A 60948-nucleotide genomic window follows, 5' to 3' on the forward strand; every position below is an offset into this window, starting at 1 on the left:
TAGTAAAACGTTGTACTACTGGATGCAAAGCTGTAGTAATAACAGAAATCTCCACACAAACAACCTACAATACAAATAGTACCACAATAGTAAAACGTTGTACTACTGGATGCAAAGCTGTAGTAATAACAGAAATCTCCACACAAACAACCTACAATACAAATAGTACCACAATAGTAAAACGTTGTACTACTGAATGTATAGCTGTAGTAATAACAGAAATCTCCACACGAACAACCTACAATACAAATAGTACCACAATAGTAAAACGTTGTACTACTGGATGCAAAGCTGTAGTAATAACAGAAATCTCCACACGAACAACCTATAATACAAATAGTACCACAATAGTAAAACGTTGTACTACTGGATGCATAGCTGTAGTATTAACAGAAATCTCCACAAGAACAACCTACAATACAAATAGTACCACAATAGTAAAATGTTGTTCTACTGGATGCATACCTGTAGTAATACCAGAAATCTTCGCAAGAACAACCTATAATACAAATAGTACCACAATAGTAAAATGTTGTACTACTGGATGCATAGCTGTAGTAATAACAGAAATCTCCACACAAACAACCTACAATACAAATAGTACCACAATAGTAAAACGTTGTACTACTGAATGTATAGCTGTAGTAATAACAGAAATCTCCACACGAACAACCTACAATACAAATAGTACCACAATAGTAAAACGTTGTACTACTGGATGCATAGCTGTAGTAATAACAGAAATCTCCACACAAACAACCTACAATACAAATAGTACCACAATAGTAAAACGTTGTGCTACTGGATGCATAGCTGTAGTAATAACAGAAATCTCCACACAAACAACCTACAAAACAAATAGTACCACAATAGTAAAACGTTGTACTACTGGATGCATAGCTGTAGTAATAACAGAAATCTCCACAAGAACAACCTACAATACAAATATTACCACAATAGTAAAACGTTGTGCTACTGGATGCATAGCTGTAGTAATAACAGAAATCTCCACACAAACAACCTACAATAAAAATAGTATCACAATAGTAAAACGTTGTTCTACTGGATGCATAGCTGTAGTAATAACAGAAATCTCCACAAGAACAACCTACAATACAAATAGTACCACAATAGTAAAACGTTGTGCTACTGGATGCATAGCTGTAGTAATAACAGAAATCTCCACAAGAACAACCTATAAAACAAATAGTAACACAATAGTAAAACGTTGTGCTACTGGATGCATAGCTGTAGTAATAACAGAAATCTCCACACAAACAACCTACAAAACAAATAGTACCACAATAGTAAAACGTTGTACTACTGAATGTATAGCTGTAGTAATAACAGAAATCTCCACATAAACAACCTACAATACAAATAGTACCACAATAGTTAAACGTTGTGCTACTGGATGCATAGCTGTAGTAATAACAGAAATCTCCACACAAACAACCTACAATACAAATAGTACCACAAAAGTAAAACGTTGTGCTACTGGATGCATAGCTGTAGTAATAACAGAAATCTCCACACAAACAACCTACAATACAAATAGTACCACAATAGTAAAACGTTGTGCTACTGGATGCATAGCTGTAGTAATAACAGAAATCTCCACACAAACAACCTACAATACAAATAGTAATACAATAGTAAAACGTTGTGCTACTGGATGCATAGCTGTAGTAATAACAGAAATCTCCACACAAACAACCTACAAAACAAATAGTACCACAATAGTAAAACGTTGTACTACTGGATGCATAGCTGTAGTAATAACAGAAATCTCCACACAAACAACCTATAAAACAAATAGTACCACAATAGTAAAACGTTGTACTACTGGGTGCATAGCTGTAATAATAACATAAATCTACACACGAACAACCTACAATACAAATAGTACCACAATAGTAAAACGTTGTACTACTGGATGCATAGCTGTAGTAATAACAGAAATCTCCACACAAACAACCTACAATACAAATAGTACCACAATAGTAAAACGTTGTACTACTGGATGCATAGCTGTAGTAATAACAGAAATCTCCACACAAACAACCTACAATACAAATAGTACCACAATAGTAAAACGTTGTACTACTGGATGCATAGCTGTAGTAATAACAGAAATCTCCACACAAACAACCTACAATACAAATAGTAATACAATAGTAAAACGTTGTGCTACTGGATGCATAGCTGTAGTAATAACAGAAATCTCCACACAAACAACCTACAAAACAAATAGTACCACAATAGTAAAACGTTGTACTACTGGATGCATAGCTGTAGTAATAACAGAAATCTCCACACAAACAACCTACAATACAAATAGTATCACAATAGTAAAACGTTGTTCTACTGGATGCATACCTGTAGTAATACCAGAAATATCCACAAGAACAACCTACAATACAAATAGTACCACAATAGTAAAATGTTGTACTACTGGATGCATACCTGTAGTAATACCAGAAATCTTCGCAAGAACAACCTATAATACAAATAGTACCGCAATAGTAAAATGTTGTACTACTGGATGCATAGCTGTAGTAATAACAGAAATCTCCACACGAACAACCTATAATACAAATAGTACCACAATAGTAAAACGTTGTACTACTATACGAATAGCTGTAGTAATAACAGAAATCTCCACACACGAACAGCCTACAAAACAAATAGTACCACAATAGTAAAACGTTGTACTACTGGATGCATAGCTGTAGTAATAACAGAAATCTTCACAAGAACAGCCTACAATAAAAATAGTACCACAATAGTAAAACGTTGTACTACTGTACGAATAGCTGTAGTAATAACAGAAATCTCCACACACGAACAGCCTACAAAACAAATAGTACCACAATAGTAAAACGTTGTACTACTGGATGCATACCTGTAGTAATACCAGAAATCTTCGCAAGAACAACCTATAATACAAATAGTACCACAATAGTAAAATGTTGTACTACTGGATGCATAGCTGTAGTAATAACAGAAATCTCCACGCGAACAACCTATAATACAAATAGTACCACAATAGTAAAACGTTGTACTACTGTACGAATAGCTGTAGTAATAACAGAAATCTCCACACACGAACAGCCTACAAAACAAATAGTACCACAATAGTAAAACGTTGTACTACTGGATGCATAGCTGTAGTAATAACAGAAATCTTCACAAGAACAGCCTACAATACAAATAGTACCACAATAGTAAAACGTTGTACTACTGGATGCATAGCTGTAGTAATAACAGAAATCTCCACACGAACAGCCTACAATACAAATAGTACCACAATAGTAAAACGTTGTACTACTGGATGCATAGCTGTAGTAATAACAGAAATCTTCACACGAACAGCCTACAATACAAATAGTACCACAATAGTAAAACGTTGTACTACTGGATGCATAGCTGTAGTAATAACAGAAATCTCCACAAGAACAACCTACAATACAAATAGTACCACAATAGTAAAACGTTGTGCTACTGGATGCATAGCTGTAGTAATAACAGAAATCTCCACACAAACAACCTACAAAACAAATAGTAACACAATAGTAAAATGTTGTGCTACTGGGTGCATAGCTGTAATAATAACATAAATCTACACACGAACAACCTACAATACAAATAGTACCACAATAGTAAAACGTTGTACTACTGGATGCATAGCTGTAGTAATAACAGAAATCTCCACACAAACAACCTACAATATAAATAGTACCACAATAGTAAAACGTTGTTCTACTGGATGCAAAGCTGTAGTAATAACAAAAATATCCACAAGAACAACCTACAATACAAATAGTATCACAATAGTAAAACGTTGTGCTACTGGATGCATAGCTGTAGTAATAACAGAAATCTCCACAAGAACAACCTACAATACAAATAGTACCACAATAGTAAAACGTTGTACTACTGTACGAATAGCTGTAGTAATAACAGAAATCTCCACAAGAACAACCTATAATACAAATAGTATCACAATAGTAAAACGTTGTTCTACTTGATGCAAAGCTGTAGTAATAACAAAAATCTCCACAAGAACAACCTACAATACAAATAGTACCACAATAGTAAAACGTTGTGCTACTGGATGCATAGCTGTAGTAATAACAGAAATCTCCACAAAAACAACCTACAATACAAATGGTACCACAATAGTAAAACGTTGTGCTACTGGATGCATAGCTGTAGTAATAACAGAAATCTCCACACGAACAACCTACAATACAAACATTCGAAACCAACTGATATAGTGAGATAATAACGCCCATAAACTATTTGCCACTGGAAGTAAGGTAAGCAACAATGAATGAAACAAAATTATAATCACAATAACTTTTAGTTTAATGTAACTGTTTGTGGTGGTTTTTTTAGGTGTGTATTTAAGTATACCTTTCTTTTTTAGGAGTAAAAATACCGATTAACGATTTTACAGGAGAGGTTCGACATACAGTTTTCTAGGTTTTTTTTTATATAATATGTAGATGCCAACACAGGCACTTGTCTCTGTTTTTTTTTTTTTTTTTTTTTTTATCTATGTTCCTGTATATTGACGGTGGATGCCATTGATCCAACTATATACTAGTATAAATCCACAAGATTTTAAAAGACGTGATTTTAGGAACCTTTTAGTATCCATATTGACTTCAACAGTGAGCAAAACCCATGCATTATATTCAGCTATATATAAAAGACCCCAAAATGACAAAATGAGAAACGATTCGAACAAAAACATCAACTTTGAATTATAACAAAACCCAAATGCGAAGCCATCGATAATTAAATTTTACTGCATATATATAACAGGCCCATAAATTTGCGAGAGGATCATACATATCGTGGCGGGGTTAAACATTCACATTGCTTGTTTGTTTTGTTTTGTAAGTTATCTCGATTTAAATAAGTCAACGGATGATTGTTCCTAAGAGGATAACGTTAAAGTTGAAAGATAAATTTTCAAAAATTAAGTTACAAACTGTACTTACCAGTAATAAAATAAAGTAAGACTAAAAGAGATATTCGGAATAGTTCTAGCGCCATTTTGCAAGTGTTATGCAGAGACTACAATTTCAATGGGAGAAGTCTTTTAGTTTTAAGCCTCTTTAATCAATTAATCTAAAAAAGAATTAGGTCTTTAAATTTAGAAGTTTTTATTTCAAAATATTAGCTTTTTAAGCTGTTGATCTCGATCCAACCATTATTTTAATCTGTTTACGTGTCAGAGAAATTTATTAGGGCGAAAATATCATTATGAAAATTTATTGTACTCTATAGCCAGTCGACCGAAATAACGGCTGGTTCGCAACGATATATCTATGTCTGATATCGACTGTTTCCTCGAATTCGTACTGGGTGGAATACAACGAATGAATATAACAACGAGTAGATCAAGCGGTTATTGATATACAGATATTTCACTGAGATGTCAAACAAAAGACAGGGACATGTCCAGTCTATTAATTAATAGTCTTCCAGTGAAAGTTGCCTATATTTTTTAGCATGAACCTGGCATGTGCACAGACAGACAAAGCCGTATACATCAGTCTGCACGGAGTATCATCGAGTAGCCAGCATAGTCCTTTTGATCCGACCAAGTAAAACTATCAAGCTTTAGCTTTTCTACAACTATCCGATAAACTTAACATGTTCCAAGAAAATGAGGTCAAGGTCATATAAACCGAAAGAAAAATACATGTACACCTAAACATCATTCAATACACTAAATATAGTTAACCAAGAATTAATTGCAATACACCATGCTGCTACGAATTGAACCCCTACTCCCAAAAAATAAAATTTGAAAAGATTTTACCCCCTTTATTTTTTTTATTTTGTGCAATACCCTAAGCTGTTGAGAATTGACCCCACTCCCAAAATTTTTTGTTTGCCTCCCATCCAATTTTTTTTTTGTCAAAAAAATTATTTGTAGAAATTTTCTTTTTAATTTTTGAAATCTTGAAATCCCCCACAATTTCTTGAATACCCCCCTTTTTCCCCAAAAAAACAATTCTTTCCCTCAAGATATGGTCAAAAATTTACTATTAAAATTTCAAATGGATTTGCAAACATAGAAAAAAATTTAAAAGCAGTGTAAGGGAGGTAATCCAAATTTGTACTTAAAACTAATCGTATATTAACCAATACACCTTTGTTTTTCCACCTAATTCCTACACGTTTTGGGCCATAACCCCCTTAAGCCAATCATAATTTTCACTTTCTGGTATGGAACCTTGTGGTATAATTAGGGAGATCCTTAAAATATTGTCTGGAAACTAGAAAAATGCTTTTTTGGACCCCATTATGCCTTATTCCTTAACTGTTTCGACATCAACCCTCAAAATCAATCCCAACCTTCCTATTGTGGTTATAAACCTAGTGTTTAAATTTCATAGATTTCTATTCATACTAATACTAAATTTATTGTCCAGAAACCAAGTGTCTTTTGACAATGACAGTGTGATAGCATATACGTTTATAAAAACTAACATTGACCAATGAACCACGTAAATTAGGTCAATGTCAGATTACCAAGCCATGGGAGACATGTACAGCTTATAATGCTTCCATACAACACATATAGTTGACCTATTGCTTATAGTATAAGAAAATAAGACCAAACCTCAACAAGAGTGCAAACTCTGAAATGTCTCACCTTCTTTTCTAATCATTTATATTATGTTGAGTCCTTAATATAAAGCTTTACTACAACTAACACATAAACTTAATATGATCCAACAAATGAGGTCAAGGTCATTTAAACAAAACAAGAAATTCATGTACACCTTACAATTAAGAAAACTAAACATTGACCAATAAACCATGAAAATGAGGTCAAGGTAAGATGAACCATGCCAGGCAGGCATATACAGCTTACAATCCTTCCATTCTACAGTTGACCTATTGCTTATAGTTTGAAAAAAACAGACCAACACACAAAAACATAACACTGAGCAATGAGTCTTGGTCTTTTTATCTAATACTTTATGCGATAGATTAACTACATTTGGTGTATGGAAATATTTTTATGATGAACATGTCAGTTATAGTAACAGATCAACTGGCTTCTGTAATGATTTCATTTTTCTTTGATGCACCTTTTACAAAACCAATATTTATATGCGTGTTTTTTATACCTCAGGAAAGGATTACCTTTGCTGTTTCTGGCAAAACCTTTCAGAATTTTACTTCTTAAATGCTCTTGGCTAACATTGGCTAGAGGTATAGGGGGAGGGTTGATATATCATAAATATGTTTAACCCTGCCACATTTTTGCACCTGTTCCATAGTCAGGAGCCACTAGCCTTTTTTAGTCTTGTATTATTTCTAATTTTAGTTTCTTGTGTACAATTTAGAGTTTAGTATGGCATTCATTATCACTGAAATAGTATATATATTTGTTATGGGTCTAGTTGAAGGACGCCTCCGGGTACAGGATTTCTCGCTGCATTGAAGACCTGTTGGTGACCTTCTGCTGTTGTCTGTTCTATGGTCAGGTTGTTGTCTCTTTGACACTTTCCCCATTTTCCATTCTCAATTTCATCTTCAACTTCAGACTTTATTTGGCCTTTTCGACTTTTTTTTCAAGCATCACTGATGAGTCTTTTGCAGACTGACAGAAAAAGGATAAATTGTAAGACTGATGTCTTTTGTATTGCTTATGTTGCCAATTTAAGAACATACAAGTTATCAATTTTCATTAGCATATTTTTCTATTACAACCCCTCTGTCCTTGGTGACCATGACCTTTATTTTTATCCCAAAATAACTCCTTTAGAATGTCCTAGTATTGTGCAAGCTTACCTCTCCCTTTTCATATATGCTGTTTTTAATTAATGCTCCCAATTTATATGTCTGCCCAAAAATATATATAATAAAGTGGGTTTTTTGGTAGCACACATATCTGGATGGTAATTTTTAGCATGGCATAAACAAAGCTTTCTAGTCATTGTATTTTTTTTTTATTTTCAATACTCGTAAAATTTGGCTACAGCATCCATACATATAATCTTGTTGCAGCCAGATTATTAGATGCAACTTTCAAAAATGGTTTGTTAATTTAAAATATAATATTATAACCAAACAAGATTTGTATGGTGTTAGAATTATTCAGGGAAACTTCACGCAGGAAAACTCACAAGAATTTTCTTACATCAACATCATCCTAAAAGTAAAAGCACTAACATATTATGCCAAACAGTGCTTTATTATTCACAGTAATACTATACCAGTTTCCTGGATTGTGTGAAAGACCCGCAGTCCAATCCTCCAGGGCTGTATACAATATATATGTATAGAAAATTAGAAATTAGAGATCTAAATTCAATAATATTCACAAAATTGATAAAAATAAACCTTGAAGTTACAACTTGCATGGTTTGCAATGCCAACAATATTAAATATCAGGTATGAAATGGAGCTTCATCAAATAAATAGCCAAAGTTTGATCTAGTATATGAGGTAAGATCTGGCACAACATCTATTTTTTGGTTTTGTTTGGAAAGAGAAAGTTAAGATAGAGAAAAGGGGAGAGGGATGATTTTGTCAATTTAAAACTGATTTGACAACTTAACATTTTGTGCAAGTCAGGCTATATGAACCATGTGTTGTTTTTTATGTTTGCTTCAGTTTATTTAACTTTTTGTTTCAGTAGGAGTTGGCTAATGATGGTTGGTGAGGTGTGTTTGGCTGTGTCCAATATTTGAAGGATTCCTATTCCTGATACCATTTTTAGTATTGTTAAAATGCATCAATCACTGGCACTGAACATTGAGTTTCATCATGTTATTGGACTGAAAGATAACTAACTAGACAATGAAAGCATTGTGGACATCGGAAAAGGAGAAAGTTGGATAAATAATGGAGATAACTTTGTTTCAATAAATGATACAAAAAAGATTGAATTCTGGACATTGTAATATACTTTTCATCCACACCATGTCTAAGATCTCTCTTTTCCTAATTAGTAATGAACAATAAATGAATGGACAAGGACAAAGATGGTGAACATAAAATCAAAATCACAAAAAGGTAAAAAAAAAACCACAATGAACAATAACTTTTTAAGTTGTCTATACAAGTAACTTTTGTTTCAAAAATTTTCAATTTACAAATTGAAATTTTTTGAATTATGAATCATATTTTCTTTCAAGACAGTTTGAAAAAATTTCTACAATTTTCCATGAACCATTATGTCATCACTAATCAAAGAAAAACCTATTAAGGTTTATGTACCCTTCTGTAGCCATTTTTGTACAAACTTTTAAAACTTCAATTGTATCAAAACTACAGATATAATGAATAGAGATAGGCCATTGTGTACATATTCCAAGGGGAAACTTGATGCAAAGCATTATTTTTTACTGTTCCATTGCATTTAATAGAAAAAGAGGATTTTGTGGCAAATAAATCAAGATTTTTATAGAAAATCCACAGCCTTTATCCTTGTACTCTCATATTTGGCAATTTGATGACTGATAGATATAGGATTATTGCATGCAGTGCTAGCAGTGATTTCCTTAATACAAGTTTATAAATGTAGTTATTGGTTAAAACAAATATATATATGGCCAAAATCAAGTACACCTTTTAGGGTGCGCTCGACTTTAGTGACTCAGCACGTGGTGTTTTGGAATTTACAGGTTGCTAAGAACTTTTTGTAAAAAATAAACACTAGCACATCATAGACAAGAGTGCACACACTGAAATGTCTCGCCTTCTTTACTAATCATTGATATTATGTTGATAGTCCTAAGTATAAAGCTTTATTACAACTGTCACATAAACTTAACATTAACCAAGATAGCTAAACAAAGACCAATGCACCATGAAAATGAGGTCAAGGTTAGATGAATCATGCCAGGCAGACATGTACAGCTAACAATGCTTCCATACAACAAATATAGTTGACCTATTACTTAGAAAAATAGACCAAAACACAAAAACTTAACACTGTGCTATGAACCGTGAAATTGAGGTCATGGTCAAATAAAACCTGCCGGACTGACATTTAGATCATAATATATTTCAGTACACCAAATATAGTTGACCTTTGGCATATAATATTAGATAAAAAGACCAAAACTTCAAAAATTAACTTTGACCACTAAACCATGAAAATGAGGTCAAGGTCAGATGACATCTGCCCGCTAGACATGTACACCTTACAATCATTCCATACAACAAATATAGTAGATCTATTGCATAAAGTATGAGAAAAACAGACCAAAACACAAAAACTTAACTATAACCACTGAACCATGAAAATGAGGTCAAGGTCAGATGACATCTGCCCGCTAGACATGTACACCTTACAATCATTCCATACAACAAATATAGTAGACCTATTGCATAAAGTATGAGAAAAACAGACCAAAACACAAAAACTTAACTACATGTATAACCACTGAACCATGAAAATGAGGTCAAGGTCAGGGGACACCTGCCAGTTGGACATGTACACCTTACAGTCCTTCCATACACCAAATATACTAGCCCTATTGCTTATAGTATCTGAGATATGGACTTGACCACCAAAACTTAACCTTGTTCACTGATCCATGAAATGAGGTCGAGGTCAAGTGAAAACTGTCTGAAGGGCATGAGGACCTTGCAAGGTACGCACATACCAAATATAGTTATCCTATTACTTATAATAAGAGAGAATTCAAGATTACAAAAATTCTGAACTTTTTTTTCAAGTGGTCACTGAACCATGAAAATGAGGTCAAAGACATTGGACATGTGACTGACGGAAACCTCGTATCATGAGGCATCTATATACAAAGTATGAAGCATCCAGGTCTTTAACCTTTTAAAATATAAACCTTTTAAGAAGTGAGCTAACACCGCTGCCGTAGCCGCCGCCGGATCACTATCCCTATGTCGAGCTTTCTGCAACAAAAGTTGCAGGCTCGACAAAAATCAAGTGAGTAATTTATGTTTCAAATTTTATAACAAAAATCTCTGTATTAAAGGCTGTAAAAATCTTGATTTATTTGCCACAAAATCCTCTTTTTTTATCAAATGCAATGCAACAGTAAAAAAAAATGCTTTGCATAAAGTTTCCCCTTGGAATATGTACTAAATGGCCTATCTCTATTATTCATTATATCTGTAGTTTTGATACAATTGAGGTTTGAAAAATTCGAACAAAAATGGCTACAGAAGGGTACATAAACCTTAATATATCAGAAGTGGCCGCTAACTTGGATTTCAAATCGACATCAACGCTATAAATTTTAGGAAGGGCCATTATACTTTTAATACATATACTTCAAAAACAATTACACCATTTAAATAAGTCAGTCAGCAACGAAGGTTCAGCCAATCAGAAACCATCAGCATGGCTAATATAAATCTATTTGAAACTAAATACTATTGTCTTTTTATGAGGGCTTTTAAATCACATTGCTGTCATAAGCTGCATTTGACACAGTGGTTTTTCTCAATAAGCTATTGTTTTTACAATATTAGACAAAAGTAATGTAATAAACATTCCTAAACAGTCATTTTAAGCTTACAATACACTGTTCAGAGTCAAATATATTCATAGCTTTGAAAGACTAATTCCAATTTTATTAATATATTATTATATCTAAAATTCTACATATCTGTTATCACAGAGATATGTCTGGCCTTTTTGTAATTTTGTTAATGCAAATGTTGAAATTAAACATGTTAAAATAGCAATAATTTAACATGTAATCCAAGGCAAGATAAAATACTTGAATTCATTTACTAAGACATGTTATTCTTATCTTTAAAACCTTCATCCATCTGTACCTCTTTTGGTCAGATATTATCAAGTCCATATGTATATCAATCCAAACAGAATATCAAACTCTATAAAAAATAATTAAAAAACATTTTCAAAGAAAGTGATTTCATTAAAAAACCTGTGTGATTCTAGAATAAAGGGCTATTCACTGCACAGCATAATGTCACCCTGTAAAAAAATAAGAGCTTCTTGATAGAATTCTTTTTAAAGGGAAACACTTGAAACATTGAAGATAAATCTTTAATCAGTCATGTGTTTGTAACCCATAAATGCCTTTTTAAGCATTTATGCGAAAATTTTAAAATAAATTGCCTTTCTTTGAAGCTTAGAATATATTTATGAAAATGATTGAGACAAAGGTACCAGTGAATATTAAGAATTATGACCCTAAGCATAAGTCTGCTTTCCTAAAGGTTACAAAAAAATCTATTTTCTTAGTTTCACAGTAAATACATAAAGGAGCCAATGAAATACTTTAACTCCTTTTTGGATGAAACATCAAGTTCTATATGTCATAGAATAGTGCTAACAAAACTCTGTACAGTAGCTGAATCAGATTTGAGTTTTTATACCATGCAAAAGAAAATCAATAAAACTTATAAAAAGATTGAACTTTGACAAAAGTTGTAAAGAAAAACTCGCAAAAAATCTAGATGTCAACAAGGAGTAACAGTCATACACATGCATACCATAACACAACCATAACCAGATGCTCCGCAGGGCGTAGCTTTATACGACCGCAGAGGTTGAACCCTGAACGGTTGGGGCAAGTATGGACACAACATTCAAGCTGGATTCAGCTCTAAATTTGGATTGTGATTAAATAGTTGACACAGCATAGGTTTCTGACACAGAATGAATGTGTTCTAATGAACTTAAAATTTTTGTTTTCTCTTAGAGCAATTCACTATGCTGTTGAATATTAAAGTCATAAGAAACGAGTGACCGGTAAAAAATAATGTTCTTCCAATTCTTAAACCAATGCATACAAACATCATAAACTTAGTCTTCTGTGCTCGAATTTATCATTTTTTTCGTGTAAACTTCGTATAATCGTCAATTTTTTTTCAATCTGTCAGTGTTGTTGTGAAAATATGGCAGGTAATTAAAGTTCGTGTTTTGAAGCCGAAGTTTAACGATTGTCACCTGTTTGTCAACAATTGACGAAAAATAAACAAAAAAGCATGGAAATTGAGCACGTGTTTAACATGTAAATTCAGATAATAGTTTATTTTAAGGACATCCATGCGTATTGTGGTAATCGGATTTTTACGAGATGGGTCACACTGAGGTCACCTTGCATACGGAAAATATATCGGGGGAATTGCTTGCTGGAAGGAAGCAATTCAAATAAAGTAAACTTCTTCTAAATATGAATAAATTAAAGAATTTTCTTCAGAAAAAAGTATATGTACATAAGTTTTACAATGAAAACTATCGATTGAGTTATAAAAAACATATACATTATTTTTTTTTGATTTGAGGTTTCTTATGACTTTAATCCTCTCAAAAAAATGTTTGAAGAAATTTTCATTTTATTTATGAAATTTCATTTCAAATGAGAAAATTGAACCCATTTTTTTTTATTACATCCCCCTTTCCCTTATTCCAAATTAATCTCAATTAAATTTCTAATGGAGTTTGCAACAATAACTACTCATTTAAATACATCATAAAATATTAAGATGAAAAAAAACTGCTTGTTATCACTGAATGGTAAAGATTATTTTAATTTATCAGTTGGTAGTAAAAAGTGAATATACATTGTATATAACAAAGATTTGAGTTGATTCTGGACAAAGAAAGATAACTCCAATTAAAAAAATATATTGCTATTTCACAATATTGTGCAATTAGATATTTCTTGCTTACTATTCTGGACAAAGAAAGATAACTCTTATTAAAAAAAAATATTGCTATTTCACAATATTGTGCAATTAGATATGTCTTGCCATTGTGCAATACTGTGCAATTGAAAAGACTTGCTATTGCACAATACTTAATATAATATTTTAGATCCTGATTTGGACCAACTTGAAAACTGGGCCCATAATCAAAAATCTAAGTACATGTTTGGATTCAGCATATCAAAGAACCCCAAGATTTCAATTTTTGTTAAAATCAAACTAAGTTTAATTTTGGACCCTTTGGACTTTAATGTAGACCAATTTGAAAACAGGACCAAAAATGAAGAATCTACATACACAGTTAGATTTGGCATATCAAAGAACCCCATTTATTCAATTTTTAATGAAATCAAACAAAGTTTAATTTTGGACCCCGATTTGGACCAACTTGAAAACTGGGCCAATAATCAAGAATCTAAATACATTTTTAGATTCAGCATATCAAAGAACCCAACCGACTAATTTTTTGTCAAAATCAAACTAAGTTTAATTTTGGACCCTTTGGACCTTAATGTAGACCAATTTGAAAATGGACCAAAAATGAAGAATCTACATACACAGTTAGATTTGGCATATCAAAGAACCCCATTTATTCAATTTTTAATGAAATCAAACAAAGTTTAATTTTGGACCCCGATTTGGACCAACTTGAAAACTGGGACAATAATCAAGAATCTAAATACATTTTTAGATTCAGCATATCAAAGAACCCAACCGATTCATTTTTTGTCAAAATCAAACTAAGTTTAATTTTGGACCCTTTGGACCTTAATGTAGACCAATTTGAAAATGGACCAAAAATTAAGAATTTACATACACAGTTAGATTCCACATATCAAAGAACCCCAATTATTCAATTCTTGATGAAATCAAACAAAGTTTAATTTTGGACCCTTTGGGCCCCTTTTTCCTAAACTGTTAGGACCAAAACTCCAAAAATCATTACCAACCTTCCTTTTATGGTCATAAAACTTGTGTTTAAATTTCATAGATTTCTATTTACTTGTACTAAAGTTATGGTGCGAAAACCAAGAAAAATGCTTATTTGGGTCCCTTTTTGGCCCCTAATTCCTAAACTGTTGGGACCTAAACTCCCAAAATCAATATCAACCTTCCTTTTGTGGTCATAAACATTGTGTATAAATTTCATTGATTTCTATAAACTTAAACTAAAGTTATTGTGCGAAAACCAAGAATAATGCTTATTTGGGCCCTTTTTTGGCCCCTAATTCCTAAACTGTTGAAACCAAAACTCCCAAAATCAATCCCAACCTTTCTTTTGTGGTCATAAACCTTTTGTTAAAATTTCATAGATTTCTATACACTTAAACTAAAGTTATAGCGTGAAAACCAAGAAAATGCTTATTTGGGCCCTTTTTGGCCCATAATTCCTAAAATGTTGGGACCAAAACTCCCAAAATCAATACCAACCTTCCTTTTGTGGTCATAAACCTTGTGTTTAAATTTCATAGATTTCTATTCACTTTTACTAAAGTTAGAGTGCGAAAACTAAAAGTATTCGGACGACGACGACGACGACGACGCCAACGTGATAGCAATATACGACGAAATTTTTTTCAAAATTTGCGGTCGTATAAAAAAATCAGAGTGATTTGAGTCCCTGGCAAGTTTGAACTTGTAATTTACAAAATATCATTTCTTATTATGATACTCTATCTGTCTATGTAGCAGAAAACTTTAACATGAAGTTCTGTTCATTGTTTCATTTCAGAAATAGGTTGACATTAATGTGCTATTTTTTTCAAAACATAAGTATTTAAAATTTGGTAAAAAATCAAACTGATATTATGCTGCTCACAGCACTTATTTTCCTTACCCTCTTCAAATATGCATCAGATGACAGATTCTTACATAAAACACTGATTAACAACTCAATATCACCATACACTATAAACTGCAATGCATGTTTAAGAAATGACTTTTGTTGGCTCGATATGCAACGGCTAAAAATGATATCACATATACTCTGTATAAATTCATTACAAGAACTTGTTTTCATATAAAATAGAACTCTTTGCATATAAAATCACACAATTCACGAATCATCGTCTTCTTCTGTGTTATTATTTTGTGATGTTGCTAAATTACTGTCAAAAATATCTACTGGATTTGGATAATTGTCCTGTAATGAAGAATCTACCCCATTTAAATCTTTTCTACACACTGGACAAGTTCCATGCTGTAAAAGAAATTTAACCATACAGTACATATAAAAAAATAAGACTAATGCAATATAAAAACAAGAATGTGTCCAAAGTACACGGATGCCCCACTTGCACTATCATTTTCTATGTTCAGTGGACCGTGAAATTAGGGTCAAAACTTTGATTTGGAATTAAAATAAGAAAGATCATATCATAGGGAACATGTGTACTAAGTTTCAAGTTGATTAGACTTCAACTTCTTCAAATCTACCTTGACCAAAAACTTTAACCTGAAGCGAACAGACGCACAGACGGATGGACGAACGGACAAGCGAACGGAGGCACAGACCAGAAAACATAATGCCCCTCTACTATAATTTTGTAGGTGGGGCATAATAAGGAGATGCGGTATGACAGCTCAGTATACTTTCAACTAGAAACCGTATGATGAGCATGTAATCAACTGAAGGTTTCATTCTTATTTTGTACTGTTACATCACTGTCTCAGGTTAATGGAGGGTTGGGATCCTGCTTACATGTTTAACCCTGCCCCATTCTCTATGTATGTACCTGTCCCTAGTCAGGAGTGTGTAATTCTGTGGTTGCCTTTTGTTTATGTGTTTCATATTTGTTTCTGTTCATTTTTTTGTACATTAATAAGGTTGTTATTGTTACCTGTTTAAATTGTTTTACAATGTCATTTCAGGGTCTTTTAAAGATGACTATGCGTTATGGGCTTTGATCATTTTTTGAAGGATGTACAGTGACCTATACTTGTTAATTTATGTGTCCTTTTGGTCTCTGGTGAAGAGTTGTCTCATTGGCAATCATACCACATCTTCTTTTCTATAATAATGGCCTTTGCCAATGAGCTTTTAATGACAATATTTTACTTATAGAAATCCGACAATGAATTGTATTGGCTCTACATAATTCATTGGACTTACTATGAACAAGAATGTGTCCATAGCGAACAGATGTCCCACTAACACTTTCATTTTCTATGATCAGGACAGTGAAATTTTGGGTCAAATTTTAATTGACATTAAAATTAGAAAGAATGTATCATAGGGAACATGTGTACTAAGTATCCAGTTGATTGGACTTTTAACTTCATTAAAAACTACGCTGATCAAAAACTTTAACCTGAAGCAGATGAATGGACAGATAATTGATGCACAGACTGAAAAGCAGCCCTTTGAAGAAAAAGCTGTTAGAAAGATTCAAATAAAGAAATTAGTTACAGGCCCATAGCCAGGAATTTCCAAGTGAAGTGGGGTATTTGGACTTATGAACTCGACTTTAAAAGTCACAATATGAACAGAACTTTGACTTTAACAGTGGTTATTTGGTTTTAAGGGGGGGGGGGGGGTTCAACACCCTCCCCCCCCCCCCCTGGCTATTGGTATGAGTTACCACATCTTTAGTATTTCTGGGACATTTCTTCAAAGGAATATTTTATAAGTAATTTACCATCTAATATGAAATTGGCTCTACTTTAATAATTGTATATGCAACAACCAAGCTGACATGATTGTTCTTATCTGAAAAAAGTTTAACATTTTTTGTTTGGTAAGGACTTCCAAAACTGTTATATTTGCTGGATAATTTTTGTTTTCTAATAAATTTCTGTATATAAAATGAACTAGCATGTTAACTAGACAGGCAAACAAGTACCTGACATTGATCATTCCATTTCAAGTTGTCATACAATTTTGGCTGGGGAGAAAATCATAAATTAGAAATAATAATATCAAATTGGTTAAATTCAAAATGATAATTTTACTAAAAGGAGACACACTTTTGATAAATTGTTTGTGGTTGCATATTTTTATTTAGAATCTTGTAAGAATTATAAGTAGAATGAAATTTTTCTGTAATAGGTGGTTGGGGTAAAAAAAAAAAGTGCCTTCTGTTGAGATTAGCAGAAAATTAATATCCAATCTAATAGGTTATTAGTTAACAGTCAGTAAACAGAATGACAATCAAAATATATAGTAAGTACCTTCTAATGTTGTGACCTTATTCCTTAAACTTAAACCCCTTTTATGAATATCCTTCTTTGACACAAATGTCTTTATTAAAATTGGAAAAATGTGTATGGCTTGCTCATTTTTTTTTATGGAACCCCAGGTTTGGGTAAAATGCCTCAAAAATACAATTCAATATTTACATTAAATATTTTATAGTTAATCTGGTATCTTGATAAAACTTACCATTTCTAACCATTTTACTATACAGTCATTATGATAATAGTGATCACAGGGTAACCGTTTTACTTCTTCATCTAAACTAAAATCTTCAAAACATATAGCACAATGTGCACCTTTATCTGAAATGAAAGGGAATTCATATCAATTATTCATCTGTAAGGAAGAGCTACAATACATCAAAATTTTATGAAATTTTCTGTATCAGGGTCAGCCAGGGAATACTTTCAACAATATTGAAATTGGAAACACAACTTTATGTCAAAGAGGCAAGTGAATTTTTCTTTTTATGCTTATGACATCGGCTTATATCTATTTATATCAATATTTGTTTAGAGTGTGAACACATTATAGTCTACAGCTTACAATTTTCAAGCTAAAATAATGCTGATTGACTGTATTTTGCTTAGTTACACATTCTCATGCATATTATGGAACAAATTACAAAACAAATTCAGTCCATCAATACACAGGATCATAAATGTCGGTGGATGAGAAAGAAAACATACTTTGACTTCTGCATAAAGGTTAAGTCACCTTGGATACAAAACAAATTCACTTCTTTAATGTGTAGGATCTAAAATGTTGGTGTATGAGAAAGAGAGTAAACTTTGACTTCTGCATAAAGGTAAGGTCACATTAGGTAGGGACAGAATATTAGTCTTACAATATGTCACATATGAACCCTCAAGGTGCATTCAGCATACATGTTCAGCTGAGATGTGCCTTAAATCTCAGAAACACAAAAAGAGGGGACATGATGTATTTATGTAAATATGTTCTATTCTTTAGGATACAATTACTTACCTACTAACTTTGGTGTTATTTTAATTGAAGGTAATGAATCTATTTTACTTTTCTCAGCGGGAGCTGGACCAGAACCTTCTAATTGATTCAATAACTGAAAAGATAACAAATGTAGATTAAGTATTGAAACACATAGGCTTTAAGGAAAGACACTGTAAAATCAACTATATAAATCAGTTTCATTGATTTGTATTTTAATGTATCTGGGTAATCTTACCAATTGTTTGAATAAACTTATTCTTAAAGGTTACCTTTTAAACACAGTAGTTAAATATTTGAATACAGTCTGGATCAAACTTTTTTTAGACGAAAAATAGATTTGACCTTTTCTACTATAATTTCAACTAAAATAGCAAACAATTTCTGTCTGACATTTTGTTATACACTGTGTAAACACCGGTTTTGTTATCAGTAAATTAAAATAATACAAAATATTAGAAATATGTACTTTCACAGTACTACAATCTGTCAATACTTATAGTTTGGCATTGCACAAGGTCAAGGTTTTCTCTGACAGTTAACGTTTTTTTGACACTAAATCCATTGGATGTTGGATGTGTACCGATTGATATTTTAGTCTTAAAAACATGATTTTTTTTTCATTATGTGTATTGGCTCTGAACTTGTTGTCATCAACTGCAAGTACTCTCAGATCTGTACTTATCATTCCTTCAATGAGTTACTATAATTTTTTATGAGAATTGTAAATAGTTATTTGAAATTTGATTAAAATTTTTAAAAATATTCTTGCTACAAAGGATAAACTATTTGAACTAGTTTTTTTATAAACTTATGATGGAGGATAATTCACAAATTAAAGGACAAATGACCTGCGTCTGATAGAAAGTGTATTTTTCGATGTAGATCTATAAGACTTTGAACGATTTTAAGTAGTCAAATTACAAAATCAAAAGATGACTGTTGGTCTGTTTTGTAGAGTTCTTATTACAAATCATCTTTCAAACAGTAACAGACTTCTCCTTGAGATTTGTTTTTGCTTTCTTCAAAGATGTTTAATCCTATTAATACATGGTCTTTTGTTCTTTACATAAATAAATAAGGTATATACATTTTTTTTAAACATTAGAATTAGTTTACCTGTGTAACAATATTGTCTAGTCCATGGACACCCCAGGCATAATCTCCTGGATTACCATGCATCATGGGTATAAAATTTCTGAAGAATAAAAGAGATATCTGTCATTTTAAAATTACAAGTTAGTTTGTTTTCAAAGGTCCAAATCCAAAGTTTACTAGTCTGAATTATGGTGGCAATAGACAGTTTTGCATTAAATATGTACATTTTGTATCAATCCATGGACATTATAATAGATAGTGGCTACACATATTTAAATAATGGAATATATTTACATAATTTTCCATTGGTTATTAACATAGGTAAACAAAACTTTCCCCAGTGTACGATTTTTTAGGACTTTAAATATAATTCTTGGTAAAAACAGACTTTTACAGGTTAGAAGCCAGCACACCAGCTTTACAGTTACACATTGAAATTACAAGGGCTAACTGTTCATAAGTTACTTAGGATCTGTTAGAATGTTCCAAGTATTTCCAACAGATTTTTCAGAAAAAGCTGTTAGAGGATATAAGGCACTTAAATATGAACCATTGGACAATGGTTCAAATGTCTTTTCATATTGTAAATACTCAGGTTTCTTGTTTTAAATGTATGGGTCTTGATTGTAAGATTAGAATATTAGTTTCCAGTTGGCTCAATATCTTTAATTGTTTTTCCATAGGCGATAATGGTAACGTTTTTTCCTGTAGCTCAGTCCATATCGTAAACTTGGATAAGTATGATAGCTCGTTTCGAAGCTGTGACATTTTCACATATGTGGTTAAATTTTCGGGGTACGAAGTGAGATTACTTTTTACGTAAATTAGCAAACCCCGAACATCCTTTTGTGATGCGGCTCCTTGTGGTAAAATATCCCCTTTTTAACACAATAAGTTCTTTGAAAATTTAATACTTTAAAAACATTCAATAGCTCCATAGTTTTTAAACATTTATTCTATGTTCCTCTACTTTCCTAATCACCACAAATAATTAAGTTCAGTCATTTGTTAAAAATAGAAACATGTCCAATATCACTACACAGAGATTTTTTCTTTACTCATGACTTTTGAGTTCCTCATTTCAAGGTGCATTAGGGATGTTGTCCCAATTGTCCTCGTATATTCTAATAGAAGTTCTTCAAAATTGTAAATATTCTTTGATATCCAATTTAATTGTTAAATTGAATTTTCATGATTTGTGTAACAAAAAAATCTTAGCTTTCAATTTATTTTAATAATCATTGTTTTCATCTTAAATATTGTTTTCTAAAATGATTATCAATGCCATACTTGACCAGTAATAGGCTTCAATATAATGTTGGTAAATAGAGACTAATTTTATGGTATTCACTATTTAAACATTTTAAAAAACAAAACTTACAATGCTGGACCATGGGCATCTGATAATCTGTCTATAAACATTTGTAACAACCTGCAATATAATAAGGGAACTTTTTTATTCAGAATATTTAAAGCATAATACATATAGTAGTTAAAACATTTGTAAAGGGTTCAACATGAACAGAGTCATACCTGCAGCTGCTACCTTAGTGTAAGAGTGTAATATTGACTGCCCCAAAAATACTGAATTGTCTCACCTCCTTTTCTAATAACGATATAACTATTGTGTAAATTATGTCGTAGAGAATAAACAAACTTATTCATAATAATATTATCCATGTAAATGAGGTTAAAATCTCATGAAATCTGCCAGACGGAAATTTAAACCTTGCAATTATTCCGTACATCAACTATAGATAAGGCCACACCAATTTGATTCCTTGTTCGACGGACCCGCCCGCACCTATTTTTTTCAAAACAGATTTTTTTTTTTAAATTTTATATTCCCGCTTCCCTCATCCGGAAATGTAATCATGTCCATTTCCAGCACCGTTGTTTTTGTAAATTTATAAAAAGATATCAACATTTTTTTTAAATCACAGTCTAACCTGTATATAACGACTTTAAACATAAAATCACCCCACCACAAGGTGTAAATATCTGTGAGAATATTTGCTTCAGCATGAAACCTCTTTATCCAAAGAGGGAGTGCTCTGATATAAATTTATAACAGCGCAGAAATACCTGTAAATAACAAACAATTGGTTTCTTTCCCCCTTACTTATATTCCCTATCAAAACATGTCCGCTGTTTATAGAATAAAGTACGAAGAACTTCTGAAGGATTTGCCTTCAACTGCAATTATATTGTATGCTGGCGAAACAAAACTATCTATAGCCACTGCATGTTTATGCACCTGTCCTGATTGATTCAGGGGCCTGTCGTTCAGCAGTTATCGTTTGTTGATGTTGTTCATAATTTGGTATTTTCCTGTTTGGATATATATATAAATTAGACTGTTGGTTCTCCTGTTCGAATTGTGTACGCTAATAATTTTGGGGTCCTTTATAGCTTGCTGTTTGGTCTGTATCAAAGCCATGTGTAAAAGGCCGTACTTCGACCTGTGTTTGTTATTATCAGGTTGAGAACAACCCTCAGATAAGGGGTCATTTTATTGATGTAGAAAAGAAAACAGAAATACCAAGGACTTGTATAGTTCTTCTATACAAAACCTTTGAAGACTTAGAATTTTGTACTCAAAAAGAGGAGAGTTGCATCATTTTTTAAACAACTTTTTCTAAAAGAGGGGTCCACTTATTTTGAATAATATTATAAGTTATATGGTTCGCTACTGACCCCATATGGATCCATAGAGGGTTAGTAAAATCCATCCATAGGGGGTGAGGCCGGAGGCTGAGTCCCCTATGCATTTTATTTACCCTCTATGGATCCGTAGGGGGTCAGAAGTTAACCGTATAACGAATTTATCGGACGCTGGAGTTTTTTTGCGGCGTTCTGTTGAAAAATAAACAATGAAACACAACAACATTAATAGATGACGTCGCCATTAACGCGTCATGAACCCCATATGAAACTTACTAACCCCATACGGTCTCATAGGGGGTCACCATGTGACGGCGTTTAACCAATCACAACGTGATAATTCATCTATGGTCCGATAATAAACTGTTAAAGTAAATGTGTTAACATGGTTAAAGTCCAGGAATATTACAATTCTTGGACATGTTTTGACCATTTAATACCAGATAGATATATAGTTCTTTGAGAAAATATGAGCTCTTTTATACAAACAAATATATTATAACTTATATTGATCCCTCATAAAACATGTAAAAGGGATATTTATAACATTAAGGGGTTGCCCCCAAACTGATTATGACTTGAATGGAGAATTGTCTCATTGTCAGTCACACACACATAGACCAGATGTAACTATTTCTTGGTGAACAGGGAAAAAATACATCAGAAATTTAAGAAATGTCAATGTACAAGTGATAAGTCAAGTTTTAATATTGTCAAAATCTACTTTTTAATGTTTACAAAAAAAAATTATAATCGCTCGCCTTTACTTTTCAAGCTTCGCCTCAAAAATTTGCAAATTAAATATTTTTTATTAAAATTTTCAAATCGCTCGCTTGCCCCATATTTTTGAGTCCAAAAATCCGTAGAACAAGAATTTGCTGACTTATCAAAATCTAACTGAACTCAAACAAGCGTTCTTTTAAAATTACCCTTGAAGATACGGAACTTGTCTAGGATTCTGTGATTGTTGATTATTTCTTGTTCTAAGTTGTATTCTGGTGAAAGGAACAGGACCATTCCGTCTCACTACAAATGGATGATCCGTGTCTGCGTCCTCAGAATCAGATTCTGTCCTGTCTTCAGACCTCTGTGGACGATCTTGACTTACACCTGAAACTTGTTGTTGGAAGTTTTCAAGGAAGGCTCTGCCCCATATCTTAAAAAAAAGTTGATCATTTTAAACTAATAAAGTTAATATTTAAAAAAGAACAATTTATTATGGGTGAACTCAGCTAGTTTATTTCCAAATAACATATTCATGATGCAGATGCTCAAATATAGACTTGTTCAAAATAGCAACTGTATTTTTAAATACATTGTACTTGTCCTCACAAAACAAGACTTAAACACGGATATTTCCTGTTTTTCCATCAAGTGTGAAAATAAAAAGACAGCCACACAATCACTATTGAGGCAAAGTAGTTCACATTGAATTCTTTACTATTAAAATAAGACCAAGTTGACAAATATAATGTGTTTCAAGAAGGAAAACGATTTGTGGAAGTCAATTTTTGTAGTGTTTCATAATTAAACCAGAAAAGCAGGGATTTGCATGATATGATTACCTTTTAATTACAAAATAAATTTTTCAATAAAGTTTTGTGCAATCAATTATTAATTATTTAATCAGATTTTAGTATGTACCAGATATGATTGTTGTCAGACTTTTGAAGTTCTTTATAAAACATGAATGTATAGTTATATACATGTGTATGTATTTACTGTGGATTCATTATTATTTGTTGGATAACAATTTTCGTGGGAACAGGTGAGCCACGAATTTAAATGTTCAACACATTTAATACAATTTAAAATAGGCTTTGTATGCAGAGATTGGCAAACCAAGAAATCAAATATCCAGGAAAATGCAAGATTTCCTCAATCCCGAAAATTTATACCCACAAAAATAAATGAATCCACCGTACTACTAATTCTGAATATGGTTCACAGTTTATCCAACATCAAGCAATCTGTATAGGTCATGAAAAATTAAAGAGTGTTAATTTTAAATACATGCTACATGTTAATTTCTGTATCATTTGGTGTCTTGTGAATAATTGTTTCATAGACAATCACATCACGTCTTCTTTTTCATACTTTTTTTTAACCTTCTTTTATAAACTTGCCTCTGCAAAGTTTGATGCTGGATCAATTATTTCTTGTGGAGAACTACTATTTGGTGACTCTCTGAAAGACACATGAATTATTTTGTTAATGAATAACACAAAGAAAATAGAGATAAAATCTAACTTCAACTTCACAAGTACATGTATCACATAAAATTAACATTATCAATGATCAATGAAAATGAGGTCTTGGTCTGACAGGTAAACCAAGCAAGACAGACGTGTTCCAGAGTTCGTGAAAAGTGGCGGTCCTCAGGATTTTACCACCAAAATATTGCATAGGACTGAGACAATTTAAGTTATTTATCAATAGATTTAAGAGTGAGGACCAGTAGATTTTCTTGAAGGACCACCAGGTAAAAAAAGAATTCGCGAACTCTGGTGTTCACCTAAAAAAATCCATTCTTCAAACAATATTGCTGATACATGTACATTTTGTAGTTAAGGAGAAACAAACTTAACCAGGAAAACTTAACATTGGTCTACTACCATGAAATACAGGTCATGGTCAGTTGAACCCTGACAGACAGACATGTAGTACACATACACAAAATATAGTAGACTTACTGCTTTTAGTACATGTATCTAAGAAACAGATGACCTTATCCCATTATTAATTCCGATAATTATTATGAAGTGAATTTCTAAAGTAATTACTTTCTGATAACTTATAATCAATGTTCATGTTCTCTCAGGTTACCTTTGTTTGATTATTGTTCATTTTCATTAAAACCATTACCAGAATTTATATATTATAACATAAATATACAAAGTATAAGTATGAGCCAAAACCTTTTAATTTGTGTTTTTTTTTAGCTGTCTGGTCAATATATATATATATACATGTATGTAACCCTTTCTTCTTTTTAAATACTCATTTGGCAATATGACTTAAGAACATATATACATATGAAACTAATCTTCAAGGTCAAATTTTATAAATTACACTACATACTCTGATTCTGTTATTTCTTCAATGAATCCATTCTCACATTTAGGACATGTATAATCCTACAAAAAAAACAAAAATGAAAATAAAAAAATGCTACACTTTGAACAAATACAATCTTCATTACTCCTACAAAAGAGCATCAAATCAAAATGACAATATTGTTGTTTTATGCCATGTAAATGGTCAACTAAGCATTATGACTCGCCATTCTAGTAAATAACAAAATAATAGTTAAATAGCTATCATTAACATGAACAGTCTTTGACTGTCGTTATGGAAATATGCTTCAATTGATTAATAAAGAGCTGAACCAAAAGTGCATGATGCACCAGTGCTTTTTAATACAAAAAAGTTCCATTACTCCTAAGTCCTCAATGTCATATATGAACATGTATCAGAAGTTTATAAAGAACTAAAGGGAGCTTATTTTAATAGATATAAGCCAGTCAAAGCTCATAACTCAGAAACAAAGGGAATTTTAAAAGATAAACTTTTCACCAAAGTTTCATGAAAATAGGTTAAAGCAATTTTGAGTTATATGTACATGTTGACGAAGGAGCGACAGATGCCAGATGCTGAGACGGACAATGATATACACCATAAATTATTATCTCACATAAACAGGCATTTCAAAACGGTCAAGGTCCCATATAACAACCACCAACATTGTCTAATTATTATATATATTGCCAAATGTATGAGGGGAAATTTGTGAACATACATTCTTAGAAATTCAGCTTTCATCAGTTGTTATATAACATGTACATTTGTAGGTCATCTCAGTTGGAATTGTTACATATTTCATCATCTACAATATTAGTTTTGGATATTTCTGGAAATATTATGCACCATGATCAAGAAGCCCACAAAATGAAAAACTTAGATGAATGTAAACATTTCCCGTTGTTAGAGAAGATCATTTGGCAAAGTTTGGTCTCAAAGCATAGAAAATCCAATGGCTCTCAAAGTGAAAGCCCTGCCCAAAACAATGACCTTGGCCTAGCTAGAAGGGGTCACAGCAAACTTCAATAGTCATTTTGAAATGTTGTTATTATTTGGACAAGTCATATGACTCACAAGCATGAGGACAACATGTAAACAGTGATGACATTATGATTAGGACTAGGGCTAGTCCAAATAATTATGACGTCTTGCAAGGCTATATTTTTATTAAATAGCCTTGCCAGACATCATAATTATTTGGACTAGACTAGGGCTAGGGTGAGAAAGATACTGTTTTTCAAAGATTAACTTCTCTGTTCAGTGTAATCTAAAACAAAATAAAATGCATTTTTCTATAATAAATAAATATCTAAATTGGTATTAAGGGGGTCTGTTACTTTAAAACATGCATGGCAAAAAAAAATCTGGCAACTGGCGTTGTGTTTACAAATTATACTGTCGAAATTAACATGGGTAAACACCGACTGTTTCTTTTATGGAATTTGGAACTTTCGGTTGATGTTAAACTGAAACAAGATGATAACAATCTTTATAATTTATAAATTTTCTAACTGGTAACTTGGGGTTTATTTCTTCAGAGCACGAATGGCAATAAAACTTGGAAACTGGCAGAGTGTTTACAGCAGCTTCAGCCATTTCTCTTCCCAGTATGACGTCATGTAGTCTTGATCAATAAAATGTTTAAGAAAAGTAAATCTAAAAACCAACTTTTAACAACATAAAGGCAAACAGTCAAATGGACGTTAATTGTTGGGACAATTTATTTCTCTAGTTGATATGCAGTAACTGTAAAACGCTGTCCCATTTAAATATCTGATGATTGAAATTTTATTCCCAATTAGGCTGTATCTTCGGTAAGTCTGACATGTATTTATACATATTGTATAGATTCTTGTATAGGTCCAGCATATCATTAATTGATTTCCGTGATATAAAGTATTTAAACCGACGTCACAATTGTCACGGTACAAAATCGTATGACCAGTTACATATAATATATTAATATATCTCTCCGTATTATATGCCTCTGCGGATATGGCGTACGAAACATATGATCTGACCATACTCTTACAGTTACTGATTACAATGCAAAACTGTCATCAAGGGTCCTTCCAATAATAAATTCCTACTGTTAATGACTTATAAAGATTGTTATGTTCTAAAACTTATATTGACTATGATATCTGAACTTGCAGAAAATCGGGACTCATCTGAGATCATCTGAAATATGAAAATGATAGAGTTGTCTCTCTTTGTCCACATATAGCTGGATATATAATACTAGCATCTTGTAGGTGAGTAAGTACATTTTATTTAGAGTAGGGCATGCTATGTACAATTCAACAAGGTAAACATGAGCTCTGTAGAGCTCTTAACGGACATTATATTTTTTTTTTTAAATAACAAATTAAAAGCACATTTGACAAACTGCACATACAAATAAAACACATGCATAAGTATAATACCTTTAGAAGCAAACATGCATAAATCAAAGCAAGCAAGCTGAAAAGAAACGAAACGCACATTTTACTTTAACTAGCACAAAGACAAAAGCTGAGCAAGTAAATAAAACAAGAGAAACCAAAAAACAATAAACAGAACCAGAAGAGTCCAGCACTGAGACAGCAACTGAAAGTTATTGTCTACATGAGCTGCAGAAGCAGCCGCCGTAATTCAGTGGTTGTCGTTTGTTTATGTGTAACAGATTTGTTCTACGTTCACTTTTTGTACATACATGAGGCCGTATGTTTTCTCGTTTGAATTGTTTTACATTATGGTTTTGGGCCTTTTATAGCTGACTATGCGGTATGGGCTTTGTTCATTGTTGAAGGCCGTACGGTGACATATAGTTGTTTTAATCTTCTTTGTCTTATTGGTCTCTTGTGGAGAGTTGTCTCATTGACAATAACACTAAATCTTCTTTTTTATATTGGTTTTTTTCTTCCAAGAAAATATACATTCACTCTGTGGTTAAAGTTTTTTTTAAATTTAATATCTTTCTTAAACTATCCTGGATTTGTACCAAACTTGGCCAAAGTTTGTTCATGATCAAAAGCTAGTATTTAGAAGACATGTTTGTTAAAATGTCGTCAGTCCTGTTTGTCTATATTTTACTTATAAATAGACTTATGTAGTTTCTCTTCGAGTTAACATAACACACAGTCTGCAGTGAAATGTTTTAAGACATTTATTAGATTTATAAACTAATCGTGGATTTTTACCAAACTTGGCCATAAGCTTCTTACGATCAAAAGATAGAATCTAGAGGAATGGTTTATTAATTTTTTCTTTCATTTTTTTAAGCCTGCAACTAACAGCAACAGTTGGTGAGACAGTGGGTTCAGCGGAATCCTTACGAATTTTTTAAAGTCTTTTCTGCAACAAAAAAAGCCACACATAGTCCATTCCAGGATATAAACCCTAACCCTAAGCCTAGATTTTATGTGCATACATGTATGTGAAGTAAAGCAATCAATAAAATACTTTTAAAGTACAAGTATTTCTTTTGGTGTTTTTTTTTACCTGCGACTGAATGGTATATTTTTTGGTATGTATGTGTGTGTGTGTGTGTGTGTGATTCATACTTCTGTTTTCCATTTTACATTCGAAACTGGTCATTGAATTTGTGTCCTCGCAGATTTATATATTGTAGACTCATATAAAATCATATTAGACCAGTGTTGGTGCTTCCAGTTGGATCGCATCAAACAAAATGATCACACTTCTTCACTAAAACCAGAGACATATAATACAATGTATTATATGTCTCTGCTAAAACACAAAGATTAAATTTACTGAAAATATATATATATATATATATATTTTATCAAATTTCGAACATGCTTAATACTTTTCTCTTTCCATAAATGAAATCAAGGTGTAATGCATGCAATATGTTTATTGTTAAAGTTTTAGGAAGCACAGTTTTCCCATTCCGCCATGTTTCATTTTGAGTTTTGGGTGTTCTCTATCACGTCCACGTTTATACTGATATTAAGATGTCTTTTGACAAAATGAAAAATCAAACTACAAATGGATTGTGAGTAACCAGTAACTATTCATGAAATTTTTATTTAGATAACCATGAACTACGTTCGGGTAACGGTTAAAACTCATAGGCTTCGAGGATTATTTTCCTTAGCGCGTAATATTAAACAAGGTGGAAAAAAGCCGTCGGTTAGCGACGTTTGTCAACGTCACAGTTTTTGAAGTGAATAAATATAGCGGCGGGAATTTGCATGCAGTTCTTCCCTCTAACACTGCCACGAGGGTCGGACGGTTTTTCGTTGAGTAACAAGGATTTTGCTTTTTGTTCTTATGACCATGACAGAACTACGATATTAAACACATTTTTTGATGAACTGGTCGAATACCATTTAAGGTAAGTCATTCACAGTAAAATTATGATTTTATTTTCGCTGTGAACTCGTTAGAGATCGCCTATGTGCATCCTTAGTTACAGATAGAAACTATCGTTAAGTTTTATATTTTGTAAAGTTTTCACTGTGAACTTGTTACAGATCGCCTATGTGCATCATTAGTTACAGATTTAAACTATCGTTACTATCTATATTTTGTAAAGTTTTCACTGTGAACTTGTTAGAGATCGCCTATGTGCATCCTTAGTTATAGATTAAAACTATCGTTACGTATTATATTTTGTTAAGTTTTAACTGTGAACTTGTTAGAGATCGCCTATATGCATCCTTAGTTACAGATTTACACTATCGTTACGTTTTATATTTTGTACTGTTTTAACTGTGAACTTGTTAGAGATCGCCTATGTGCATCCTTAGTTACAGATTAAAACTATCTTTACGTTTTATTTTTTGAAAAGTTTTCACAGTGAACTTGTTAGAGATCGCCTTTGTGCCTCCTTAGTTACAGATTAAAACTATCGTTACTATTCATATTATGTAAAATTTTCACTGTGCACTTGTTAGAGATCGCCTTTGTGCATCCTTAGTTACAGATTGAAACTATCGTTACTATTTATATTATGTAAGTTTTCACTGTGAACTTGTTAGAGATCGCCCATGTGCATCCTTAGTTACAGATTGAAACTATCGTTACTATTCATATTATGTAAGTTTTCACTGTGAACTTGTTAGAGATCGCCTATGTGCATCATTAGTTACAGATTTAAACTATCGTTACTATTTATATTATGTACAGTTTTCACTGTGAGCTTGTTAGAGATCGCCTTTGTGCATCCTTAGTTATAGATTAAAACTATCGTTACGTTTTATATTTTGAAAAGTTTTCACTGTGAACTTGTTAGAGATCGCCTTTGTGCATCCTTAGTTACAGATTGAAACTATCGTTACTATTCATATTATGTACAGTTTTCACTGTGAACTTGTTGGACATCGCCTATGCGCATCCTTAGTTACAGATTGAAAATTATCAATATGTGCATCCTTGTTAGTTACAGTAGGTGATATACAATATAATACTATGTAAATTTGGAGATTCACGATATTATACCATGTAAAGTGTGCACTGTGAATTTGTTAGAGATCCTAAGTTACAGTTGGAGATTCAAGATATTATACCATATAAAATGCGCATTGTGGATTTTTAAGAGATCCTTCGTTACATGCAGTTGGTGATTCACGATATTATAAAAAAAAGTGTAAAGTGTGCACTGTGAATTTGTTTAAAATCCTTAGTTACAGTTGGAGATTCACGATACTATACCATATAAACTGTGCACTGTGAATTTGTTAGAGATCCGTTGTTACAAATGACGATTCACGATATTATATCAAGCAAAGTTTGCACTGTTTCCGAGATCCTTTGTTACATTTGGAGATTCACGATGTTATACCTTGTAAAGTGTGCACTGTGAATTTATTAGAGCTCTTTTGTAACAGTTGGAGATTCACGATATTATACCATGTAAAGTGTGCACAGTCAATTTGTTAGAGATCCTTTGTTACAGTTGGAGATTCACGATATTATACTATGTAAAGTGTGCACTGTGAATTTGTAAGAGATCCTTAGTTACGGTTGGTGAATCACGATACTATACCATGTAAACTGTGCACTGTCGATTTGTTAGAGATCCTTAGTTACAGTTGGAGATTGACGATATTATACTATGTAAAGTGTGCACTGTCAATTTGTAAGAGATCCGTTGTTACAGTTGGAGATTCACGATATTATACCATGTAAAGTGTGCACTGTGATTTGTTAGAGGTCCTTTGTTACAATTGGAGATTCACGATATTATACCATGTTAAGTGTGCACTGTGAATTTGTAAGAGATCCTTAGTTACAGTTGGAGATTCACGATATTATACCATGTAAAGTGTGCACTGTGAATTTGTAAGAGATCCTTAGTTACAGTTGGAGATTCACGATATTATACCATGTAAAGTGTGCTCTGTGAATTTGTTAGAGATCCTTAGTTACAGTTGGAGATTCACGATATTATACCATGTAAAGTGTGCACTGTCGATTTGTTAGAGGTCCTTTGTTACAATTGGAGATTCACGATATTATACCATGTAAAGTGTGCACTGTGAATTTGTTAAAGGTCATGTGTTACAGTTGGAGATTCTCAATATTATAACATGTAAAGTGTGCACTGTCGATTTGTTAGATATCTTTAGTTATGGTTAAAGATCACAATATTATACCATGTGAAGTGTTCACTGTGACTTTGTTAGAGATCCATATTTATAGTAGGAGATCAACGATATTATACAATGGAAAGTGTTAACTGTGAATTTGTTAGAGATCCTTTATTCCTTAGTCACAGTAGGATATTCATAATATATTATACAAGATGATGTCTGCACTTTGAACTTGTTAAAGATCCTTAGTTACTGTTGGAGATTCACGATATAATACCATGTAAATTGTGAACTTTGAACTTGTTAGAGATCCTTAGTTATAGTTGGAAATTTTCGATATTATACCATATGTGAAATGTGCACTGTGAATTTGTTAGAGATCCTTAGTTATAGTAGGATAATATCCACGATAATACACCATGTAAAGTGTGAACTGTGAATTTGTTAGAGATCAATAGTTACTGTTTGGTTATGACGATATTATATCATGTAATTTAGTGTGCACTGTGAATTTGTTAGAGATCCGTTGTTACAGTTCGAAATTCACGATATTATAACCATGTAAAATTTACACTGTCAACTTGTAAGAGATTGTTTAGACTAAAAATCGATTTATTAATATTAGAAAATGAATTTCAAATATATATAAGAAAATACTTTAGAATTTGAAATATTAAAAAAGAAATTTCAAATTTTCATATAGATCTGTTAACCCACAGGCACTTGTCTCAAAAAAAAATTTCCTTTATACCTTAATGTTATATTAAGGTATATAGGAATATTTTTTTGAGACAAGTGCCTGTGTATTAACCGTATAGATTTGTAAAAAGAATCACTGATATTATATCCATTCCATTGGGTTGTTAAGTCATTGTTTCCTGATGGCTTAATCTTTGTCAATTAGAGTACGTAAGACTAAGAGCACGTAAGAGTGCCTTATTTACTTACTTTTCGTACTTTATGGGAGCGTTGTTGAATGTGTCATTTTAAAAGTTATTTTCGATCCTTAGTCAAACTTTGAAAAATAAATCATGGCACGTACATGACACTCCCCAGTCTTAACTGTCCCACTGCATTCGGCAGTCCACAATTTGTATTTCTACTTTTTCAGCATATTCCAAATGTCTAATTGCTAGTTCATTTGGTGAGATAGTAACAAGGTATGTAGGCCAAATTGTCATTATAAGTATTAGCAAATTCAGCACTTATCTCTACTGAAATCAACCCTAGTCGTAAGAAACTATTCATGTTTTCAAACCTAGCTGGGGAATTTTTCTAATAAACAATATCTACCAAGTATTGAACAACGAGTGATTGATCAGTGCACGCAGGATCAATCATCAAAAGTTCACAATTCATCCAAACTAAAATTTTATCAACACTTTTATATTTCAAATCTGAAATCAGTGTACAGTAGTTCTTATGTTGATTTTCTAAGTAATAGATTAGAAAGGTCATCTCTGTGTAAAATAACATTAAGTGCACACAATCTTGCTATTGAAAAATGGTGACATTTTAATGTTTAACAACCGATAAACGAGTTTGTAATGTACTTGTATGTAAATCGGGTGAGGTAGAAGGGGTCTCACTAATTAGTGACAAGAAGCGTAAAGAAGCAACAAGAAGCATCAAGAAGTGACAAGAAGAATAATTTTAGCCGCAAGAAGACTATAAATAGTTTCTTGTCGCTTCTTGTCGCTCAATAGTTTCTTGTTGCTTCTTGTCTTCCATTTCACCCATCCTTTGAAGTTTTTACACCTACATGTACATGTAGAACTCATAAAACAGCGAAATTGTGTCCCCGTCGAATATGAGTGCCCCACTCTACAGAATAAACTTTTAAACCATTATTAGGTAAAGATTGCATGAAATGCAATCAAACCTTATGGGACTGGCTTGATATGGAAATGTTCCAAGCTGATCACTACCTTTTTAGCTCACCTGGCCCAAAGGGCCAAGTGAGCTTTTCTCATCACTTGGCGTCCAGGGTCGGTCGTCCGTCATTGTCGTTGTCCGTCGTAAGCTTTTACAAAAATCTTCCCCCCTGAAACTACTGGGCCAAATTTAACCAAACATGGCCAAAAACATTATTAAGGAATCTAGTTTAACATTGTGTTCGGTGACTTGGCCATCCAACCAAGATGGCAAACACGGCTAAAAATAGAACATAGGGCTAAAATGCAGTTTTTGGCTTATAACTCAAAAACCAAAGCATTTAAAGCAAATCTGACATGGGGTTAAATTGTTTATCAGGTCAAGATCTATCTGCCCTGAAATTTTAAGATGAATTGGACAACTGGTTGTTAGGTTGCTTCCCCTGAACTGGTAATTTTAAGGAAATTTTGCTGTTTTTGGTCATTATCTTAAATATTATTATAGATAGAGATAAACTGTAAACAGCAATAATGTTTGGCAAATTAAGATTAACAAATAAGTCAAATTACCGAAATGGTCAGTTGACCCCCTAAGGAGTTATTGTCCTTTATAGTCAATTTTATACCATTTTTCGTAAACCTATGCAATCTTTTACAAAAATCTTCTCCTCTGAAACTACTTGGCCAAATTAATCCAAACTTGGCCACAATCATCTTTTGGGTATCTAGTTTAAAAATTGTGTTCGGTGACATGGCCATCCAACCAAGATGGCAGCCACGGCTAAAAAAAGAACATAGGGGTAAAATGCAGTTTTTGGCTTATAACTCAATTACCAAAGCATTTAAAGCAAATCTGACATGGGTTAAAATCTATCTGCCCTGAAATTTTTAGATGAATTGGACAAGCCGTTGTTGGGTTGCTGCCCCAGAATTGGTAATTTTATGGAAATTTTGCTGTTTTTGGTTATTATCTTGATTATTATTATAGATAAAGATAAACTGTAAGCAGCATTAATGTTCAGCAAATAAAGATTTACAAATAAGTCAACATGACCAAAATGGTCAGTTGACCCCTTTAGCAGTTATTGCCCTTTATAGTCAATTTTTGACCATTTTTCGTAAATCTTAGTAATCTTTTACAAAAATCTTCTCCTCTGAAACTACTTGGCCAAATTAATCCAAACTTGGTCACAATCATCTTTTGGGTATCTAGTTTAAAAATTGTGTTTGGTGACATGGCAATCCAACCAAGATGGCCGCCACAGCTAAAAATAGAACATAGGGTTAAAATGCAGTTTTGGGCTTATAACTCAAAAACCAAAGCATTATTAAGAGCAAATCTGACCAGAAGTAAAATTGTTTATCAGGTCAAGATCTATCTGCCCTGAAATTTTCAGATAAATAAGACAATCTGTTGTTGGGTTACTGCACCTGAATCCGTAATTTTCAGGATATTTTGCTGTTTTTGGTTATTATCTTGGAATATTATTATAGATAGAGATAAACTGTAAACAGCAATAATGTTCAGCAAAGTAAGATAAACAAATAAGTCTGCATGATCGAAATGGTCAGTTGACCCCCCTAAGGAGTTATTGTCCTTTATAGTCAATTTTAAACAATTTCCATAAAGTTTGTAAATTTTTACTAACATTTTTCTCTGAATCTACTGGGCCAAGTTCATTATAGATAGACATAATTTTAAGCAGCAACAATGTTTAGTAAAGTAAGATTTACAAACACATCACCATCACCAAAACACTATTTTGTCATGAATCCATCTGCTTCCTTTGTTTACTTGGATATTCACATAGACCAAGGTGAGCGACACAGGCTCTTTAGAGCCTCTAGTTTAATTCACAAAATATAGCGCATTGATTAGAAAGTTCTATACATACTATCATAGTATGAACATTTCCAGAAATATTTGCTCAGATATTCAGCATGTTCAAGGCACAAAATAATGTTTAACTTGTCAAGAAAATTACATAACTTTTGCATGGTGCAGGAATCTAATATCTGTTGAATCAATAACAACCAATGCAATATTTTTTTTTTTCTTCCCACTGATAAATTGAATCAATCTTTTCCATTCAGTGCTTTCAAGCACTTTGATTTTAAATATACTTCCTACATGTACATGTTGTAGTGAAATTCAGCTAAATATTAAAAGTTGCATTAATAGTAATTCTTTAAAAGTCCTGAAAGTGACTAGTTCTTATACATAAATGTCTGGTGTATATAAAGAAATGAGATTCTAGCTTCTTAACTACTTATAACATATTTAATTATGCTGTATTCATTGTTATAATGTACTGAAATATGGCCCTTTGCCAATTATTGTAATTGTGTGTGTACCATTGAAAAAAATATTTGTATTTGTAATAATTGTTGCTAAGGTTAAATAATTACATTAGATGTAAGTTTCATTATAAAACGTTATTCTGATTGGCTAACATGTTATTCCGTGGACAATTGCATCAGACAATAACATTTATCATGCATGATGACACGAGGTCCCACAAAAAAGTGCACAGGTGAATTAAATAAAACTGGATAAAAATCGTGTTTTCATGATTTAAGCTAAAAAAATGTAATTATAAGTATTGAATACTTCTTTTTGAAACTTTATAGGGTTTTAAAAGCGTTGACCGTGCGTACATTTTTAGAATGAAGCGCGGAAGCGCTTCATACAAAATGTTCTTCGGTCAACGCTTTTACCACCCAATAAATTTACAAAAAGAAGCATTCAATTCTTAATTATAACCTTATGATAATTATGGCCGTATTAACATTACAGATTTCAATGCAAGTACATGGTGACTCGTACATTTGCTAACTCATACTTAGCAATATTGCACTTCTACCAACAAATGCTCCTACTCAGTCATTATTGTCATTTGTTACTAATACTTAATGGTCCAAGTAGTCTTATTTGTTTTTGGAGGTACCAGGATTATAATTTAATACACCAAAGTGCATTTTGTCTTTTTTTATGAAAGACTCATCAGTGACGCTCAGATTAAAACCTTTATAAAGCCAAACAAGTTTATAATGACAAGGATTATCAGATGAGTATGAAATCTTGACAGTTAGCCAAGAGATCAAATGACACACCCCTTTAACTTTTCTTACCAATGAAAATAAAATTCAAATTGTGATTCTTTCAACATTCATCACTTGATATACATGTAAGAAATAGCATAAAGACTGTATGCTATTTCTTACATTTGTACATGTATATATATTTAATGCATTAAATTTGGATTTACACTAAAATATGCAATATGTTTTCAGATAATCCGAGGACAAAATGGCTCGTTTAAAGACATTGATGACAGAAATACTCTTACACGACAAAAGTGATCACAGTGCTTTCAGATCTGATTTACAGGATGAAATAATTAGCCGTTATAACCTCTTAGATGTTTTCAAAGAAGTGTTGGAACAAGAACCAAGTGAAAGAATAAAGCACCTGGCTGTTTGCATAGTGTTATGTGCCAAAGCTACTAATGATTGGTTTTTAGGTTCCATTCAATCTGCTATTCGGGACAAATCTTTTTCTTTAATGAAAGATATTTTTCATCTATGTTTAGTTCCCAAGGTTTCAAATAAGGAACACTACATTTTTGATAAAAATGATTTTGAAGGTGTAGCAAATATGTCGGCTACAGTAATGTCCATTTTCAATATACTGTTAGAAAAATTCAGCGAAGAAACCACAAATGATCAGTTCCGAGCTTTTTTATCTCAAATTTCACCAGATATGATTTATTTAATTCTTGAACATATCAAAGATGATTTGTGGACCTCAGAATTATCCAGATTCATGGCAAAAAATCTTCTAAGATTGATGAAATTATTCTATGAATGTGTATCAGATGAAGATTTACTGTCTTGCAACCAAAACTTGACAAATAAAGATGCTTTCAAATCAGTTGACCATAGCATTATGAATCAAATACTGAAAATTTTAAATCCAAAACTGACCAAAAGCAATTGGGCGAAATATCCCAGTGCTAAGTCTGTCTTTGCATGGTGCCTATTCCACACATCATATCCCAACTTATACGAGAATTTAGAAAAGGTTTTGCCACCCGCACTTAATTTCATAGATGATTATGTAATGGCAAACAGGATAAGCGGAATACAGTGCTTACAGCACATTATGGAAAATGTGTCTGCCGAAGAACTGCGTTGGTATGGTCATGCTGATGTTGTGTACACAGCTCTGAAACATCAGCTTTATACAAATGAAGCGGAGTTGAATGAAGCATCTTTTCCAGCCATATTGACAATTCTTAAAATAGTTGAAAAAATTCCAGTAGTATCTGATAGCCAAATGGAGAGAAAAACAGCTAAGCATGATGAAGTAATACAAATTATTTTACTGAATGCAGAATGCGAAAATAAAATTATTCTCCGTCAGATTGTCACATCATTTTTAGGTGATTTTGTTGATATAATGGGACTTTCTACAGTGAAACACCTTCAAAGAATTCTAAAGGTCATTGAAAGTTATTTAGAAGTTTATGAAGGGCCTGAAGAAATAACAAGAATAAATGTGCTGAATTTGCTAGAAAAAGTTTTGAAAAATACTTGGCCTAGAATTCCATCACACATGGAAAACATTTTGAGAATGTTATTGAAGTTTTTATGCAGTTTAGCAATTCAAGACTCATCTAGAACTGAGACAGTGACAATGCTTCTGACTGAGAAAGTTACCACATGTTTGAAATTGTTGAAAGTGATAGGGGGAGATAAGTGTGAAAAATTGATTAAATCTGTTGATAGTCCAAAATTACCTCCCCTTTGTATCAATGTTCTCAAAGATGTGCAGTATTCAGTTGATTGTACTGGGTGATATATGAATTTCTGATGATTAACAGATTAAACAAATGTACAGTGCCATAGCACTAGTATTATGTTGTTTTTCTGTGTCTGTGTTTTGAAAGAAAAAATATATTATAATACATGTAATATGTTTTGTCTGTTTTTCTACTCAGATTCTATCTGTATTGCTCAGTTAATGAGTTTTTAAACAATATATTTAAGAGGACAAGGTTGTATTGTTTGAAATAATCATTTCATTTTTATATATTTTTTTTACCATCATATCTACAACAAATGTTTCATTGCATTGCCTCCCTCAAACAATCAAATTTGATTTTTATACATATACATTTTTGAAATTCCTCAGGCTGTCGGGAAATGCCTTCCTTTAAAGTGTAATTAGCTAGTTAGAACAAGTGATATATTTTGTATTGCTTATGCTGATACTTAAAATTTTCCAAATCACCATCCTCAAAAGCATTTCTTTATCTGGTTTTGGCCCACTTGAGACAGTAGGGATTATAAAACAGAAGATTGCTTGGTTTTCATTTTTGTTGGGAGTCAGTTTTCAGGTCTGTTGTAAATGTGTAGTTTTAGACGGTTTCCAACGTTCCTGAATGTTTCCTTTAAACATTAAAAAAAGTTCACCATCTTCAGTTAAATTCATATGACTTATTGCCCTGAAAATATAGATATAGGAAGATGTGGTGTGAGTGCCAATATATTAAGTTAAAAGTCAAAACAAGCCCATAATTCCTGATTTGCTAGACTTCCAAATTTGTCTTGAATATCATGTGATGCATTACATAGAATTTTTACAATTTAATGTTGTAAAAATCAGTTATCTTCCAGATTTTATGTCATCATCTAGTTCTGCTTCTGTCGGATATTCTCATGGCCATCTAGAGTCTTTTATATTTATATGTAGACTAGCTGAGCTGTTTCTCCGATTTTCATGTTGATCTTTAATTCAAGATGGTTGACATTGCTGATTATAGTTTGACAAGAGACTCTGTGCATGATTTAATTAGCATTTATAAGGTTGCATTTTGGTATTGATTTAAGTTTTACTATTTTCTGTACCATAGTTTTGCTTCTGGTTTAAAAATTCAATTTGACCTGCATGAAAAATGATAAAATAGTCTTATTATAAATGTAAAAAACATAAACTAAAGAAGATTTGGTTTCATTGTCGATTAGACAACTATCCACCAGAGTGAAAATAAAATTGATTGAAACATCTATATGCCGCCATGAGGCCTTCAAAAAGGACCAAAACCCTACATGCAGTGCATTTTACTAAATGTTCGGCTGGATACATATCACCAAAAACAATATCTTGCAATGAAATTAACTAATGGTTCAGAACAATTAAGATTAGTCTGTAATTACCAAGCATCTGGTAAAGTGTAGAAGTCATTATTAGTTTATGTTAGTGAAAGAGGGACTAAAGATACCAGAGGGACAGTCAACAGAAACTACGTTTAGTATGTACTCACTGTATTGTCATGACAGAGGGACAATTTGTTATTTCAAAAGGACAAAATTTACCAACGAATTTTAAGAAAATCTATTCTAAACAGAAGTGTATAATATGATGAAAGAATTGGTTTATTGTTGGACAAAAAGAAGAGAAAATAAGTTTTTATTTTAATTGACGGATTGACTTTTGTTTACATTCAGTGGCCAATATTTCATGCATATTTAGGACGAAAACAACTAGATGATAAATAAAATAAGCAAAAGAATGAGTTGACTGGGGTAACGGATAGGAATCACGACTGCCAATTGCAATGAAGATATAAAAAAGATGTGGTATGATTGCCAATGAGACAACTGTCCACAAGAAACCAAAATCGGCAGACATTAACAACTGTATATAGCAAAGCCCATACCGCATAGTCAGTTATAATAATTCAAACGAGAAAACTAACGGCCTTATTTGTATAAAAAAATTGAAAGATTAACAAATATGTAACACAAAAACAAACGACAAATACTGAATTACAGGCTCCTGATAGGTATGTTTAATAGGTACAGAAAGGATGCCTTTTAACAGGCTACCAGGAACGGTCAACTAATTCTTATGTACTGATCGCGTGGCACTTTCCTTACACGAGGCATCATATTCAATGTCCCCATTCAGAAAGAAGGCACATATTAAACAGCATACCCTGCCAAACTGATTCACATTCATAGTTTGGGGTTCATCATACAAGGTCCTGTTTGGCTGTGATGCAAAGATATTAGTATCTTTCTCTTCACTAGTTATAAGGGATTCTTTTAGTCTTTAAAATCTGATGAATAAAGGCGACAGTAGTTTATGGATTTTAAACAGGGTTAGAAGACCACTTTCGAGTTCATCCGTCACCGGCAAAAACTCGTCAATTATGCACGCCTTTATGACGTAACTAACCAGATAGAGGGGCTCGCCTGTATCCCTGCACTATTTACGTTCATCAAGCGTCTTAGTGATCGTCTTTGTGCAGGATAACCTAGAAATAACGGTTGCTCTGTAGGTACTTACTGACAATTCCCTAATGACAGCAGTGTTGATTGTCAATTTTGAGAATTCAATTTGCCGAATAATTCGTACAATATAGAATGATAGTTTTCCAACCACTCGCTCAACATTGGAAGGAAGTGACGACGCCCCTAAACGCAAAAATGACGGTGATAAAGGCGCGTATAATTGACGAGTTTTTTCCGGTGACGGATGAACTCGAAAGTGGTCTAATATGATTTCCATAGGAAGCTAAAAGACGTTACGCACAGTATTGGTGCTACGTTTGTAATGTCAGAAAACGTTCATCGACGGAACGTTGAGAGAACTTTATTGAAGCCAAATGTTAACGTTTGCATCTAAATCTTAGCATCCCGCTTTTTGTTCTCTTCTTCTTTTTTCCTTTCTTTCTTTATTTAATCTTATTCTTTTAGTGGTGGTTAAATTTGTTTTGGCCTACAAGAACGTAGTTTATGCATAAAAAATTAAAATGACAAAATACACGTTACGTTGAAAATCACGGAAAAACGTTACAAGATTGCACGGTAACAAATCAGACTAGACATTTCGATTTTCTTATTATTTTTTTGTCTTTCATTATTTATTCAAAATTTCTTTTATATGAGAAAGACTTTTAAAAACACATTACGAAAACAATACATAAATCAAATAATAAGATACACAATAGACCACTTTCGAGTTCATCCGTCACCGGCAAAAACTCGTCAATTATACACGCCTTTATGACGTCATTTACCAGATAGAGGGGCTCGCCTGTATCCCTGCACTATTTACGTTCATCAAGCGTCTTAGTGATAGTTTTTGTGCAGGATAAACTAGAAATAATGGTTGCTCTGTAGGTACTTACTAACATTTCCCTAATGACAGCAGTGTTGATTGTCAATTTTGAGAATTCAATTTGCCGAATAATTCGTACAATATAGAATTATAGTTTTCCAACCACTCGCTCAACATTGGAAGGAAGTGACGACGCCCCTAAACGCACAAATGACGATGATAAAGGCGCGTATAATTGACGAGTTTTTTCCGGTGACGGATGAACTCAAAAGTGGTCTATTGATTTATATTTACGTTTGAATGTACAACATCTTTACGAAAACGTACATAATTTGTGCATTTAGCACACGGTAACAAAATGGACTAGACAAGCAAAAAGTGAAAATTCGATTAGAAAATTCCACTTCCAAACCATATTGTTGTACTATTTGTAAACGATATTAAAAGCACATTAAGAATATATGTTTTTTTTTCGTTTACATATTATTGCATTCTATAAAATTTCTTACCGTAGAATCCATTGTAATTTACCCCCCCCCCCCCCCCCCTATTTCATATTTCTTGTTACATCCTCTTTTGAACATTTCAATGCATCTTCTTACTCGCATATTTGAAAAAAAATGCCCAAAACGTCGGATGCGACGTCGTAGCAAATTGTGCTAAATTTCGCATAACATTTCCTGCTAATTTGCGTGCAAAAATAAGATTTTCTGATTCAAATTACTAAAAATACTCGATTTCCATGTTACAAGCTACGCTCATATTTTTTTACGTTTTTTTCCCTTTAGGGTTATTTGATATAATTTTATGTTATAATTTTATTATTTCAAAGATATTACTATAAAACTAGTCTTTTAGACATTACATATCATACCAGTTTTCATTTATTCTAAAAGACATGCTCAAATTAGGGAGAAACAACGCGGAACTAGTAGGGTTCACCAATACTGTGCGTACCGTCAAAACAGGTGCGTCAAAAAAGTTAATAAGCGTCTTCTGTTATGCATGCAACAACCGCTATACGAAGTTGTGCGACTGTTTAATGCTATGATAAGGCTACAGGTTTTTGTCAACCTCATCAGGCTAAAGTAACTTTGCGTCTTTTCCCCCTTTTCGGGCCATGTGAAAAGAGTTCATGTGTGAGCTTTTTGTGAATTCCCATGTTTATGCCAAATGATGTGTTTTTGGGGAAACAGGATAAATGTCTGACAGATCATATCATCTAAATATTTTATGAAATAACAAGTGTGGACACAGATGAGTGTGGATAGTATGTTTTGATGTTTGACAGTGTCTTATGACAAAAGGAGTTCTATGTTTTTCCTTTATGGTGTTATTTTTTTGTCTATCTGATGAGTTAAGCCTTTTTTAACTGATTTTTATAGTTTGTTCTTGTGTTGTACTGTTATACCACTGCCCCAGGTTAGGGGGAGGTTGGGATCCCACTAACATGTTTAACCCCGCCACATTATTTTTGTATGTGCCTGTCCCAAGTCAGGAGCCTGTAATTCAGTGGTTGTCGTTTGTTTATGTGTTACATATTTGTTTTTCATTCATTTTTTTACATAAATGAGGCCATTAGTTTTCTCGCTTGAATTGTTTTACATTGTCTTATCAGGGCCTTTTATAGTTGACTATATATGCGGTATGGGCTTTGCTCATTGTTGAAGGCCGTACGGTGACCTATAATTGTTAATGTTTGTGTCATTTTGGTCTTTTGTGGATAGTTGTCTCATTGGCAATCATACCACATCTTTTTTTTTATATTATTAACTGTGTTGCACGGTGACAACCAACCTGAGCATTAGAACTGTTATTTATTTAATATTTTTTTTTTATGTTTAAGACAGGCATAGAGGAGACAGTTATAACCCTAGTTACCTAGTTATAATGATAGAATATGTTCTACATCTTTGATTTTGGATACATTTTGTATCTAGGAACGCAACACATAATAGATTAATTTTTTCACACGTTTTTTTTCTATATGGGAGATGATATCTAGATTTGAGAACATGATATAAGGAGCCTGTAACTCGGTGATTGTCGTTTATTAATGTGTGACATATAAGTTTTTTGTTTATTTTTTTTTTAACATAAATAAGGCCATTAGTTTTCTCGTTTGAATTGTTTTATATTGTCATTTCGGTGCCTTTTATAGCTGATTATGCGGTATTGGCTTTGCTTATTGTTTATGTCCTATAGTTAACTTCTGTGTCATTTGGTCTCTTGTGGAGAACTGTCTCATTGGAAAGCATACCACATCTTTTTCATATGTATTTGCTTACTATTGGTATGGTTCACTAGATTTAGTTAAAACAAACTTAAGTTAAGACTAAATAATTCTTCAATGTTTCCATTTGTAAAAGGGCATAACCCTAGAATGATAATCAAAGTGCTTGTAATCACTGAATGGTTATTAAAGACTGCTTTAATTTATCAGTTGGTAGTAAAGTGAATTTTGCATTGTATATTGTATAAAGCATTAATTTAAGTTGATTAAACTACTACATGTATTCTGGACAGAGAAAGACAACTCTAATTTTCAAAGAAGATTTCATAAAGCATTGGTTTTAGGTAATTCAACAACCATTCTGGACAATTTGTGGTCTCGACTCTACAAACGTGCTTGTTTTTGACCCTCAATTCCTCGACTATTTGCCCCAATGTAATAACCCTTAAAATATACCCCAACCTTCTACTTATGGTATTAAACATTATGGTACAATTTCAGAGCAATTGAAATACTTGTACACAACTTTTTGTACTGACACTAAATTAATGCTTGTTTTGGGCACCTTTGGAACCTAAACCTAAGACAGACTAACCTTATGGACTATAACCCCCAAAATCAATCCCAAGCTTCCTTTTGTGGTTATAAACATTGTGTTATAATTTTATTTATTTATTTTTGCTTATTACTAGTATATAGTTAAGTTATTATATTGAAACCATCTGTCTTCGGACGACAGGATACCTATTTAGGACCGCAAAAATTTCTGTGGTTGTATAAAAATTTCAAGCATGAACAATGAAATATAGTTTAAGAAATCGATAAGCCTAGATAGAGCTTATCATTTTTTTAACATAATTGAACAAACATAATATGTTTGGTTCAAATTAAAATAGAATGCATTTATCTCCCTAATACTTACATTGTACATAAGAGGTGATACTACTTTGACAAATCCTTGTACATGAGAGTTGTCTGTCAAATCTTTATTTTACAAAGAAAGAATTGCATAACAATGAACTGAGCTCAAAGCAAAGTAATTTAATAATACACTTAGACAAAGAGCTAAATCCAGTGATATACTTTGTACTACAGGTCCTTCGTGAACATCCATCAACCAAAACCATATCTCAAGAACATTCCATACTACATGGTTGGATTCAGAAGTCCTGAAAAAGACATGATTTTTTTATCGTATTTTAAGTATATATATGCACAGGTTAAAACTTTCTTGTGGTATAATCATTCAGTATCTAGCAACTATCAATTTGCTTCATGCACATATTGATTTAGGTTTAGTGTCCTTCTGTTGGAAATAAGAACACACACACCTCCATCTAGTTTTAGTCAACTGACAAAATATTCATAACTATAAAATGTTATCTACTGTAAGACCATAGGTGGATCCAGCCCCCCCCCCCCCTTTTTATGGGAAAAATTTGGTTGATTATATAGGGAATCACTCACTGAAGCATGACTGCCCCCCCCCTCCCCCCCCCCCCCTGAAAAGTTCTGGATCCACCATTGAAGACTTGTCAGTGTCTATTTATCATTGCCACTATATCAGTGATATATGTACACATACATATATGTAATTATATACATGTAAGACTAAAGTACATATATAAGACTAAAACTGGCATTCAGCCTTTACTACATCTTCATTCCCAAATATAAAAAAGAAGATGTGGTATGATTGCCAATGAGACAACTATCCACAAAAGACCAAAATGACACAAACATTAACAATTATAGGTCACCCTACGGCCTTCAACAATGAGCAAAACCCATACCACATATATAGTCAGCTATACATGTAAAAGGCCCCGATAAGACAATGTAAAACAATTCAAGCTAGAAAACTAATGGCCTTATATATGTAAAAAAAAATATGTAACACATAAACAAACGACAACCACTGAATTACAGGCTTCTGACTTGGGACAGGCATATACATAAATAATGTGGCGGGGTTAAACATGTTAGCGGGATCCCAACAGTCCCCAAAGTCATTTTCAAATTGGACTTCATGATAAAATAAGATTCTATATCTACTTCCAATGAAAATGAAATATCCCTCTAATAGACTAGCATTTAAATCACTGTTTTCTAAACTGGTAGCTAGGTCACCATGGATCTTAAATATTTCAAATGCATGTACATTTAATAATATAAATTCTCCAAAATTCACTATATTTTCCCTTTTTTGTCTTCTGTTTGATATACCATTTTTTGAGTCTATATATTGTCTATATATATATTGTCCTTTATATTGAGGTAATTTTTTCGCAAAATGAACCCACTTTATCTGAACTTTAAATGCAAAAGACCCCTAAATGGCTAACAGATATTGCTATAAAGAATTATAGTCCATGATTTATATACATGTGATTTAAGAATTCATGAAATTTACACTGATGCACAATACTTTTTTATGAGACCTGTTTTAACTTAAGGACGACACCAAAAGTTCAATGAAGGATAAAAAACTTAATTCACATAGTTTTTTCACTGACCCCCCTACCCCCTTCTTAACTTAATTTGGGAAAAACTGATTGACCCATGTGGATATATGTAAAAATCAATGTCAGATAACCAAATTTTGCAGCAGTTCAACCCCCAAACTATTTGAATTAAGTTTTTTAGCTTACATTGATCTTTTGATGTCTTCCCTTACCGTAAAAACTTTAAACTTCAATTTTAATTTCGAAAAAAATTGATCATACTATATTAAGGAGCCTCGAGGGTACAAAATTTTCAGAAAAAAAATAAACATTTGTTTTTCATTACAAATTTTATTTGTTACCTTTTGTAGTTGTTACTTTATCATATGGTACAAAAATCATTCAAAACAATAAATTTGTGTTGGCCCCAGATGACTTTTAGGCCAAAAAAAATAGATGTCTGTTTCCTGCTTCCAAGGCCAAAAAATCAGGGTCGGTATGTCGGGATTTTTTTATTTTTTTTTGCACTTCCTGTCAGATTTGTCGGTAATATGTCATGTTTGGTTATCATTTCCATATGTAAGCTGTACTTAAACTAAATTATTGTAAAAATTTGAGCGATTTCTGTAATAAATTTCTTTTTTTATTTCATTGTATTTCGATATTAACTTTATTTCTCCTATTACTTAAACAGAAAAAAAACACTTTTACATAAATGTATGCTTCTTTGGAAGACTGATTATGAGCGCAAATGAAGGGTGACCCCACTTATTTTATTTTATTTTTCTATTAACTATAATATAAAGTTCATTTATAGAAAAATATAGAGAAATCCTATATAAATGATTTAGACCCGCCACCCCCTTAAAGTTTCTTAATGATCGCTTTCTAAAGTTTTTACTCCCTCAGCTCTCTACTAAAAAACCTCTATTTTTAGCCACATGACCCAAACAGGGAGTTGTACATTTGACTGTCTTTCCCAGATTGGATTACATAGCGATAAGGTGTATTTTTCGTATTTTCCGGGATTGTTGAAAACTTGCATATTCATCACTATCTGATTTGTGGTTTTAACAATCCAGACAGACAAATGGTTCGAGACCACAATTGTCGTCCCTTGATTTTCGTTGTTCACGAATAAAGTCCCTAGTGTTAATAGTGGGTGGTTACTTGCCATTAATTTTAATGCCCCTTCCAAATTAATTTATCCATGTTTAATGCCTCAAATTGTAAGTAGGGTGGTGAAATTACACTGTATAGAAATTTGGGTCCCGAATTTAAAAGGAAAGTAGTGATTTAGTCCAGGTGAAAAAGGTTGAAATATAGGACTTCGGAAGCTGTCAAAAGATTTCAAGACGCCCTAAGGATAAAATTGTTCATATTTTGAGTTACAGACGATGAAGTTTTCTTTAATTTTGATATAATTTGTCCCAAAAGTAGTACAACACACTGTAAAAGTTTCATTGAGAAAACGCGGGTGGGATTTTTTTAATTTTCATATATGTTCTAAAAGAAATGCACTACAAATGAATTGTGTTCTCAAACCAAATAGCAATAAGGTGTTTAGGAAAACATGACCTAAAAAGTTAACATCATTCATTAGTCCGAGATTACTCTGACGTCCGACGGCTGTTTTGCCGTCGTGGGACGGTCCCAGCTTGTCTGGCAAAACAGCCGTCGGACGTCAGAGTAATCTCGGACTACCTTCATATAAGACAAAAAACGTGGGAACTCATACTAAATGGTCAAATGTGTTCAATATGAAAATTGCAGTTAAGATGGTAAAATCACAAATAGGCCATTAATGTAAATGGACTATAAGTATGACTTTTGCGTAAAGGGAAATGACGGGGAAGGGGCAAATTAGTGTTCAAGGGGAGCAAATGCTGTTTAAATTTGTATGCGGTTTTAAATATAGAGGGAAAGTTATCTTTTTAGACTTAAGTTAAATATAACTTATGTAGACTTACCTTCTAATTCTATGACTATGAAGAAAAAAACACAACTCAGAACTATTACTAATTCACTTGGACTATATTGATATGCAGACCTAAAAACAAAAAGAAATATATCATAAAATAGTGATTGAAAGATTCATAACACTTTGAAAGGATAATTCAGACACGTGTTACACGGGGAGCATGTTTGTTTACAAATAATAATGTCACGTGATCGTGCACTGACCTCGCATGTTGCATCGCCCTTACAATTCACTAATACATAACCATTTTCATGCAAACATGCAACGTGAATGTGATTGGTTATCAAATAATACAAAAATAATGCATGAACCGTTGAAGAAGAAATTATTTCATCAAATAGATGCGATTTTCACTTTCGACACGAATAGGTCGAGTTGACATTTCTGTCATCGGAGATAGCAAGGGATTGTATATTTAAATATACAATTCCTTGGAGATAGTATTGAGATAAATGGGATAAAACGGAGCGTCAAAAAGGTCTAGAGAAGCACATCAGTAGAACCTTAACATGAATAAGTAATACTTACCAAAAATTCTCTAATTGATAAACTATATGACTAAAATTTCACGAAAATAACAATACGTGATTGAGGCCATCTATTTTTATTGCGGGTTCCACATATTTAAATCGGAATTATAGAAAAAATGGAATGTTGTGAGCAGAATCAAAACAGAAATGATGAACACTGCAACATTTCCAGCAAAATATAAATAGGATGGAGGATCTGTGTATTCACATTATTTGTAAAACTCTCCTTATTCCTGTGAAGCGTGTGCTTCACATCGAGGCTTATTATGCTAAGCATCGACGCCACAGTACTTCAACCAATCAGACAATGTTTATTTGGGGCATTCGATCTATTTTTACTCAGATTTTGTAATATTTTAATCGAAATTATAGAAAAATTGAATATTGTTCGTACATATAAAATAGAAAAAGATAAATACTTTTGGCTAGAGATAATTTGGATGGGGGTTCTGTGTATTCACATTATTTGCACAACTCTCCTTACTGATGCAATATTTTGGAATTTCCGTGACCTAAATGGTTCGCGAAAATTAATATTTTTATATATAGTAATAGTAACAAAGAATTGTCGAGTTCAGTGCTTATACTGAGAAAAGACTTATTTTGAAATATTGAAACTCTTTCAACGTAAGAGTTATCGTTCCGCAATTATCAAATACATTATGATACTAAAAACTGTTCTGTTGTTCAATACTTTCAATGGCTCAGTTTTTGTGAACAGATCCTTACATAACACAATTTGAGGCATTTTGTAAAAATAAAAAATGCGCTTTAATTTTTTAAGACATTTTATCCTATAAAGACATTTTATAAAATGTCTGAAAAAATAGTCCATAAATAAAGTGCACGAGTCAGTCACACAGGCACTCGTCTCAGAATTTTTTGCCCTATATACCTTTTAAATATAATAAAGGTATATAGGGAAATATAATCTGAGACGAGTGCCTGTGGTCAGTCACTTACAAAATGCCTGTTACATGTTTTTGAACTTTGGTGGATATTGTATCATTGTCAATCATACCACATCTCCTTATCTGTATATATTTATATGATAATCGTTATCACACACGTTGTACCTTATATAACAAACGTATACTTATTAGTATATAACTAAGTGAAGTCGCACGTGTTTGAATTCGTCTGCTTTATATGTTAAAAAGACTTGCATGGTAAGTCACTAAGTTGTCAGAGTGGTTATTTTTCGGTGAAATTTGAAAGTTTAAATGAAATGTTGAACAATTTTTCGTATTTCCTACATTTATATGACGCATGAAAATATTCGCATGCCGAAGACCAACACGCATTATGGACTACTACTCATCATGATAAAGCATGATTATTGCTCTTATTGTAATAAAATTAACAGTACCAATTTTCTTGCACCAGATGCGCATTTCGACAATACATGTCTCTTCAGTGATGCTCGTGGCCAAAATATTATAAGAGATACCAGTAAATGGTTCATATTGTTAAACTTAAAGCAAAACGGATACACCTTGAGTGCACTTTTTTCATATTACATGTCTCGCACATTATTCAGATGCTTTGGTGAATTAACTTTATTTATTGGGCGGGTTATTGGGCCATGCAGAACTTTTGTTTTCACATCAAATACCAATTCTTTTTTTCTTATTTCATAATGTTTTCATTATGGAAACAAACTTTTATATTCCGAGTATATATATTTAGTTCCCAATATACATTGATAGAAGTATATTACTAGTCTGGTAATGTACTTCTGGCATTATGCATACTGTACATGTGTTTATGCAGATGAGTTCGTTTGCTTGTCGCCTTTTGGGAGTGATATGGTAGTCCGTCATGATTTTCTGCTATTGCACTTCATTGGTCCGAAATAAATGACTTAATGTTAACAATAAATGTGTTGGCGGTTCTTCTTATTCATATTATAAATGCATATATCTAAAAGCAAGTGTTCATAACCTCATTAATGACTACAATCAAATATGATATGAAGTATTTTTGCTGCCAGTTTCCCTATAGAGTGTAGTTAGAGGTCATATTTCCCTTAAAGGCGAACAAATAAAAAAAACCGCTCTGGACTCACAAACCCATTAATCGTAGTTTTATATAAAACTGAAATTTATGTGTTACAGCTCATTAAAGATGTATCAAAGGTTTTTGACTTCCGTCTTCATTCTGCAGTCGGTTTTCATACTTTGTAAGGTAAGTAAGATAGTTTTAAGGCAAATGTGATGTTTTGCCAGAATTAAAGCATAAAACCATTTAAATGTTTTTTTACAATTCGAATTCTCATTGACATCAGTCTTATATCTGCGACCGATATTTCTACTCTAAAACAAAGTCGTCGAAAAATAATAATATTATGCTACATCTTAATCTTTAGAATTCCTTGACGACAACAATTGACTGTTATTTTACCATAAACCAATCGAAAATTAACAAGATATAAAACATAATGACTTTACAAATTACAGCAAAATGCAATATGTGTGTAGGTAAAAGTAATATCTTCAGTTAGCTTGCTTGTTAGCTGAATCGTAAAGTCATTATTATCTTAGATATACTACCCTCCTTTGGAGGTAGACTAGTCCGACAGACCACCGATCTATACCTGTCTGTAGGACTATACCATTCCAAAAGGAGGGTAGTTTAGTTAAACTTATTTAATGATTTCACAATTTAGCTAACAAATTAAGCAAACTAGCCAAAGATATACTATCTTTACATACCCAATGCATTTTTCAGTAACCTGAAATGTTACATCCAGTTCTACTGATTTACAAACTCTTATTTGATATATCTTCATATTATTTCAGAGTGAGAAGACTTGGATGTTTTCCGTTGGCGGTAACAGAAAACCAGCCAACTTTATGTAAGTTGCACGTACATTGAAAAAGGTTGATAACAATTTACATTCAGGGTTTTCAGCTGAATTCATTCTTCATTTTTTTTCGAGGCGAAACTGGCAAATAGAATTAAGAGTTACGTTATAATTGCTTATATTATAAATAATGACGTGGATAAAATCTAATTATTTTATAACAAAACCCTGTTAGTTTTGGAGTAGTAAATAGATCGATTCACTTTTCAAATTTCAGAGATACAGATGGGTACTTGAAAGGAGCCGATGTTGTTTTGATTAAATCGGGTAAATATTCGTACTTTTTGCAGTGTTTATATGAAATGCATATCAACAAATTCTTCAAAGTGGTTCGTACGAATTTCTCACGCCCCCCCCCCCCCCCCTTGGTTTTTTTCAAATCAACTTTCGTCTATGTAAGCATTACTTAAATTTCACTGTCAAATATTTTAATTTAATCATACGTCATAAAACCAGATATAAATATAAATAGATAGCGAGCATATGCAATTGGATTTTTCTAAGTCTGTATAGGTTAAACAAAATGTTTATCTTCTTTTTATGTTTCGCTCTCTTTTCACTTTCAATGCAGACATTATTTTCCTTTTAGTATTACTAGGTAAATATGCATAGTTCACGCGTGTAACTAAGTAACTTTCTAACTAAGTGTTTAATTAGAGGTCACATGACTACAGATTCAACAATACATCAGCAGATTTTAACTTTTTGAGATTATTTTTACCAAATGTGGACCAAACCGTGACGACTCGATCATAACGAAGAGTTAAATGACCAAAATACCGAACTCTGAGGAAAATTCAAAACGGAAAGTCCGTTATCAAAAGCTCAAACACATGAAACGGGTGGATATTCCTGACTAAGTACAGGCATTTTCTTTTGTGGAAAATGGGGAATTAAAACTGGTTTTATAACTAGCTAAACCTCTAACTTGTATGACAGTCGCATACAATTCCTTTGTATTGACAATGATGTATGATGTAACATAAGGGTACAGCAGTCAACATTGTGTAATAATCTGCATAAAACAAACAAATATGTAAAAAAGAAACACAAAAGGCATACTAGACAAATGACACCAGAAAAAAATGTAAGACAATAATACAAAAATGTTAACCATAGAACAATAAACAATAATACAATCACAGCATGTATAGATACGTGTACAGACCCAAGTCAAATGGATATCACCAAAAGTTGGATAACCAGTAAAAGTAATATTCATAAAGACAATTAAAGAATACTACTAGTATATAGCACGTCATTTAGACGATAAAGATACAGGTACCAACAATATAATACTTCAAGACAATCGTGTATTATTTGTGGAATATTATATGCTTCTGAAACTTTGCTTTTTTTAATACCTAAAACAAAATGATGAACTTATTTTTCAGTATGTGAAATCGCAAACAAAAAGTGTGAGATAACTGTTCAACCATTTGAAGAATGCGTTAGAACAGTGCGTGATAGAATATACCCAGGCATAGGTCAGAATACCTACTTGATAGATAAAAAATATATGTTATTTAAGATACCCTCGTTGTCAATAAAGGCACATATCGAGAAACGTACACTTCCCAAACATTTTCGAATTGTATTTTGAAGACGTTCAATGTTTTTCTTTGTTTTTTCTTTTGGATTATGTTCCGCCTTATACTACACGAAGTATTATTCTGTTGGTATACACTTGTAAAGTTTTGATAGTCTTATAAGAGTAGTTGTTTTACATTTTATGAGATCTTCACAACGAAAACGTGACATGATATATCGTAGGTAACAGGTATAAATCATTGATTTGTACATATATCAGGCTGTTAGTTTCTCGTTTGTGTTTGTGTCTTCTAGTATTTAAATGACATTTTTTCCACCCAAGAACGGGAAATTGACATAGGAAAACTTGAATCTTTGCAATTTATTTTTCTTCATCTTTACCTTCCACATTTTTGTACGATATATGCAAAGATTATCGTAGATTTTAAGAAACCACTCATTTGTCAGAAAATAAGTAGTTTTAAAACGCATAATAAGAATATGGAGTAGTCGTCAAAGAGACGGAAACCAGAACAGGGACACAAACATAAACTTTATTCATGCGCTGTCGCAGGGTACTTGTCAATTATCGCCTCAACATACACTGGATACGCATACATTTTGTTTTAATTGATTGAACGTACACATTTGTACTTGTCCAGTCCATCCGTTGTGCCTCTTGGTATGAGCATGGAAGTATTATATTGATATAATACTTCCATGGTATGAGCAAGGAGGTTATATTAGATATATAATATAACCTCCTTGGTATGAGTTATTTTTACTTTAACAACTGGATCGACCTTAATTGCTACTGTTTAATAGATATGAAAGTATTGATAATGTTATCCTTTTAATCAGTCACGGTGGCGAAGGAGTAGACTGATAAGGATAAGGGCAAACTTTTGATTAGAAAAAAAAACATAACATCAAAAGTCTATAAGTTAGTCAGTGTCTTCTTTCATTTTTATTTTCTATTTTATGAAGGGCAACACATATATATATATAAAAAATAGATTTCCTCGGCGCCCACCACCTTGCGCAAAAGTAATAGATGCTCCACCATCATCTTTAATCTATTGTACAGATTTTGAAAATGTGTAAATTGTAATCTTCGTTTATTTATTTTGTTCACAAACTGTTTAGTTTTATGTGCGTAATCTTCTCAGAAAATGGCTCAGAACTTTTCTAGCCAGATTGTTTAGGAGAAGACTTTTGGTTTCTGCATACAATAATTTGTGCTTCATTTGTTTTTATTTGTTTGAGTTTAAAAAAAGAAGATGTTGTATGGTTGCCAATTAGACAACTCTTCACAAGTCATAGTGACCAAACGACACAGAAATTACCAACTATCATGAGGTCACCGTACGGCCTTCAACAATAAGCAAATCCCATACCGCATATATAAAAGACTCCAAAATGACGATTGTAAAACAATTCAAAGGAAAAAAATAATGACCCAATCAGTGTACAAAACAAAATGAACGAAAAACAAATTGGTAACACAAAAACGAACGACAACCACTGAATTACAGGTTTATGGCTTGGATAAGTATATTATTATTATAATTACAGATATTATAGGTAAATGGTATGATGATTGTGTTGGTTATGTATCTACATAATTTAATATTACAGGTATTATGAGTAAATGGTATGATGCCTGTGTTGGTTATGTATCTATCCCAGAGAGATTGAACTCCATGGCATTTACAGATGCCTATGCGAATGCAGTTGCTACTTTTACTGTTTTAAAAGGAAATCCTCGTAATTTTAATCCTGACAATGTTACGGAGAGTGTTATCAGTAAGTGAAATTAACATGTTAGGTATATGGCGTCGAATCAAGGTCATGATCATCGAGGGTGCGCAAATCTTCATATCTCCCGAGGCCAAGGGAAATGAATGTTTAATCCACTGCCCATGCTTTGTTTACAATCTGAACATCAAATAGTTTTTCCACACATTTCTTTTCTAAACCGCTTGTTTTTACACATTGATAAACAGTACGGATCAATAATTAATTATTAGTCTTTTTTTAACGTCTGAATGTGATATGAACATGATGATAGTTTTTGCTATTGCTTTTTAGAAAATAAGAAGTTTAAGACGTAATCTACATTATTCTTAAATATCTATATTTGTGTTTACATCGCTTATATGGCCATCTGAGGTCAACTCAATAGTTAATTAGATAAAGTCTATAGACTAAAATACATACGAAACGAAACTTCTTATTATGCTCTGTAAATTATTTACTTTAGACTTTTTGATAGTTTGAACACATTTTTTTACATTGTTCTAATAAATAAAACAAGAGAATTTGAGTCAAATCCGTGATCATGAATTTGACAGCTAGTGCCCCTTTAAGCCAACATTTCATTTCTTAGAAATAAACATATAATGAATGAACTTATAAGTCGGAAAATATTTTTTGGTAAGCTTATTTTTTAGTGAAATCATAGTACATTCTGAATATCGAACATGTTGGCAACATGATTAGATTCTCATAATTTCGCCACCAAACAAAAACAAATCAGAAATAACAATGTTTCAATAAAATATTTCAACATCTTCACAGATCCTTAAAAGTCCCCAACTATGCACACATAAAGTACCAACACCAATACCGATTCTAACTGATGAACATCAAGCTTTGTTTAAAAAATAAAACTACAAAAATACCGAACTCCGCAGGGGCGGATGCAGGAATTTTCGAAAGGGGGGTGCTAACCCAGGGCAAAGGGGGGTGCAAAACATATGTCCCGATACAAATGCATTGATCGGCAAAAATAAAGGGGGGGGGGTGCGCACCCCCGGAACCCCCCTCTGGATCCGCCACTGCTCCGTGGAAAATTAAAAACGGAAAGTGGCAAAGTCAAATGCATCAAAACATCAAACGAATAGTCAACAAATGTCATATTCCTGACTTGGTGCAAGTCACTTGAAGTTATACTACTGCATATTAGTATTTTAGTCTTGATTGACTTATTGCATTTTTGTTTGCTTTATTTTTAGCTACATTAAATGGAGCATTTACTAGCAGTCCCTGTTTAAAGCGTTTGGACAAAGTCCCAAAGGGAATAATAGTAGCTGCTGATTTGAACCAAGTTAAAGACCTACTAAATAATGGATCTGTAAATACATTTGTACATTTTATAAAAGAAAAAATACTCTCTTTATATTTTCACATAAGCCAGACAACTAATTGAACTATTTGACATGTCCTGTCCTTAATTATTTGGTAAAGGGAAATTCTTTACAATGCATTGTATTCTTATGAACCAAAATGCATACTAGTAATATGTATTGTCATTTCTAAAAAAAAATATACAAAGGTACGAATTCACAATTTCAGTAAAAAGTAAAATAACAAAAATACCGATCTCCGAAGAAAATTCTAAACGGAGAGTTCCATAATCAAAAGAAAAATTAATTGCTAAAACACATCAAACTTTCATATTTTTGAATAGGAAACAGGTATTTTCTGATGTATGAAATGGTGGATTAATCCTGGTGAAAGTTTATAGCTAGCTGAACCTCTTACTTGTATATATGACAGTAAAATTCCACTATACACATTGTGTTGATTTAGTATTAAATCTGAAGCAGTTTTGCACACCTACAGATTTACCCATACATATGCTCTTATTCTAGGCTGACGCTGTATTTTCTCCCCGAACATTAATACCTGGATATGATGTATTGCCTGCCCGTTATGACTGCACTACGAGTGGACTTGGAATGATGGTTCGCAAGGATAATGAACTTCCTGGTTGGTGGAACCCAGCATTTCAATCATTCTACAAATCCGGAAACTATACGGTGTGGTGTAAAACTATAAACCAAAAATATGGAGGTATAAAAAACCTATTTTTATATTTCAGGAATATTGTTATGTTTACAGTATATTTAAATGACATAAAACGCACAAGCAATAGGAAAGAAATTGTTTTCTTAGAGACATTCAAATATTACATTGATGTGAGGACAAAACAAAACAAGAAACTATTATCATCATGAACATATATTTAAATTCAGAAGAATGTAAAACATTAATAAAAGAAAATTGTACTATTTCTTCTATTTGCATCAAGCTAACGGAAACTTTACATACAACAGTAGTTTCCCGATGTTCAAACAACAATGATTTACCAATGTTCAAATCTCATAACTTTACATGCAACAGTAGTTTACCGATATTGAAATCTCATTACGTTAGATTAAAAAGTTGAATAACAAAAATACCAAACTATAAGGTTAATTCAACACTGAAAGTCCTTCATCAAATGACAAAATCAAAAGCTCAAACATAACAACTGTATTATTCTTGCATTAAATCTGGTTTCATATCTAGCTTAACCGCTCACTTGTAGGACAATCGCATAAAATTCCATTGTATTAACATCGATGTGTGAACAAAATAAACAGACATGATAGGTAAAAATGTCAAAAACTGGGGAACAGCAGTCAACATTGTGTTATAATTTTAATCACTACAAAAACAAACAAATATGTAACAAAGTAACTCAAAAAGGCAAATCACATGAGAAAGATTGAAAATCATGCATGCAAATATTTAAAATAGCAGAATAATACAATTTATAAGTAACAAAAAAAAAAGGCAACAGTAGTTTATTTGATATTCAAGTCTCATAACGTCACATTTTACAGAAGTTTATCGATGTATAAATCTAATAACGTTTCATGCAACAGTTGTTGGTTTACCAAGAAGATATAAATCGAGGTTAAACTGAAACTGAGATAACTTTGATTGATAACTTTTTGCACCTGTGGGTCGATGCCACTGCTGGTGGGCGTTTCGCCCCGAGAGTATCACCAGCTCAATAGTCAGCACTTCAGTCTTGACACGAATATCATATGGTATTTTTTCAAAATTTACTGTTTACAAAAGTATGAATTATTTGAAATACCTATGATTTTCTTATCCCAAGCAAAGACAACAATTTCATTAGCCGTATTTGAAACAACTTTTTGGAATTAGGGTCATCAATGCTCTTTAGCTTTGCATGTGTTTGTCTTTCTAAATATTTTGATCTGATCGTCACTACTGAGTCTTATGTAGAAGAAACTCACGTCTGTTGTATTCAATTAAAAGCCTGGTATCTAAATGTTTTCAATATACCGATCATATAAATTATTGTATTTATTCTCAGTTCATCTTTGTTTTACTTAGGAATTCGTATTGATGATAGCTATTGTTTACCACCACCTGCTGTTAAACCGACAGCTTCTGGATCTGGGACACAGCCTGACCAAATTGTCGGACGGAGATAAATAATGATATTCAAGTCTCATAACGTCACATTTTACAGAAGTTTATCGATGTATAAATCTAATAACGTTTCATGCAACAGTTGTTGGTTTACCAAGAAGATATAAATCGAGGTTAAACTGAAACTGAGATAACTTTGATTGATAACTTTTTGCACCTGTGGGTCGATGCCACTGCTGGTGGGCGTTTCGCCCCGAGAGTATCACCAGCTCAATAGTCAGCACTTCAGTCTTGACACGAATATCATATGGTATTTTTTCAAAATTTACTGTTTACAAAAGTATGAATTATTTGAAATACCTATGATTTTCTTATCCCAAGCAAAGACAACAATTTCATTAGCCGTATTTGAAACAACTTTTTGGAATTAGGGTCATCAATGCTCTTTAGCTTTGCATGTGTTTGTCTTTCTAAATATTTTGATCTGATCGTCACTACTGAGTCTTATGTAGAAGAAACTCACGTCTGTTGTATTCAATTAAAAGCCTGGTATCTAAATGTTTTCAATATACCGATCATATAAATTATTGTATTTATTCTCAGTTCATCTTTGTTTTACTTAGGAATTCGTATTGATGATAGCTATTGTTTACCACCACCTGCTGTTAAACCGACAGCTTCTGGATCTGGGACACAGCCTGACCAAATTGTCGGACGGAGATAAATAATTCGGACAGAAATTAAGATTATGAAGTTGGAAAAAATAAGACAGTATTATCTCATGTATATATGGGATCAGCTTGACTCAACAGGTACTGCAAAAAATATTTCAGGTACAATTGAACTTTTTTACGTTATTTGCTTGATAATAAAAGTCATCATCATGCCTGCTTTACTTAGAACATTAAAACTGGTATTTGATAAGTGCTTTTGTATTTGAATTGTGTACATTTATTTATGGCCATTACATAAAATTGTGGTTTTGTACTCCATATGAAATTGCTGTATGATTGAAGTAAATTATCAAAGGTACCATGATTGTAATTTAGTACGCCAGACGCGCGTTTCGTCTACATAAGACTCATAAGTGACGCTCATATCAAAATATTTATAAAGCCAAACAAGTACAAAGTTGAAGAGCATTGTGGATTCAATATGCAAAAAGTTGTGCCAAATACGGCTGAGGTAATCTATGCCTGGGATTAGAAAATCCTTATTTTCTCAAAAAATTCAAAATTTGGTAAACCGGAAATTTATAAAAATGACCACATTATTGATATTCATGTCAACCCCGGTGTGCTGACTACTGAGCTGGTGATACCCTCGGGGGCAGTGGACCCAGTGGTGTAAATAGTTATCAAAGGTACCAGGATTGCATTTGTTACACCAGAAGAAAAAAAATATATTTAAAAGTAAAGTCACTAATTTAAAGTACTGTAGGCATCATTATTTGATTTGATATCAGCGGGCTAAGCACATCTCGTCATTTGACTCTATAGTAGCCCTTTAATCTCTTTTCCCAGTGTCTTTAATCCTATTTTGAACATTTTTACCTATTATGTCTGTTTGTTTTGTTCACACATCGTTGTCAATATCAAGGAATTTTATGCGACTGTTAGAAAAGTGAGAGGTTCAACTAGCTATTTTAAAATAGTTATCCATTAAATATATCAAGCTTATGATTTAATATGCTATACGCGCGTTTTGTCTACATAAGACTTATTAGTGATGCTCAGATATAAATAGTAATATTGCCAAAAAATACAAAGTTGAAGAGCATTGAAAACCCATATAAAACCAGGTCTAATCCACCCTTTTATTGCATAAGAAAATTCCTGTACCAAGTCTGGAATATGACAGTCGTTGAC

At 32.5% G+C, this 60948-nt stretch overlaps 4 protein-coding genes across 5 annotated transcripts in view; 2 read left to right on the forward strand and 2 right to left on the reverse strand.

Moving 5' to 3' along the window:
- Nucleotides 1–5100, reverse strand: part of LOC134714231 (uncharacterized) — a 12615-nt gene extending 7515 nt beyond the window's left edge. Inside the window, exon 1 of the mRNA XM_063575471.1 lies at nucleotides 5013–5100. Coding sequence (XP_063431541.1) covers nucleotides 5013–5067 — 55 coding nt within the window. The 5' untranslated portion in view covers nucleotides 5068–5100. The remainder of the gene's footprint in view (nucleotides 1–5012) is intronic.
- Nucleotides 5101–11302: 6202 nt separating this feature from the next.
- Nucleotides 11303–27338, reverse strand: LOC134716107 (E3 ubiquitin-protein ligase RNF115-like). Its single transcript, XM_063578880.1, has 9 exons — nucleotides 27227–27338; nucleotides 25715–25770; nucleotides 24760–24820; nucleotides 23563–23789; nucleotides 21351–21401; nucleotides 19991–20069; nucleotides 18893–18986; nucleotides 18092–18207; nucleotides 11303–15910 (listed from the first exon to the last, which is right to left on the reverse strand). The coding sequence occupies exons 1-9, from the start codon at nucleotides 27308–27310 to the stop codon at nucleotides 15767–15769; spliced, it is 912 nt and encodes a 303-aa protein (XP_063434950.1). The 5' UTR covers nucleotides 27311–27338; the 3' UTR covers nucleotides 11303–15766.
- A 2610-nt stretch (nucleotides 27339–29948) lies between these two features.
- Nucleotides 29949–39040, forward strand: LOC134716108 (TELO2-interacting protein 2-like). Of its 2 annotated transcripts, none has more exons than XM_063578883.1 (2): nucleotides 29949–30056; nucleotides 37425–39040. In XM_063578883.1, exon 2 carries the CDS (start codon nucleotides 37441–37443, stop codon nucleotides 38989–38991), a length of 1551 nt encoding a protein of 516 aa, XP_063434953.1. In that variant the 5' UTR covers nucleotides 29949–30056; nucleotides 37425–37440; the 3' UTR covers nucleotides 38992–39040. The 2 variants fall into 2 exon arrangements, with proteins under 2 accessions (XP_063434953.1, XP_063434952.1); XM_063578882.1 differs by lacking the exon at nucleotides 29949–30056 and adding an exon at nucleotides 33293–33416.
- Nucleotides 39041–50552: 11512 nt separating this feature from the next.
- LOC134714232 (uncharacterized) lies at nucleotides 50553–60013 on the forward strand. Its single transcript, XM_063575472.1, has 9 exons — nucleotides 50553–50618; nucleotides 51567–51636; nucleotides 52251–52306; nucleotides 52533–52582; nucleotides 53710–53802; nucleotides 55484–55651; nucleotides 56863–56981; nucleotides 57502–57703; nucleotides 59704–60013. The coding sequence occupies exons 1-9, from the start codon at nucleotides 50599–50601 to the stop codon at nucleotides 59802–59804; spliced, it is 879 nt and encodes a 292-aa protein (XP_063431542.1). The 5' UTR covers nucleotides 50553–50598; the 3' UTR covers nucleotides 59805–60013.
- The last annotated feature ends 935 nt before the right edge of the window (nucleotides 60014–60948 follow it).

This window comes from Mytilus trossulus, chromosome 4, assembly GCF_036588685.1.
Source record: "Mytilus trossulus isolate FHL-02 chromosome 4, PNRI_Mtr1.1.1.hap1, whole genome shotgun sequence".
Classification (NCBI taxonomy): Eukaryota; Metazoa; Mollusca; class Bivalvia; order Mytilida; family Mytilidae; genus Mytilus; species Mytilus trossulus.

What these genes read in the sequence shown, in the direction of transcription:
- LOC134716107 (XM_063578880.1), bottom strand. Translation starts at nt 27,310, where the DNA reads ATGGCTGAAGCTGCTGTAAACACTCTGCCAGTTTCCAAGTTTTATTGC. An exon ending in GATGCCCATGGTCCAGCATT is followed by an intron (nt 20,070 to 21,350) that starts GTAAGTTTTGTT and finishes TTTATTCTTCAG; the next exon opens with AAATTTTATACCCATGATGC. An exon ending in AATAACACCAAAGTTAGTAG is followed by an intron (nt 18,208 to 18,892) that starts GTAAGTAATTGT and finishes CTTTCATTTCAG; the next exon opens with ATAAAGGTGCACATTGTGCT.
- LOC134716108 (XM_063578883.1), top strand. Translation starts at nt 37,441, where the DNA reads ATGGCTCGTTTAAAGACATTGATGACAGAAATACTCTTACACGACAAA.
- LOC134714232 (XM_063575472.1), top strand. Translation starts at nt 50,599, where the DNA reads ATGTTAAAAAGACTTGCATG. An exon ending in AGAAAACCAGCCAACTTTAT is followed by an intron (nt 52,307 to 52,532) that starts GTAAGTTGCACG and finishes TTCAAATTTCAG; the next exon opens with AGATACAGATGGGTACTTGA. An exon ending in TATAAACCAAAAATATGGAG is followed by an intron (nt 57,704 to 59,703) that starts GTATAAAAAACC and finishes TGTTTTACTTAG; the next exon opens with GAATTCGTATTGATGATAGC.